At 45.6% G+C, this 72089-nt stretch overlaps 2 protein-coding genes across 3 annotated transcripts in view; both read right to left on the bottom strand.

Moving 5' to 3' along the window:
* The window catches only part of LOC121287008 (collagen alpha-3(IX) chain-like), a 149679-nt gene extending 128993 nt beyond the window's left edge, over positions 1-20686 (bottom strand). The window contains exons 1-3 of the mRNA XM_041204425.1: positions 20621-20686; positions 17858-18901; positions 17533-17610 (exon numbers count right to left, since the gene is read on the bottom strand). Coding sequence (XP_041060359.1) covers positions 17533-17610; positions 17858-18901; positions 20621-20686 — 1188 coding nt within the window. The remainder of the gene's footprint in view (positions 1-17532; positions 17611-17857; positions 18902-20620) is intronic.
* Positions 20687-42422: 21736 nt separating this feature from the next.
* Positions 42423-71777, bottom strand: LOC121287410 (opioid growth factor receptor-like protein 1). 2 transcript variants are annotated; one of them, XM_041205259.1, is made up of 9 exons: positions 71370-71777; positions 64851-64910; positions 62621-62677; positions 61806-61874; positions 59803-59881; positions 59117-59195; positions 51515-51581; positions 46067-46215; positions 42423-44147 (listed from the first exon to the last, which is right to left on the bottom strand). In XM_041205259.1, the coding sequence occupies exons 1-9, from the start codon at positions 71688-71690 to the stop codon at positions 42743-42745; spliced, it is 2286 nt and encodes a 761-aa protein (XP_041061193.1). In that variant the 5' UTR covers positions 71691-71777; the 3' UTR covers positions 42423-42742. The 2 variants fall into 2 exon arrangements, with proteins under 2 accessions (XP_041061193.1, XP_041061194.1); XM_041205260.1 differs by lacking the exon at positions 64851-64910 and having other exon boundaries at positions 71370-71774.
* Positions 71778-72089: the final 312 nt, after the last annotated feature.

Here is a 72089-nt window from a genome sequence, read left to right as displayed (position 1 = left end):
CTGGGGTTCTAAAAGAGATAGCTGAAGGGGTAGTGAATGTGCTGCCTGTGATTTTCCAAAATTCCTTAGATTCAGCAACAGTCCCATTAGATGGGAAGTTGGCAAATGTTACACCATTTTTCAAGAAAGAAGTGAGAGAGAAAACAGGGAACTACAGGCCAGTTAGCCTAACATCAATTGTTGGGGAACCTATTATTAAGGAAGTCTTAACAATGCACCTGGAAAAGCATAGCATGATTAGAGCAAGTCAACACAGTCTTATTAAAGGGAAATGCTGTTTGACAAATTTATTAGAGCTTTTTGAAGATGTAACTAGTAGGGTAGATTAAAGGGTAACAGTAGATATAGTATAAGTAGGGGTAGATTAAAGGGTAACAGTAGATGTAGTATACCTGGATTTCCAAAAGGCATCTAATAAGGTGCCACACAAAAGGTTAATAGGCAAGATAAGGGCTCATTGAGTTAAGAGTAATTATATTAGCATGGATAGAGGATTGTTTAATGGACAGAGAGCAGAGACTGGGCATAAATGGCTTTTTCATGTTGGCAGAGAGTGAATAGTGGAGTGCAGCAAGGATCAGTGCTGGGGCCTCAGCTATTTATAATCTATATTCATGATTTAGATCAGGGCTGGGGAACCTTTTTCTTCTCAGGGGCCTCTCACACGTAGACAAAATCAGTCGTGGGCCACACACACATAAAAACCAACTTCATTTTTTTCAAGAGAGATTACAGAAATGTTCAGCTCGCCCATTGCTTTAACGCGATGGCTGAGTTTGCTTTATCTTAATGAGTAGCACAGCTTTGGTGTCTCAATCACAGCACTCCTGAAATTCATCTCAACTTTTTGCTAGCTTCCCTTTCCCATTCTCTCTCTCTCTCTCTCTCTCTCTCTCCTTTCCCACTCTGTCTCTCTCTCTCTCTCTCCGTCTTCTTCTTCTTTCCCACTCTGTCTCACCCCCAAACCAGCCCAGGGCAGTGACTCAGCCCAAGGCTCTGGCCAACTCCCAGTCTGAGGCTGCATCTGGGCCTGGAGCCTGGGCCTCTTACTCACTCTGCAGGAGCTGAGCCTCTGTCCTGGGACACCAATGGAGCTGGGGAGGAGACAGGGGGGGAGGAGGGTGAGTCAACGAAGGGGGTGGGTGTTCTGCTCCCTTTCTCCCCCGCCTCGGGTTATTCACACTTCACCACCCGATCGGCAGCGAGCAGCTTCCTGTCCCCACCCTGCGCTCCGACACCTGGATCTCAGGCCTCGCACTCTCCCCACAGCCTGGGCCTTGGGTGACTGTGGCTAAGGTTCAGGCATCAGAACATGGCAGCAGCTAGCCTAGAGTGGGCCGGATGAAAAAGTGCAATGGGACAGATCCAGCCCCCGGGTTGGGGGGTTCCCCACCCCTGACTTATGTGAAGAGACAGAGAGGAATGTATCTAAAAACTGTGGATGCTGGAAATCCAAAACAAAAACAGAATTACCTGGAAAAACTCAGCAGGTCTGGCAGCATCGGCGGAGAAGAAAAGAGTTGACGTTTCGAGTCCTCATGACCATTCGACAGAACTTGCGTTCGAGTCCAAGACTCGAACGCAAGTTCTGTCGAAGGGTCATGAGGACTCGAAACGTCAACTCTTTTCTTCTCCGCCGATGCTGCCAGACCTGCTGAGTTTTTCCAGGTAATTCTGTTTTTGTAATGTATCTAAGTTTGTTAATGATACGAAGCTCGGTGTCTCCAATATTTCGTGGCCCGTCCAACCTTACAGTTGGCAGACAGGCAAATCAGCCAGGCGGACTTTGCATTTTTCATAGAACGTCATCTGAGGGTGGGATGAGGTTTCCATGGCCAGCATGTTTATCAGGTAAAACTGATTGTGACGCTTTCACATTTTTTTTCCTGACTTAAAAAACCTCTATTTAATGCTTTTCAGGCTTTCAGCTCTCTGCCTTCAGGGAACTTTCTGGAAGTGCTGGCCCACGCCTGCGCTGACGTCAGTGCCCTCCCTCTTCCCACTCCCATCCCGGCAGCGCGGAGCTGCCCAGCGCCCGTTTACTTGACTGTTAATTGGCCAGCCAGCGTGAAATCGCGGTTGGGGGCCGATATCATGGTCGGTGGTCCATTGCCTGGCTGGCCAATCGATCGCAACCACCTGCCAACCTAAAAATTCCACCCCAGAGTTTAGAAGAATGAGAGGCGGTCTCACTGAAACCTACATAACTCTGAGGGGTTTGGATAGGGTGGATGCTGAGAGATTGTTTCCATTGGTCGGGGAATCTAAAACACCGGGGGCGCTGACTTAGGATAAAGGGCTGATCATGTAGGATTGAGATGAGGAGAATTTACTTCACACAAGGCGTTGTAAATCTTTGGAATTTTCTACCCCAGAGGGTTGTGGAAGCTCCATCATTGAATATATTTAAGGCTGGGATAGACAGATTTTTGGTCTCTCAGGGAATTAAGGGATTATGGGGAGCAGGTAGGAAAATGGAGTTGAAGGCCAAGATCAGCCATGATTGTTTTGAATGGCGGAGCAGGTTCGATGGGCTGCCTGGTCTACTCCTGCTCCCATTGCTTGAGTTCTTGTGAATCAAAGCACGGTACAACCAAGAAGTGCTGTTGTAATGTAGGAAGCACAGTGGCCAATTGTGCACAACAAGCTCCCACAAAGAGTAATATAGTAACCAGGTAAACTGTTTTAGTGATATTGGTTCAGAGATAAATATTGGCCCTTTGGATAAGGTGATAGAATAGATAGAAAATTCCTACTGAGTGCAATGCCTTGGGCCAGCTAGTCACTTTTTCATTTCCATGGAAACCAATACAGGAAGTACAAATGCTGCCATATTCCCATTTACAATTAATTGATCGCAATTAATCAGAGTTCCATGTTTAAGATGGTAGCAGGACCTCAGTAATACCCAGAGGACTTCTGTCCCATTTCCTACTCAGGGCAATAATAGGCAATCTTAAAAATTTAATTTTAATGGGAATTTCATTGGCAACTTTCCCTCTCTTGTTCCTTTTATTTAATTGGTGATATCTCAACACCAAAGAGATAGGTGAGCTCATAGCCCACGCCCAGGGCACCCGCAATGCCCCCTGCAGTTCACAGGTGTAGAGACAGCCAAGCTGGGACTTCATCTGGCAGGTCACAAACATCTAGGTGCCTTCCTGAACTCTGTAAGTTAGGAACATCTGAAGCGGAGGAAGCCATTCAGCCCCTTGAGCCGGTTCTATCATTCCATCAGATCGTGGTTAATCTGTACCCACCTTGGTTCCATAAAACCTAATGCCCTTCCCTAACAAAAATCCATCAATCTCAGTTTTGAAATTTTCAATTGACCCCCAGCCTCAACAGCTTTTTTGGGGGAGTGTTCCTCAGTTCCACTGCCCTGTGCAGAACAACTCAGCCTTACACCACCCCTGAACAGCCTGGCTCTAATTTTAAGGTTATGCTCACTTGTCCCGAACTCACCAACTAGAGGAGACAGTATCTACCCTGTCAAATACTCCAATCACCTTAAACACCTCAATTAGATCACCTCCTTAATCTTCAACACCCGAGGGAATAAAAGCCTGACCTAAAGTCTTCATAATTTGACCCTGTTAGTTCTGGTATCATTCTAGTGAAACTATACTTCCTCTAAGGCCAACATATTCCACCTGGGGTGCAGTGGCTGTCCACAAGATACACTACCACAACTCACTAATGTTCCTTTGACAGCACCTTCCAAACCCACGACCTCTACCACCTAGAAGGACAAGGGCAGCAGACACATGGGAACACCACCACCTGCAAGTTCCCCTCCAAGCCACTCACCATCCTGACTTGGAAATATATCGCCGTTCCTTCACTGTCGCTGGGTCAAAATCCTGGAACTCCCTCCCTAACAGCACTGTGGGTGTACCTACACCACATGGACTGCAGCGGTTCAAGGAGGCAGCTCACCACCACCTTCTCAAGGATATTTAGAGATGGGGCAATAAATGCTGGCCCAGCCAGCAACACCCAACCTTCCATGAATGAATAATAAAAGCTGAACGCAGTACTCTAGAACGTTATAGAACTCTCATATAACTTTCAACCCTTTGTGTTCCAGCTCTCTTGAAATAAACATCAACATTCCATTAGCCTTTTAAATTATTTTGAGTTTGAGTACATTTCTCCATGACAGGGATTGTTAGTGTGCAGGTTCCCATCATTACACCAGCTCCTATTTCACAATGGCTGTAATTATATTAATTATCCAAAGTTATAAATCTATTAGCTAGACGTTTATTTTTGACCTTCAGGTTATAGCCTTGTTAATAATATGTGCCTAAACAGAAGACAAATCAGCTAAAAGCTGTGCTGGATTTTCTTTACGTGAGTTTTATAAAATCCAATATCAGGGTGTGGGTATCGCTGTCTAGGGCAGCATTTATTGCCCAGCCCTAATTGCCCCTTGAGAAGGCAGTGGTGAGTTGCCTTGTTCCACCGCTACACTCCATGGGCTGAGTTTTCCCCCAGTTGAGGAGGTTGTGCCGGGGTGAGTGGGAGTGACCGTGAACCCGATCGGTGCCCTCGATCAGTTCTGCGCCCCCATTTTATGTGGGCGGTTCTTACGCATATCCGGAAACGCTGTGCGCTCCCTGTGTGGGTGGGAGGTTCCCTGAGTCGGAGCCTGCGCTCTTTTGCGTGTGCATGTGAAAGAGTGCCGAAATCTCCCTGAGGCACGGAGGTGAGATCAAGGGAGAGCAGTTTAAGTTCTGGAGTATTTAATAAAGGCAAGTAAAAATTTTAAGGACACACCACCTCGTGTGAAACTGTCACATGAGCTGGGACATGTCGATTAATTTTTTCAAAATTTTTAAATTAAATAATAAACACTTCATCCCGCCCGTGGATGAGGTTTCATGAAAAAATGTGAAGGCCGCCTGGGCTCTGTGCCCCCCCCGCCAACCTTACGGGCAGCTTTCTTAACTACTTAAATTACTTTGTTAGTGGCCTTAATAGGCCTTTAACAGTTCATCGGGTGTGCAGCTGATGCAGCTGTGTGCCCGCCAAACTGACAATCTAAATGACGTGCGGTGATGTTGGGACGCACGCCTGACATCATCGTGGGTCATTTCACGCGCTGGCGAGCAGGCCCTGCCCCCGGTTAACCGACGGGAAAATTCTTCCCCAGGCTGTACAGATACACTTCAGTGTTGTTTGTGGTGGGGGGAGCTGGACTTTGACCCAATGACGGTGAAGGCATGACAATATATTTCCAAGTCAGGATGGTGTGTGGCTTAGAGGGGAACTTCCAGGTGTTGGTGTCGCCATGCAGCTGCTGCCTTTGTTCTTATAGGTGGTGGATGGTGTGGGTTTGGAAGGTGTTGTCGAAGGAGGTTTGGAGAGTTGCTTCAATACATCTTGTACTTGGTACAGACTGCTGTCACTCTCTGTCGGTGGTGGAGGGAGTGACTGTTTAAAGTGGCAGATGGGTTGCCAATCAAGCATTTTAAGTGCTGTTGGAATTTCACCCTCCCAGGAAAGCAAAGGGTATTCCATCACCCTTCTCAAGGGCAATTAGAGATGGACAATGAATGCTGGCCTAGTCAGCAATGCCCACATCCCAAGCCATGTACCTTGTAGGTGGTGGAAAGACTTTGGGGAGTCAGGAGGTGAATCTTTCACTGATAACCAGGCTTCTGTCTGCTCTTGCATCCTGACATTTATGATGCTGGTCCAGTTGAGTTTCTGCTCAATGATGACAAACCCAGGATGTCGATGGTGGGGAATCTTTGTTTTTCTTTGTTCTTTCATGGGATGTGGGCGTCGTTGGCAAGGCCAGTATTTGTTACCGAACCCTTATTGCCCTTGAACTGAATGGCTTGCTAGGCCATTTCAGAGGGAAATTAAGAGTCAACCACATTGCTGTGGGTCTGGAGCCATATGTAGGCTGGACCAGAGTAAGGAGAGCAGGTTTCCTTCATTAGTGAACCTGATGGGATCTTTGACAATCGATGATTGTTTCATAGTCACCATTACTGAGACCAGCTTTCAATCCCAGATTGTATTAATTGATTTTAATTTCCACTAGCCATGATTTGAACATTAGCCTAAGTCTCTGGATCACTGGTCTGGTGAGATTACCACTATGCCACATCTTCCCCTGATGATAAAGGATTGGATATCAAGGGGGAGTGGTTAGGCTTTTTGTTTAGAGGCAGTCATTGCTCGCACTTACAGGACACACATGTTATTTGCATCCATCAGGAAACTGATATTGGGCCAAATCAGCTTGGCACATCCTGCCAGATTTGGCCCAATGTTTCTACAGTTGCACTTGTGTTGAAGAGGCAGCAAATAGTAACTCTGCGTTCACTTCATGGTGACCCTGTGGCCACAGGATGATGAAGGTGCAAACAAGAGAGAAAATAGCTGGTGAGTCAGTTGCTGCTCCGTGGGTAACGCTCTTATTTCTGGGTTAGAAGGAAAAGAAACTAACAAGGATTCCCAAGTAACTGCAAATTAAGAGGGAAGAGCCCACCACCAAATCCTCACTTACCTGTGGGTGCAGGAAACGTGGCATATAGAAGATCTTTCTCTTATGACACTCCAGGGCCCAAGTCCTTCTGATCAAGGTTTAGTCTGTGGATGGCTTAAGTCCCAATTCATAGACTTGAGCACAAAAGCTAGACTCAGGCTCCCAGCGCAGTACTAAGGGAATGCTGCAATATCGAAGTCCCCTTTCTATCCGTCCATAAGTCCCCTTTACTCAATTTATTCTATAACACTTGTCTAGTATCCTTCGATATTCTTGACAGGCCTTATATTATTGGCACGTGATTAGATCAACCACATTATGTTGGATTTCCCCACCTAAATCCTTACGTAGACTAAACATCAGAACCCTGGGACTTACTGTATAATGCAAACAGAGATCAAAGCTCATCAGGTCCTTTTGTGGTCACCAGCTGTTAGAATTTCAAGGGACTCAACCTAACATTAATTAATAAATCTCTTTTATTGTCACCCAGCAGGGATCAACACTTTACAGTGTTTGGTCAGTAATTTACATCTCTAATGTTAAACTGGGTTCCCATCTGCCCTCTCCTGTGGGTGTAAAAGATCCCATGGCTTTATTTGAAGAGCAGGCTCCTGCAACCAATACCAATCAAAACAGGTTTTCAGGTTGTTATTTCATTGCTCTTTATGGGATCTTGCTGTGCACAAAAGGGCCATCATATTTCTTACGTTACAGCAGTGACTACATCTCAAAAAACACAATTGAGTGTAAAGGAATTTGGAATGTTCCAAGGTCATGGAAGGGGCTATATAAATGCAAATTCTTTCTTTCTTATGGAAGAGGGAGTCACAGTCACAGTCAGCCTGTATGAGATACAGAGAAATACAATCCCAATGTGCCCCACACAAAAACTCCAATACACAAAGTTTCAAAGCTCCTTGACAGTTATTGGTTGTCCTGATTTAGCTCATTCTTCCCACTCGTTTCCTGGCCTGGCTTGTTCTATCACTGTCCTCTTCTAGTGCCTGGGTCTGGTATGGCTCACAGCCCATTGCCACCATTTGGTCTGCCCCTAGTTTCACTTGAAGACGGATTACAAAGCTTAAGAGCTAACTTATCAAAGTAGAAGTGATTTCATTTCAAAGATAGGCTCATTATATGTTAAATTCTTTGTCACATGAAAGAGATGTGAAAAGATATTATATAAATTCCACATCTTTCCTAAAGGTGGTTAATCATGTTTAACTAATTTATTAGAGGTCTTTTTGAGGAAATAACAAGCAAGGAGGATGAAGGGGAACCTGTAGATGTGGTGTACTTGGATTTCCAAAAGGCATTTAATAAGATTCCATCAAAGGTTACTACACAAAATAAGAGCTCATGGTGTAGGGGGTTACATATTAGCATAGATAAAGGTTTGGTTAGCTAGCAAAAAGCAGAGAGTAGCAATAAATGGATCTTATTTGGCAAGCTGTAACTAGTGGAGTACCACATGGATCAGTGCTGCGGCCTCAACTATTTACAATCTACATTGACGACTTGGATGAAAGGACTGAAAGTATGGCAGCCAAATCTGCTAATGACACCAAGATAGGTAGGAAAGTAAGTTGCCAAGAGGAGGTAAAGAATCTAAAAAGGAATATGGATAGGTTAAGCGAATGGACAAACATTTGGCAAATGGAGTATAATGTGGGAAAATGTGAACCTGCCCAATTTGGCAGGAAGAATAGAAAAGCAGCATATTATTTAAATGAGATTGCAGAACTCAGTGGTACAGAGGGATCTGGGTGTCCTGGTACATGAATCATAAAAGGTTAGTATGCCGGTACAGGAAGTGATTGGGCAGGCAAATAGAATGTTGTTGTTTTTCGCAAGGGGAATGTGATATAAAAGTAGGGAAGTTTTACTGCAGCTGTACAGGGCCTTGGTGAGACCACATCTTGAGTACTGTGTGCAGTTTTGGTTTCCTTACTTGAAAAAGAAGATTTAATTGCATCAGAAGCAGTTCAGAGAAGGTTCACTCAACTGATTCCTAGGATGAAGGGGTTATTTATGAAGAAAGGTTGAACAGGTCGGGCCTATACCCATTGGAGTTTAGGAGAATGAGAGGTGATCTTATTGAAACATATAAGGTCTTGATGGGACTAGATAGGGTGGATACCAGGAGAATGTTTCCTCTTGTGGTGGAGGCTAGAACTGGGGGACACAATTTAAGAATAAAGGTCACCTTTTAAGATGGAGAGGAGGTGAACTTTTAATCCCCAGAGGGTCATGAGTCTGTGGAATTCTCTTCCCCAGAGAGCAAGTGGTCATTGAACATATTCAAGCCTGTGTTAGACAGATGTTTGATAGAGAGGGGAGTCAAGGTTATGGGGACAGACAAGAAAGTAGAGTTGAGACCAACATCAGATCAGTCACGTACTTATCAAATGCCAGAGCAAGTTTGAAGGCCAAATGGCTTTCAAAAAAAAGATTAACTAAATTATAAGAAAACTATTAAAGTATACTAGTGAGAAATACTTTGAAGAATGGCTTCTTGATATATTTGACCCCAGGCTGAACTTCTAACTATATATCCCAGCCACATGAAGACTGTCCATTTGCACATCACCCAACTCAGCCCTGCCTCAGCTCATCTGAAGCTGAAACCCGCATCTACGCCTTTGTTACATCTAGATACGCCTGTTCCAAAACACTCCTAGCCAGCCTCCCACATTGTACCGCCTGGAAATCTGAGGTCATCCAAAACTCTGCTGCCTGCCTTCTTACCCACTCTAAGTCTCAATCACCCTTCACCCCTGTGCTTACTGACCTACATTAGCTCCTGGTCAAACTACATCTCGATTTTAAAATTCTCATCCTCGTTTTCAAATCCCACCATTGCCTTGCCCCTCTCTATTTCTGTAATTCCTCCAGTCCTACAATTCTCCAAGACATCTTCAGTCCTCTAATTTTGGAAACTTTAACATGCTCGATTTTAATCACTCCGTCATTGGTGGGTGTGCCTTAAGCTGCCTGGTTCCTAAATTCAGGAATACACTCCCTAAACCTCTCCAACTCTGCACCTCTCTTTTCTCCTTTAAGATGCTGCTTAAAATCTACCTCTTTGACTGAGTTTTTGGCCATTGTCCTAATTTCACCTTATATGGCTTGTTTAAAAATTTTGATTTCTAACATTCCTGTGAAGAATCTTGGGAAGTTTGATTACATTAAAGGTTCTATGTAAATACAAGTTGTTGTTGTTCAATGGTGCTTTTTCAAGTTTGTGCAACTGATGGGCATGTTTATCCAGTGTGTTAAAACTGTGTGATAAGATTGTGAATTTGTATTGCAGTCTGGACATTTTTACAAATTTTCACTAAAACTCCCGGTACTGAACTATTGTGGGTTCAAATCTCATTCCAGAGATTTGAGGCCATAAACCAGACTGACACACCCTTTGTAGCACTGAGGAAACATTTGGTGGTGTGTCATTTGGATGAGATGGTAAACCAAGGCCCCATATGCTTTTGCAGGTGAACATAAAGGATTCCATTGAATTAGTCAAAGAAGGACAGGGGAATTCTCCTCAGTGTCCTCGCCAATATTTATGCCTCAATCAACAACAATAAAACAGACTATCTTGGCATTATTTCAATGCTTTTTTGTGGGGCTTGTTTGTTCAAATTGGCTGCCTAGCTTCCTACATGACAACAGCGACTACAATTCAAAAGCACCTCACTGGCTGTAAAATGTTTTGGAACATCCTGAGGTTGTGTAAGGTGTTGTACAAATGCACCTTCTTTCTTATTACTGTATTAGGTATTCGTAGGACAAAAACCATCCTGACTTGGAAATATATCACCGTTCCTTCACTGTCACTGGGTCAAAATCCTGGAACTACCTCCCCACCCCCACGCTAACAGCACTGTGGGTGTACCTACACCACAAGGACTGCAGCGGTTCAAGAAGGCAGCTCATCACCACCTTCTCAAGGGCAGTTAGGGATGGGCAATAAATGCTGGCCCAGCCAGCGATGCCCACATCCCGTGAATGAATAATAAAAAAACATCCACTTGTGTTTGAGGGTATGCAGTGTGACATTGCCTTGTGGAATATTTCACATTATTGCTGCACCAAATTGGTGAGATAGACGGGTGTCAAATCCTCAGGAGCTTTTTAGACAGACATTCTTAAACATTAATTGTGACTACGTTGGTGGGTTACTGAGCAATGGATGAACCAGTCGAGTTGAACCAAACTGTTGCTGCAGGGGTTTGGGACCAGCAGGGCAATATCTCCACAATCTGATATATGGAACACATGTTGGACAACTATGCAAGAGTGATTGGGCAGCTCAGTTTCACACTCAGCCCATTCCCTCTCCTAGTCAGGTCAGTGGAAAAGAAACTTGGGCAGAGTGTGAAGTGGGTGATTTTCCATCCTGCTGAGTAATGAGGAGGTCTGGTGTAAATCGACCCCTCAGTACTTTAGATCTGCCCAACACTCCAGCTCAATTCGAAACAGAGCAGGTAGAGCCCTGGATCAGGTGACTTGTTTTACCTGCTCCTTGAACATTGCCTGGAACAGAATCTTAAACAAGGTGAAGAAACAAAAACAAAAACATGTGTCCCATTGGCTCAAAGTGTTACCGTTTGGGATTGTGTGGACAGTATTACAAGCTTTTGGTCACCTGTCCTAATATCCTGGTGTCTTATTTTTGTGAAGCATCTTAGAAGGTTTTACTGTCTTAAGCCTGCTAAATAAACAAAGGTTGTTGTTGCTGATGAATTGCTGGATTTCTCAAAAGGCAGTCCTGTGCGTAATTCCTCCATCTCAACTCACATCAGTACCATCAAACCTCAACCTTTAAACCACAAAGAATATGAACTCTGACACTACCTCATCACCAGGCCGAAAAACACTTTTCTGATCTGCTGCTAGTCAGGGTCAGTTTAACCAGGAATCATGGGGAAGGTGAAAAGCAGACGGACAATTTTACTGGGCATCTTCCTCACAATGAGTAACCAAACAAAGGTTTCACAGCCACATACAGTTTACTAAAGCTGGCTTAGTCCTCCTTATTCAACAAAACTCAACCAAATCAACCAGATCATATTAAAAACATGGAGGTACATAGAATATATAGACCGCCCATGCCTGTGTTTGTGGTCCACATGAGCCTCATCCCACCCCTCGGCCTCTCACCCTATCAGCACATTCCTTTCTCCTTCATGTCTTTATCGAACTTCCCCTTAAATCCATCCATGCTATTCACCTCAGCCACTCCAACATTCTCACCACTCTCTGGGTAAAGATGTTTCTCCTGAATACCCGATCGGATTTATTAGCGATTATTTTATATTTATGGTTCCTAAGTTTAGGATACCACCACCGGTAGAAACATCTTCTCCCACGCTCATCCAATCAACGCCTATATCATCTTAAAGACCTCTATCACATCATCTCTCAGTCTTCTCTTTTACCAGAGAAAGGAGCCCCAGCCTTTTCAGTCTTTCCTGATAGTTGTTCACTCTCAGTTCTGGTGCCAGGAAGTACATGACAGATCACTAACAACTCTCCCCTGACGTAGCTGTGGAACTGTGGTAAAGACTCAGCTTCCTACTCCATGGCTTAACTCTTGTTTGCAGCTCCTTGACCATTCCTTAAATTTCCCATTAGTTAAAGTATGTTCCTTACACTAACAGCACAGCCAGTATTTCTTTCATAGGGAATGGTGGAGTGGGAGGGGCGGTGGGTTGAATATACTTGCCAGAATCAACAAAACTACTTCAAAAGGTCTATTTTGCAAATAGGAATTTCACAGTAAGGTTCAAATAGAAACATTATAACTTCCATTGCTCTAGCTTTGCAAATAAAGTAGAATGAGAGGGAAGGAAACACAGACTTGTCAGATAAAAACTCTAAGGCTTGAAATCTAAGTGTTAGTTCTGTGTTGCTAGTCTATCAATAACTCGGCTACCGGTCACTTCAATAACCCGGTGAGCATTTAGAAGAGCAAAATTAATTAATCAGCATTCACTGGTCAAATTGCAGAATCGAAGGCACCATCTTTCCCAAGAAATAGTGATCCGTGAAAAATCATCATAGAAATGTCAGAGGGTCTTTGAACATCCTGAATAATACCCCTTCCCACTACCCCCCCTATCATCTCTCCTGCCACCTTGACTCCTGTGTAATGTTCTGTTCAGCAGCCAAGTTTTCTGTTTGTGCCTGAAATTTTGAACAGGGGTGTATGTTGGACTGTTGCCAGTGTGACACAGCCTGCAGAGTGGGAACCCAGTGGAGTTCAGACATATTAAAGTTTGACCTTGGAGCAATACATGTTTATCTTGAAACTATGGGCAGATTTAACCCTTTCAGTGTCAGTGAGTCAAGGAAACATCCATCTTCCTGGCCGCCCTATTTTTTTTGCACCTCACCTTGTTGCCATTACGTTCCAGTGCTTTTTACTTGAATTTCAGTTTAATTCTTTGGCTAATTGACATACTCTACTATAACTTTTTGCTCGCCTTGAAAATCGTTCATTTTCTTCTCCTGTTGCTTCCCTGATCCCTCTTGTTGAAATGGGATGCAAGTTCTTTTGAGAACAGGGTTTTTCAGTGGGTGCCGATCCCCTTCTTTACACCTGATGCAAGACCCAAGGATGATAACTAGAGTGACACATGGAACCAGGGCAATCTAATATAAAACCCACATTCACGTTCATCAACAGTGGTCCCGACAATTCAGAACGGAAAGCAATTTACCTGATTATCATTGTCTGAGGGTTTAAAGTATTTCAGCTTTAAACAATGTTAAACAATTTGCCCTGTTAAGTGGATCCCACCGTGTTATTTGAGTGAGGGCGGAGGGAGTTTCTTCCCCTGTGTGCTGGTCAGTATTTATTCCTCAACCAACGTCTGGTCACTGTCACATTAAATTTTGAGGGAATCCTACATTTCCTACATTATATAACAGTGACCACATTTCAAAGGTACTTGCTCGGTTATCATCGAATCACAAAGTGGTTGCAGCACAGCAGAAGGTGGCTCAGCCTGTCCTGACTATCTGCAAATCCCACTCCCCACCTTTAACCCCGGCCCTGCAAGTTACTTTGTCCCCTCGGGTTCTCATCTAATTCTCTTTGTAAAGCTCGGCTTGAATGTGCGGCCACCAACCCCAGGCCGTGCGTTTCAGACCTTAGCCGCTACGCTGCTAAAGGGTTTCCTCGCGTCTCTGTCGGTGCCTTTGCCGATCGCCCTAAATCGGTGTCCTCTGGTTCTCGACCCTTCCACCCATGGAAGCAGTTTTCCCCCCCCGATCTGCTCCGTCCGGACGCCTGATGAGTTTGAACACCTTCTATCAAATCTCTCCTTGCGCCTTCCCGAAAGAGAACGACCCCAGCTTCTCCAATCTATCCACACAACTGAGATCCTTCAGCCTTGGAATCAATTCTCGCAAACCTGTCCCTAAAGCCTTGCTGTTCCTCGTGACGCGGCGGTGCACCAGAATCAGACACCAGATTTCACTTCAGGCCAACCGGAGTTTTATGGAAGGTTCACCAGAACTTCCTTGCTCCTTGTATTTTGACCTGGGCGAGTGCACACACGCCTGACTGGCTCGAGCGTAAAATAACACACGCTGGCATTGGGCGGGTGTCCTGACGTCTGCTCCGAACTGGCCGACAGCGTGAAGTCACGGTCCGGCCCCGAAGGTGGGCAGCTCCCCCGCCCCCTGCTCATCCCCCACCCCCTGCTCATCCCCCACCCCCTGCCCATCCCCCGCCCAGCCCCCCGCCCAGACCCCCACCCAGCCCATCCCCCACCCCCTGCCCATCCCCCGCCCAGACCCCACCCAGACCCCCGCCCATCCCCCATCCCTGCCCATCCCCCACCCCCGCCCAGCCCATCCCCCGCCCCCTGCCCATCCCCCGCCCAGACCCCACCCAGACCCCCGCCCATCCCCCACCCCTGCCCATCCCCCACCCCCGCCCAGCCCCCACCCAGCCCCCACCCCCACCCAGCCCATCCCCCACCCCCTGCCCATCCCCCACCCCCAGCCCATCCCCCACCCCCTGCCCATCCCCCACCCCCTGCCCATCCCCCACCCCCTGCCCATCCCCCGCCCAGCCCCCTGCCCATCCCCCACCCCCTGCCCATCCCCCACCCCCTGCCCATCCCCCACCCCCTGCCCATCCCCCACCCAGCCCCCGCCCAGACCCCACCCTACAAGGGCTAAATTCTGTCTCTATTTTATAAAACCCAGGATCCCAGATGCCTTGTTAAACACTTCCTCAATGTCAATGATCAGTGCACAAATTCACCAGATCCCTTTAGAATTGTGCCCTTTATTTCATATTGTCTCTCCTCATTCCTCCTGCCAAAACGTATCACTTCACACTTCCCCGCATTAAACCTAACCTGCCACGCGTCTTTCCGTTCCAGCAGCCTGCCTATGTCCTCTTGCAATCTGTCACCGACCCCTTCACAGTTCACACTATTTCCGAGAATTGTTGCAAATTTTGAAATTATAGCCTGCTCACCCAAGTCTAAGTCTTTAACGTAGATCAAGGAAATTAGTGGTCCTAATACTGACCCCTGGGGAGCTCCACTATATACATTTCCTCATTCTGAAAAACATCCATTTCCTGTCACTCAGCCAACTTCATACCCTTGCTGCCACTGTCCCTTTTATTCCATGGGCTTCAGCTATTTTTTTCATTCATTCAAGGGATGTGGGCTTTACTGGCTAGGCCAGTATTTATTGCCCATCCCTAATTGCCCTTGAGAAGGTGGCAACGAGCTGCCTTCTTGAACTGCTGCAGTCCATGTGGTGTAGGTACACCCATAGTGCTCTTAGGGAGGGAGTTCAGGATTTTGACTCAGCGATATATTTCCAAGTCAGGATGATGAGTGACTTGGAGGGGAACTTCCAGGTGGTGGTGTTCCCATCTATCTGCTGCCCTTGTCCTTCTAGATGGTAGTGGTCGTGGATTTGGAAGGTGCTGTTGAAGGAGCCTCTGTGAATTCCTGCAGTATATCTTGTAGATGGTACACACTGCGGCTGCTGTGCGTTGGTGGTGGAGGGAGTGAATGTTTGTGGATGTGGTGCCAATCAAGCGGGGCTGCTTTGTCCTGGACGGTGTCGAGCTTCTCCAGTGTTGTGGGAGCTGCACTCATCCAGGCAAGTGGGGAGTATTCCATCACACTCCTGACTTGTGCCTTGTAGATGGTGGACAGGCTTTGGGGAGTCAGGAGGTGAGCTACTCATCACAGGATTCCTAGCCTCTGACCTGCTCTTGTAGCTACAGTATTTATATGGCTAGTCCAGTTTTATTTTGGTCGCGTGTCTGTTACATGGCACTTTGTCAAACATCTTTTGGAAACCCACATACACCACATTAATCACATTACCCTGATCAACCCTCTCTTTACCTCATCAAAAAAGTCAATCAAGTTAGTGAAACACAATTTGTCTTAAACATACCCATGATGGCTTTCTATAATTAATCCACATTTGTCCAACTGACAGTTAATTTTGTCCTAGGTTATCATTTCTATTGCTTTCCCAACACCGAGGCCAAACAGATTGTCCTGCAATTGCTAGGTTTATCCAGCAACTAGTTAAGCACTATAGCAATGCAAGGGGAAAGCAATATAAAATAAAGGGTACATTTTAAAGGGATCAAGTTATTACTTAATGAAAGGAATCTCTTTATAACTGACAGGCTTAGCAACAGTATTTTTGAGTTGTGAAGGGAATTAGATATTTATTTTGGCTTACACACAAACAAGACCAACCTGGAGTTGGAAAATTCCTAGGGTCCGAAGTGAATGATTGGGATTCTGACCATGGGGCACGGAAAATGTTCTGTCTCGTTCATATTGGGGAATAGGTTATCAACAGATTAAAGATTCTTAATTAGGATTAAGACATTTAAATATGAAAGACACCAAACTTCATTGGAACGAATATAATTTTCGGGAAAGGAAGAGCTGGGTTTTGTGTGCCTATCCATTCAGCATTGATGCCTATTCATTGTATGATCAGTTCCATTAAAAATAGAACCAGGGTACATATTGCACATTTGTGCTGCAAAATTGGATAGCCCAGGCCTATATTCCCTAGAGTTTTGAAGACTGAGGGGTAATTCCATTGAGATTCTGAAGGGGTTTGACAGGGTAGATGCTGAGAAGGTTGTTTCCCCCCGGCTGGGTAATCTAGAACACAGGGTCACAATCTCGGAAAAAGGGGTCACCCATTTCGATCTGAGACGAGGAGAAATTTCTTTACTCGGGGGGGGGGGTTCTGAATCTTTGAAGTTCTCCATCCCGAGAGCAATGGACGCTCCATCGATCAGAACAAACCAGGCCGAGATGGTTGGATCTTTGGGTAGTGAAAGGAATTAAGAGATAAGGGGGCATTACAGGAAGGCGGAGTTGAGGTAGGATTTCAGCCATGACCTTGTTGAGTGTCGAACCCGGGATGGAGGGGCCATATTCCCAACTGCAGCTCCTATTCCTTATGTTCTCGAGGTTATCATGCACTCTGACTGGGATCAAGCTGCTGCTAGACAACTGGTTTCCTCTTTCGGGGACAACATTCAGAGTGAACCTGAGTTGCCCCTCAGGAGAGGGGGCGGGGTGGGGGGGGGGGAGGTGGGAGTGGGGTGGGGGGCGGTGGTAGGGGGCTGTGGGCGGGGTTTGCCATGGCGAACAGCGCCTCCTGTAGGTGCTCAACCGTAATAGCATCTCACCCCTGCCAACCCTCCCCTCCTCCCCATCCACATTCCATTCAGTTGACACTGAACTCTAAAACTTTACAACATCCTAAAACAAACAGGTTAATTGACCTTGACCCGGACAACGGAGGATTGGGTGTGAAATTAAATAATTTCCCTCTCTCGTGGGGGTTATCACGTGCCTGTTCTGTTTGAATTGTTTTTTTTTAATTTAATTTAAGACTAATTGCTGATAAAGTGAGACTGGGGTCCCTCGGGTGCCTTGTTGTTAACATCCATCTCTCTCTCTCTCTCTCTCTCTCTCCACACTGAAGTTACTCACATCGATTCCGTCCTTGCCCGGGGGTCCCGCAGGTCCATTTGGGCCGAGAGGTTCTGAAGCCACATCTGTAATCGGCACCTGGGAGGATGAGAAGGGGAAGGGAGCTAAAGGAGTCAACACATGTCCGAAGCCAGCCTTCACAGTAAATACACAGAAGATCCCACTCCAGGGTCACGGGACAAATGGTCCCAAACTCAAGGGGGGGCGGGGGACACCAGTCAACCGGCTCCTGGGGGTGGGTATGGGCTCTGGGCGATGGGAATCAGGCACTAATCGGGCTGGGTATCGGGGACTCCCGGAGATGAGTATCGGATGCTTCCCGAGCCGGGTATCGAAGGCTCCTGGAGCTGGGTATCAGGCTGGGAATCGGAAACCCATGGGGCTGGGTATCGGGATACAGGCGGGGTATCGAATTGGGTATCGCTGGGGTTCCCGGGCTGGATATCGGGGAGGTATCGAATTGGGTATCGTGGGGGTTCCCGGACTGGATATCGGGGAGATATCGAATTGGGTATCGCTGGGGTTCCCGGGCTGGATATCGGGGAGATATCGAATTGGGTATCGCTGGGGTTCCCGGGCTGGATATCGGGGAGATATCGAATTGGGTATCGCGGGGGCTCCCGGACTGGATATCGGGGAGGTATCGAATTGGGGATCGCAGGAGTTCCCGGGCTGGATATCGGGGAGATATCGAATTGGGTATCGTGGGGGCTCCCGGGCTGGATATCGGGGAGATATCGAATTGGGTATCGCGGGGGCTCCCGGACTGGATATCGGGGAGATATCGAATTGGGTATCGCGGGGGTTCCCGGGCTGGATATCGGGGACGTATTGAACTGAGTTTCGGGGGTTCAAGCGGCGGCTCGGGCTGGATATCGGGGAGGTATCGAATTGGGTATCGTGGGGGTTCCCGGACTGGATATCGGGGAGATATCGAATTGGGTATCGCTGGGGTTCCCGGGCTGGATATCGGGGAGATATCGAATTGGGTATCGCGGGGGCTCCCGGACTGGATATCGGGGAGGTATCGAATTGGGGATCGCAGGAGTTCCCGGGCTGGATATCGGGGAGATATCGAATTGGGTATCGTGGGGGCTCCCGGGCTGGATATCGGGGAGATATCGAATTGGGTATCGCGGGGGCTCCCGGACTGGATATCGGGGAGATATCGAATTGGGTATCGTGGGGGCTCCCGGGCTGGATATCGGGGAGATATCGAATTGGGTATCGCGGGGGCTCCCGGACTGGATATCGGGGAGATATCGAATTGGGTATCGCGGGGGTTCCCGGGCTGGATATCGGGGACGTATTGAACTGAGTTTCGGGGGTTCAAGCGGCGGCTCGGGCTGGATATCGCGGGGCTGCCGGGCTGGGTATCGGAGTATCAGTATCGGTAACTCGCTGGTCTGGTATCGGGGCGGCGGGAGGGGGTGGGGGGGGGGACTGGTTGGGTTCACACGGTGAGGTTTGTGGCGATCCAGGTGTAATAGTAATGGAGAAACTCCTGGAATTCTTTTTTTTTAAGAAAAAAACGAGTCCAGTTTTTATTGGAAGTTTGGAAACAGCGAATTATCGCCGAACGCGATAATCACGAGAAGCAGCAACCACCCACCCACCCAAACCCGGCCAGGGTATTTACTGGGGCATTGCTGCCCCCAGAGAAACCGGTTGGGGACTGAGATTATCCCTGTCCAACCCTCATTACAAGATTTCTCTTGTAAATGAGGAGAAATTTGAAGCAAGCAGCTTGCAGAGATACCCAGCCCTCACCAGGCTTTACCGCCAGGACAGTATTCCAGGGGTACAATCTTTCAACTGCATCGGCACCGGGTGGAAGAGCTTTTTTTTTTTTAACATCGAGGCGACTTCAAGAGCAGTGGCAACAGATTCAACAGTAACTCCGGGAAGAAAAGTGGGTCAGTAACGAAAGGGAGAAAGTTTTGCAGGGGCTGTGTGACTAATTGAAAGGGCCAGCACGGGCACGATGGGCCGAATGGCCTGCTTCCTGCGCCGTTACGATTCTACCCGCACCCCACCCCACCCCCCCAATCCCCATCCCCATCCCCATCTCCCTGATGCTAAGGAGGTCCTGGTCCAAGGCTTGCTCCGTGGATAGTCCACTCGGCCTTGAGATTTCCCCTGTGAAATGACCTGGTCTCGGGACTGAGGAGACCCTCTAAGCTCACCCTGGGCTAGTTTTGTCTCTCTCTCTCTCTCTCTCTCTCCTTTGCCCAGCTTTGCGGTGAGACTGAAACATTCACCATTCCGACATTCAGAGGGAAAGAGAGAGAGAGAGAAAACGGGCCGAGAACCCCGGGAACAAAGGTTTCATTGTCGGGGTGGGGGTTAGGGGAGCGAAGCTAGACTGACAACATTCATTCCCAAAGCTGGGGAGAAACTGAAGAGAGGGAGATTGGGGGGGGGGGGGGGGGGGGGGGGGGGGGGTGCGCGGATAAAGAGACATAACCTCTCTTCTAAATCCAATTTGTTAAAAGATATATATATATATATATATATTCCCGGCAGGAACCGAATGAGTGAGAAAACTCTTCAGAAATAATCCCAGCTCAGGTCAGACAGACCTCCCAAATCAGCCTGGGGGTAGGTGTCTGGCTGAGGGCTGGACTTGCAGCCTTGAGCCTCCCCAGGTCACTGACAACCGGCACATCCAGGATTAACCTTCAAAACCAGCAGAACCACCACCCACCCACACCCCCGCCACCCCAACTCTCTGCCCTGTTCCTATCCTTCCCCGCACTGTCCGGGGCAGATGAATCAACCCGTCCCCCTCCAGCTCAAAGGGAACTCGACTCTCTCACGCAGACACAGTCACAGACACAGAGGGACCAAATGCCAGCTCCTGACGGATGGAGACTTTTCTCTGGGCTGGAGACAGTCACTGCACCGGCCAGGAGACTGTCCCTCTCGATGACCATTTGATGCTCCGATGTGTCCCACTTGTGCCTTTCCTCCAGCAGGTGGTTGGCGAGGGTTTACTCCCCCCACCCCCACCCCCAACACCCCCAACCCACCCCAGTGCAACATTAGATTAAACTGCCCCACATACCGGGGAGGGGTCCCCTCTTACCTGGGCCCTAGAGTTTGACAGGAGGTGGAACAGTGTGAGCAGCCCCAGTGCCGAGATCGCGCCCATGGTCCCCCTTCTCGCCCTTTCTCTCAGCTCCTGGTTAATGAGTTGCAGTCTGGATCCACATAAACCAGAGGCTCCTGAGGCAGCCAGCAGCCTGTCTGCACCCCCCCCCCCCCTCCCCCCCCCACCCCACCCACCTCCTGATTGACAGCCCCTGAGGAAGAGGCTGGGGGCAGAGGCGAGGGGCGGCGACTTCCCTGCAAGCAGTTTGGGGACAAGTCCAATCGCAGCTGCTGCTGGATAGAAACAGCGAATCTTACAGCACAGAGAGGAGGAACTCTCAAAACCCAGACAATTAGGCAGGAGCTATGAAGAGGGGAAAGAGGTGCTTTTAGGGGAGGGATGATGGGGGGAGAGGGAGGTGGAGAGTTGTTTAAATTTATTCTTTCACAGACTGTGGGCTGTCAATCGGTCCCTTGACTATCATGAAAACTATGATCAAAACACCCCTTAACATTCTAAATGCTCAGTTTACTGTGGACGGTCTCTTGTCTCATCCCATGGAACTCAGCCTCACATGAATCTAGAATCTTAGTTTAGGTTTCTCCCTTTCAAGCAATTCACTGAACTCGATCACGTTATGATCATTATTACATAATGTTCACACACCATTAGTGTTGCAGAAAACTATCCTTGATGCATTGAAGAAATTCAATGGCTAGACCAGAGTTTATTGCCAATCCCTGGTTGCTCTTGAGAAGGTGCCTTCTTGAACAGCTGCAGTCCCTGTGCTGTAGGTACACCCACGGTGCTGATAAGGGAGGGAGTTCCAGGATTTTGACCCAGGAAAGTGAGAGCATTCCAGAGCACAGGTGACTGAAGGCTGGGTTACTAATGGAGGGGTGGCCAGAATGCTCCAAAGGAACACTGGGGGAATCAAGATATGGGAGAATAGTGGGTGGAACTGAGGTAAAAATCAGCCATTATTTTACTGAATGGTGTACCAGCATCGGGATGGGAGAGAACTGTACTGCTGGGCGGGGTTTCACCTGAACCTGGGCTGAGACCAGGGTCCTAGCAGAAAAGATAAATAGAGAGGTCCCCAGAACTTTCAACTCGTAAATGGGGAGGAGGGCTCAAGGGGAAAAGATAGCCCAGATAATAATTTGCAAACAAAACGAAAGGGAAGAGGGTAGAGTAACAGGCAGAAATTGTGCTTTAGGCACCACAGGTAAAGAAAAAACTAAAAAGTGTGAAGTTATTAAATCAGGAGAAAGAAATAGGGAAAAGGTTAGGGTGTGTAGCATAAAGAAGCATTCTTTATATAAAAAAACAGAGTATAAGGAACAAACTGAATGAATTGCTGGTGTAAATTCACCTTGGAGGGAATGACATGACAGCCATTACTGAGATATGGCTGCAAGACTGTCAGGACTGGAGACTAAACACAGCAGGTTATAAGAAATATCGGGGATACGATGAAAGGGAGGAGTAGCCTTAATGATTAAGAACGGAATCACTTCAATGGTAAGAAAAGCAGTGGGAGTTATGCACAAGCCTCCTGGAAACAGTTGTAAGTAGAATGTATAAATGCAAAGATTTGACAAGCTTGTAACAAAGGGAGGATGGTATTAACAGGGGATTGGTCGATTTTAACTTTCATGCTGATTGGAACAAGCAGACTAGCAACATGCCGGAAAGGTAGTGAATTTCTTCAATGCATCAGGGATAGTTTTCTGCAACAGTACATCCTAGGAACAATAAGGGGGCATGTCATGTTAGATTTAGCAATAAGTAACGAGCCAGGTTTAGTTAGCAGCCTAATGGTGTGTGAACATTATGTAATAATGATCGTAACGTGATCGAGTTCAGTGAATTGCTTGAAAGGGAGAAACCTAAACTAAGATTCTAGATTCATGTGAGGCTGAGTTCCATGGGATGAGACAAGAGACCGTCCACAGTAAACTGAGCATTTAGAATGTTAAGGGGTGTTTTGATCATAGTTTTCATGATAGTCAAGGGACCGAACATTAGAGCCAGATCTTTCAGGGTTGAAATTAGTAGAAATCTGGAAATTGATAGATGAAAAAATGTTGAGGGATATGGGGACAAGGTGGGTATATGGAGTTGGGACAAAGATGGGTATATGGTGTTAGGTGACAGATCAGCTGTGATCTCATTGAATGATGGATTACGTTATGATATCTAGTTAATGATTCATGTTCATATTTTAGAAGTAATTTCTAGTTCTGAGAGGATTAAAGTTTAACTGTAGAAAATAGGATAAATGCACGTAAAGCAGCTTGGAGTGTATTACACTTAAAAGGTTGGGGTCATGTTGCTTTAAGGGGTTAACAGCTAGAAAGTTAAGAGCCAAAAGACAGCAGGTGGGCTTACGTAGCCAGAGACATGATGTCTACACTGCTTTCAAAGATGTCATAGATTTAGAATTATACAGAACAGAAACAGGCCCTTCAGCCCATCATTTCCATGCCAGCTGACAAGCACCTATGTATTCTAACCCCATTTTCCAGCACTCAGCCCATAGCCCTGTATGCTATGGCATTTCAAGTGCTCATTCAAATCTTCTTAAATGTTGTGAGGGTTCCTGCCTCTACCACCCCCTCAGACAGTGTGTCCAGAGTCCAACCACCCTCTGGGTGAAAAAGATTTTCCTCAAAGCCCCTCTAAACCTTCTGGCCCTTACTTTAAATCTATGCCCCCTGGTTATTGATACCTCTGCCAAGGGGAAAAGTTTCTTCCTATCCTCCCTGTCTATGCCGCTCATAATTTTGTTTACCTCTATCAGGACCCCCTTCAGCCTTCTTTGGTCTAAGAAAAACAACCCTAGCCTATCCAAACTCTCTTCATAGCCGAAATGCTCCAGCCCAGGAAACATCCTGGTGAATCTCCTCTGCACCCTCTCCATTCCAATCACATCCTTCCCATAGGGTGGAAGCCAGAATGGACACAATACTCTAGCTGTGACCTAACTAGCATTGTATACAGCTCCAACATAACCTCCCTGCTCTTACATTCTATGCCTCGGCTAATACAGGCAAGTATCCCATATGCCTTCTTAACCACCTTATCTATCTGTGCTTTTGCCTTCAGGGATCTATGGGCATATACATAAGGTCCCTCTGATCCGTTGTATTTCCTAGGGTCCTACATTCATTGTGTATTCCCTTGCTGTGTTAGTCCTCCCAAAATGCATCACCTCACACTTCTAAGGATTAAATTCCATTTGCCACTGCTCTGCCCATCTTACCAGCCCATCTATGTCATCCTGTAATCTAAGACTTTCCTCTTCACTATTTACGACACCACCAATTTTTGTGTCACCTGCGAACTTACTGATCATACCTCCTATATTCACATCTAAATCGTTAACATACACTACAAACAGCAAGGGTCCCAGTGCCGATCCCTGCGGTACACCACTCATCACAGGCTTCAAATCACAAAAAGAACCATTGACCATCGCCCTCTGCCTCCTGCTACTAAGCCAATTTTGGATCCAATTTGACCAGTGCAGTCTAAGGAGATGTTTTGTTTTGAGGTTAGAGCTAAATTAGTTTGAAAACATTCAGTGAATCCTGAAAGGCTACATTGTCATAGAAATGGGTGGAGCTTAAGAAGGTCCTCTGGTTTCAATTCAGCTCTGTTTGCTGGGAGAGGGATTTAGTTTCAGTTTGGAACTTGTGTGGTTTGCAGCTCACAAAGAAGCTGTGGGAGCAGCTTGGTGCACTTATGGTTCAGAACAAGCCCTGGGAATCATTTATAGCTCGGTACAGCTGGAAGACTGGAGGTTGGAAAAACCCAAGACAGTGCTGGCTTAGTGAAGCTAATGGTTTGCAAAAGAATTGGAATTGTGTTGGTAATTAGAGGCAGGAGTGTAGCTTTGTGAATCCTGTGGAATACAGTCTCAGGAGAAGAGATCAAACTACTAGGAGGTGAGCAGACATTGAGGCAGCCCATGTCAGAGCAGCTTTTGAGGGAATTCAGTGGCTAGATCTTTGAAAATGGAAATTTGAAATCCCTCATGAGGGAGACAGAGTTTTAACAAGATTTTGTGACTCACAGTGGTCACTAACATCTGGGTGGATTGCTGAGAAATCCATGGGATCTGCCTTGGTCCCATCTGCCATTTAATGTGTAGTGTGCTACGTTCAACCACAGTTTGCCTGTTAATTGATATTGACATCATGTTAGTTCAGAATGTTAGAGTATAAGATAGATATTGTAAATTGTTTTACTTTACTGACGTTGTAAAGTTTATTTTGTTTGTTTAAAATCATGGAATCTTGTGGCTTTATTTTCCTAGTAGGTAACTGGGATTTCAAACTTTGTCTACTTTAAACTAAAGGTTACTAGTCCCTAACCAGATTATAACATAAACTGGGTGCGCGTCCGGTATTTCAAATCCACAGACAAATATAGCTGCTGGGACTTGCTGAGGTTAAGGCTGATAAGATTTTCATGGTGAATTTTGCTATACTTACTAAAAAGAAGAATGGCCTTGTCAGTTGCTGTGACTTTTTTGGAAAGGGAATATTTATCCCTGAGTGATTTGCAACAATTATCCAAGGTTAGGTTAAACATAGTAGCAAAAACGTTAGAGTTAGAGTTAAAAGCAGGGACGAAGAAAGCATTGTTGAGGTAATAACATAGAATTTGAAATTAGAAGGGTAAGTTAATCCAAATAGCAATTCAGTTGAGTTGGCTGGTATTCAGCTGCAGGTGAAGCAACTTGAGGCAGAGAAAGACTTGAAAAATATTGAACTTGGAAAAAGAGAATGAGAGAGAAATGCGAAGGCTTGAATTTGAACTCCAGAGGGAAGTTAGCAAGGGGAAAAAAGAGAAAAGGAAAGAGAGCATTTTTAGAGAGGAGAAATCAGACAGCATGAACTGGCTAGAGAGAAGCTTAGGTTACAGGGTGAAAGAGGGTCTAGTAGTTCAGATAATGAGTTGAGTACAGCTCCGAGCTCTGATATAATGAAGAATCTTCGTCTAGTGCCCACCTTCACTGAGAATCAGAGTTGAGAGATATTTTATCTTGTTTAAAAAGGGTGGCTGTAAAGCTAGTGTGGCCAAATGACACATGACTCTCAATTTTCTGAGTGTTTCTGTCAGGAAAGTTATGGATGTATATTCTAGCTTCTGACAGAACAATTCTCAGATTATGAGACCATTAAAGCTACAGTGCTTAATGTTTATGAACTTGTCCCCAAAGCATCTCAGTTGAAATTTCAGACTTTAAAGAAAAGACCAAATTAAATTGCTACGTGGAAAGAAATGTTGTGGTTTCGAGCACTGAAACCTTGAACAGAATTTTGAGAATATGAGAGAACTAATGATAATGGAAGAATTTTTAAGCTGCATCCCAATTAGGTCACACCTGGAAGACTGCAAGGTTTCTGAAGGAAGTGGCAGTTCTGACACATGGGTACGATATATTACATAGGCAGCTAGGGGACAGCAGATCTCCTTTTGCAAACCCACAAGGAAACTGCAGGAATGGAAAAGAATCTGGCTTTATGGAGATGGCAGAAATTGTTCCAGTTAATGAAAATAATAGTATAGAGGATAAAAGTAATGTACAGAAATCAGTATGCTTTTATTGTGTTTTATTTAATTTTGTTCAGGGCATATAAAAGAAAATTGCTGGAAGCATATTGGTAAACTGGTAGCAGTAATAGAGATGCTTAAGGAGTCTTCATTTAAATCCAGTGACACTGGTACAAATGACAGGAATTTCCCTGGAAAAAGCTGCACCAGAAAGTGAAGATTGCGAGAAACCCATTGCACCCAATGTTTTTACCTTGGGAATAGATACATAAGAACATATGAACATGCAAACTAGGAGCAGAAGTAGGCCATTTTCCCCCTCGAGTCTGCTCCATCATTTAATAAGATCATGGCTGATCCAATAACCTTTGATTCCCTTGACTAACAAGAAATTATCCACCTCTGCCTTAAAAATATCCAATGGCCCCGCCTCACCGCCTTCTGAGGCAGAGTTCCAAAGTTGCACAACCCTCTATATCCATTTGAAAACTCCTTATGTCTTCTTCACAACATACTTTCCTACCTATCTTTGTGTCATCTGCAAATTTAGCAACCATGTCTTCACTCCTCTCATCTAAGTCATTGATGTAAACAGTAAAAAGTTGAGGCCCCAGCACAGACCCCTGTGGACTCCACTCATCACATCCTGCCAATCAGACAAAGACCCATTTATGCATACTCTCTGTTTTCTGCCAGCTAATCCTCTATCCAGGCTAATATGTTACTCCCTACACCATGAGCTTTTATTTTCCATAATAACCTTTAATGTGGCACCTTATCAAATGCCTTCTGGAAATCCAAGTGCAACATGTCTACAGGCTCCCCTTTATCCACAGCACGTGTTACTCCTCCAAAGAATTCCAACAAATTGGTTAAACATGATTTCCCTTTCACAAAACCGTGCTGAATTTTCCTGATTACCTTGTGTTTCTCTAAGTACCCAGCTATAACCTCTTTAATAATTGATTCAAACACTTTCCCCACGACAGACGTCAAGCTAACTGGCCAATAGTTTCCTGTTTTCTGCCTTCTTGAATAGAGGGGTTACATTTGCTACTTTCCAGTCTGATGGAGCCTTTCCAAAATCTATGGAATTTTGGAAAATTAACACCAATGCATCTACCACCTCATTAGCCACCTCTTTTAAAACCCTAGGATGAAGTCCATCAGGACCCAGAGACTTGTCAACCCACAGCACCAGCAGTTTGCTCAGTACAACTTCCCTAGTGATTGTAATTTCACCAAGTTCCTCTCTCCCCTCCATCTCCTGATTTACAGCTATTACTGGAATTTTTTTGTATCCTCTGTAGTGAAAACAGAAGCAAAATAGTTGTTCATTTCATTCGCCATTTCCTTATTATCTACTATTAACCCCCCACTGTCACTCTCTAGAGGACTCACTGTACTTACTCTTTTCCTTTCTAAATAGCTGTAGAAACTCTTGCTATCCATTTTTACATTTCTAGCTCTCATATTCTAATTTCTTTCTCCTGATTAACCTTTTAGTCATTCTCTGCTGTTTTTTATATTCTGACTAATCATCTGGCCTGCCACTCATCTTTGCGCGGTTATATGCTTTCTCCTTAGGGTTGCCAAGGATAATAATAGGTTTATATTTGAAGGGGAAGTCACTCCATTCTTGTCCAAGAAAGAACCTAGAAAGACTGTTATCCTGAGGTATTCTGGTCCAGTTCAGAGCTTATCGTTAGCTAAGGATTTAGACCTTTCTTTCAGAATGCTCACTGAATCAGAATGACACGATCCACCAATTGTTGGGATGTAAGGTCTCTGTACCTGTCATCACACCAGCACTGAAATTCATATAGCACATTACTCATTTGTGTGGTAGGCAGAACACCTTTTTTGGCTTGATGGCAGAATCACGTTAGTAGAAAATATCACTCGTATTGCCAAGCCATCGTAGCAGTGTGAACCGGCTAGCTTCACCTGTTGCTCAATGTTTTGAGATGCCTTACACGTCCGTGGTAATTTGAGGTAGACTCAGTGCTTTTCAGGTCCAAAAGTGGCAGCCTTTTCATGAGAAAGCGCGATACACAGCAAGGAACGATCTTATTGGGGTAGCCATTAGCCCACAGGATAGCGCCACGAGTGGTATTTTCTATAAACAGGATGCTGCCGTCAAGCCAAAATAACATTCTGACTACCACGCAAAAGAGTAATGTGGTAAATCAATTTAGTGGTGGTGCAATGCCAGTTATGTGGACCCTACGTCCCAACAACTGACATATCGTATCAAACAGCACATCCCTTCGGCTAATAGCAATAGGCACAGTACTAATGTACTCAACCCCCAGTCTGTGCTGGCAAAACTCAGAACATAATCTTTAATGTTAGATGTGTTTCTGTGATTGGACAGCACTTGCTGAACAATCCTGAATGTGCTAAGCATTACACTAACAACCAATTTAAGATTATCAGTTGGGCTCGCAACATCCCTCACTTATGTTTGCTAGAAGCTACGTATGTTCATACACAGAAAGCCAGCCTCTGCAGGTAAAAGGAATGTGTCCAGGATTTGCCCCTTTTTGAATTAAACAAAAGGATGGTGGACAATAGCTCCCTGATACATTCTCCATGGAAATATCTCAACCAGGGTTGACTTGACAACCAGTTGACACCCTTTCTTCATGCAGAATAATTTTTGTTCCCTTTAAATTTGGCATTCTTGCATTTGTCCCGATGAGTGCAAGATGAAAAGCTTCAATAACATGTCTCTTTTCAGCAAACTATTATTAAATAAGTCTTAACAATGCAATTAGAAAACCACAGTGTGATCAGACAAAGTCAACATGGTTTTACAACAAGGAAGTCGTGTTCTACAAATTTATTAGAATTTTTTGAGGATGTAACTAGTAGGGTAGTTAAGAGGAAACCAGTACATGTAGGCCTGAATTTTTCCCCGTTGGGCGCAAGCGATCGATGGGCCTGAGAGCAGTCAGGAAACAGGCCTCCAACCGTGATTTCAGGCTGGCTGGCCAATTAAGGCCCGCCCAGTGCAAAATGCATCTCCCGAATGGTCAGGAAGGGCCGACGGGGGTGGGGGCCTATCGGGCAGAGGCAGCTCCCTGAAGGCTGCCAGGGGAGAATCTTTCTTCAGTCTGGAGACTGGAGCGATGGCCTCGCCAGCGGCTGGAGACATCAGGGGGGAGGGCAGGTTAGGTAGGCACTCGGCCCACCTTTTCTTGGATGAGTGCTTCGCGGTTCTCATGGAGCATGTGGGTGTCAGACAGGACACACTCGTTCCCAGGGATGGCAGGAAGAGGGCACCAGACCAAAAAAGCTTGGGAGGAGGTGGTAGCCAAGGTCAGCAGCCTCAGCATTGTGTGACGCACATGGGTGCAGTGCCGCAAAGGGTTCAACGACATGCTGTGCTTGGCAAGGGTGAGTACCGAGTTGGCATGGATCAGCGTGGAGAAGTGTTAAGGGCTGGTCATCCTCCCATCGAGCTCAGGGATGTTGGAGTCTGAGTGACAACTGTCAGTGACTCCGGAGCTGACCAAGGGGGTGAGCCCTGGCTGCTTGGGCTGAGTGCCTTGCAGCTCGAGGGCCACGACTCGGATGTGCCCTGGGAGGTCTTCCCCAGGTGGGGTTGGCTAGGCTGCAATGGTGCTGCAGGTAGAGAGTGGACTCATCAATGCTCCTCTGTCCCTTCAGGAGACGAGGAGCCATAACAACATCAAGAGGTCAAGGGCAGGCGGAGGCCCCCACCCCCCCCCCAAACCCCCCTAATCATGACGAGGTTTCAGATGGACACTTTGAAGCTGGAGAACTGTCACCCACCTCGATCAGCAGGTCGTGGGTCGTGGAGAGGCAGGGGTCTCGGACAAATCAGTGCAGTGCACAGGGGAGAGAATGTCAGATTATATAAACATTCTTATGTAGTCTCATCACTGATGGGGGCCTCAAACCTGGAGTCCCCACTGGTCATTGAAAGCCGATGGCCCCGTGATGCAGATTATCTCACCAGGGTGACAGTGACAGTGTGATGGCTTAAGCTAATGACACGTCCTCCTTCTCCGTTAGATTCACCAGCATGAACTTGTATGCAGGACCCCGAAGAACCACCCCTGATGCCAGAGGATCGCCGGGCCTCAGATGTACCTGAGTCACACTCACTCTCTCAACCAGGCACCAGCCGCAGATACCAGCATCTCGGTGGGTGTTAGATCGTCAGCTAGACTGCCGGTGCAGAGCGGTGAGGGCACTGATGTGGCTGCAGTGACTGGGGAGGTGCCAGCCATGGCACTGGTCGCTCCTTCCCAGGCGGGGCCAGCACAGGCTCCACTGGCCAGAGGGCGACTGCCAAGGTCAACAAGGCCGACAGGACAGCAGATGTGAGCAGGTTGTCTCCAACGCCGGTGTCAGCGAGGGGGGAGAGGTGGGGGCGTCAAGACGCAGCGCCCGCAAATGTAAGTTTAAGGCACCGTGAGCACAAGAGGGACTGTTCATGGGTGATCTCCTGTTCTGCCATGTTTTGTTTATATGTTTACTGGTGTGGGCAGGTATGGTAATGTTCATTTGTTGTGAGTGTCAAAATGATATAAATTTTCCTTTTGTCTTAATGGCCTGAGTGTGCTTCACCTTTTTTTCTGGTGCAGGGTACGCCAGTGTGTAACGCTGGACGTGAGTGGCTCTAAAATTTATTGCACAGGCACTGAACGACTTTGGGTTCAAATAAAAGGGTCATTTCAGACACCCGGGATGGAGGCAGCAGCACTGGCATGAGGTGGTAGCAGATCTTTGGCAGCCCAGCTGAAGGAGTGTTGGATCAAGGCATCCCTGTTGTCCCTGCCTCCCTGGAGGATACAGAGGTCTGGCTCCATGCCCTCAGCGTTCTCCTCACTATGTTCCTCTTCTGACTCACGACTGGTTTCATCCTCTGCTGCCTGTGGAGTTGCCTCAAAATCCTCTTCCTCCGGTGGGCTCCCCCCTTGCCAGCGCCAGATTGTGGAGAGCGCAGCCTGCAACCACTATCAGTGACACCTGCTCTGAAAGGTATTGTAATGTTCCCCCTGAATGGTCCAGGCATTGGAAGTGCATCTTCAGAAGACCTGTGGTCCTTTCTATCACTGCCCTTTGTGGAGGCATGACTCCCATTGTAACGCTGCTCTGCCTCTGTTCTTGGGTGGTGGCGAGGCGTCATGAGCCACCTTTTCAACAGATAGCCCTTGTCCCCCAGTAGCCGTCCATCAGTCGGGCTGAAGCACTGAAAAGTCTTGCCACCTGGGAGTGTCTGAGGATGTAGACGTCATGGGAGCTGCTTGGGTACCTTGCACAGACTTGCGGAATCTATGGTCACACACTATCTGGACTTTCATCGAGTAGAAGCCCTTCCTGTTGACAAAGGCACCCGGCTGACCCGCTGGTGCCTTTATGGCCACATGTGTGCAGTCGATTGCCCCCTGGATGTGGGGGAACCCAGCAATCGCTGAAAACCCTCTGGCTCGCTCAGCCTGGCTGGCCTCGTCCATACGGTAATGAATAAATATCGTTACCCGCCTGAACAGAGCTTCTGTCACCAGCTTGATGCATCTATGGACAGCTGATTGGAAGACTCCACAAAGGTCCCTCACTGACCACTGGAAAGAGCCAGAGGCATAGAGGTTGAGGGCCACTGTGACCTTCAGAGCCACTGGCATGGGTTGTCCACCCATTCAGTTGGAGCTGATCTCAGGCCTAATCATATGACAAATGGAGGTCACTGTCTCGCTGGTAAGGCGGAGCCTCCTTCGGCATTGCACCTTAGACATATTGAGGTGGCTGCATCACTGCCTATAAACCCAGGCAGCAGGAAAAGTGGCATCTTCTGCGGCTCCTTACATCTTGGACTACCTGCTGGCCCTCCACCTCTTGTACCTGCACCTCTCCTCCCACAGGTGTTATGACACAACAGAAGGTAAATGCTGAGCTGTTCAAATCCCAGAGGGAAACTTGAAACAACTGCCACACCTAATTTTCAATTTATACATCTCGAGATGCAAACTTTGAATTCAGTGATAAGTCTTAAGAGGTTTTTGTAAAACTAAATTAAACATTTGTTAATAAAAGAAAAGATTGTAAACACATACATAAGTCTACAAATTACTACTATAATAACTTATAAATCCCCTAATTAATTTAACTCCCAGTTATACTTTCATTAAGGCAACAGTAAGTCACATAGATTATAAAAGACCCAGGCAAAGTAACTGACACCCTGAGCAGTCGGATTCAAAGTGAATTGTCTTAACTTCAGTCCCTAGAGGCAGCTTTTTGGTACATACAGGCTGCAGGCTTTTCACACTTGTTGGATCTTAAACTGTCTCCCTTGCGCACAGCCTTCTCTCCTTTATACATATTTTCCTCTTTGAATGCAAATTCACATTAATTCACTATGGTCTTTTGAACTTTACCTTTCTACTAATAAAAAATCTACCATCATACCAATTCCACCAGTATTGTTGGGAAAAATAAATAAACACACTATTTCTTACTACTTCTGCTGGCCAGGTATACATTACACCCCCTCCTTTGAATTCAAGCAACTATAGTTTGTTTAAAAATGAAAATGTTCCCTTTACTCTTCACATTCTAAAACTTCCCCATGTTTACTAATTAACATTTCAAACTTAACTTCTCTTCTTACATCAAAGCACCCTGACTAGCTGCCTCTAAAGTCTCTCTCTCTCTCACATACATACACTCCACTATTACTCTATTTTACAATAAATTCCAAAAACATTATGGAAATCATTATATCTTCCTGACATCCCCGTCTGTATTGAAAATTGAACCACCAAATTTAAAAAGACAGCTTCATTTTTATTAACCCATCTTATACTATCTCCTATACTTATCTATATACTTACACTATTCCATTACCAGTTGCATGCATTAACATAATATATGTACAAATCCTTCACATCAACAGAAATCATTTTAGTTCAGAGTCCATGTTTTTAAATGTCCAGTTTTCCCTTTAAGCTTAGTTCGTCAATCATAGTTTACCAATACCTCTTCTGACAGCAAAGAGTAAACCTCATGTGCTCTACCCACCAACCTGGATTGTAACAACAATGTCCAGTTTTCCTATGGCCATTTCATTTGTTTAGCTGTCTTTTCAAGTGAAATTAAGAATGCTTCATCATCTCTTTCGTCAAACTTTGGAAGAGCTTGTACAAATTTAAACATCTCCCCACTGGATTGTGATCTGGAAATAAGTCCTTCCTCACAGACTGGCATCACTTCTTTAATTGCCTGAATTCTCTCTCGCTCTCTCTCTCTTTTTCTCTTTCCCCCTTTTCGAACTTCGCCATTTCTAATTCCCTTTCATGTTTTCTTTCTCTTTCCTGCCTTTCTGCTTGTTCCCTTTGAAATGCTCTCCCTTTTTCTTTTTCTGTTGCCACTAGTTCCATTTTTTTCACTTGAAACTGAATGAGAGCCCATTCCAGTGAACCACCCCTTGGAGAACTCAGTCTCTCAGGTATCCCATCCAATTTCTATACCTTCAATTTTAGTACTTTCTGCTATACCTTCAATTACATCTGATTTCCTCGCCCCTGCAGGTAATCCTAATTTGTAACTTATCTGCCAATTCCATTAACTTAGCTTTATTTGTAAACCAACCAAAGCTATAACTTCAACTCCCAGACAAAAAATTCCAATAACATTAAGTCTTTTAGCAATTACTAAAGCCATGTTGCAGTCTTACTACTCCTTAAAAAAAAACCTCACACCAACTCCTGAATTCAAAATGTTTCTTGTACTGGTAACCTTAAGATTCACCAACTCCAAACCAATCCAGGAATTTCAAATATATCCCCCAAAGAGCCCCCAATTTTTGGTATGATACAGCAGATGCTAAATGCTGAGTTGTTAAAGTCCCAGAGGGAAACTTGAAACAACTGTCACAACTAATTTTCAATTTGTATGTTTCAAAATGTGGGCTTTGAATTCAGTAATAAGACCACTGAGTCTAACGAGGTTTAGTAAAACTAAATTTAACTTCCAGTTATACTTTCGTTAAGGCAACAGTAAGACCCATAGATTATAAAAGACACAGGCAAAGCAAACAATACCCTGAACAGTTAGACTCAAAGTGAATTCTCTTAACTCCAGTCCCTAGAGGCAGCCGTTTGGTACATACAGACTGCAGGCCTTTCACACTTGTTGGATCTTAAACTGCCTCCCTTACAAACAGCCTTCTCTCCTTTATGCATATTTTCCTTTTTGAATGCAAATTCACATTAATTCACTATGGTCTTTTGAACTTTACCTCTCTACTAATAAAAAATCTACCATCGTACCAATTCCACCAGTAATCATTGGGAAAAATAAACCCACTCTTTCTTACTACTCTACTGGCCAGGTATACATTACACCCCCTCCTTTGAATTCAAGCAACTATAGTTTGTTTAAAAGTGCAAATGTTCCCTTTACTCTTCACATTCTAAAACTTCCCCATGTTTGCCAATTAACATTTCAAACCTAATTTCTCTTCTTACATCAAAGCACCCAGACTAGCTGCCTCTAATTCAATAAGTCTCACACACACATACATGCACACACACACGGACACATCCCACTATTACTCTATTTGACAATAAATTCCAATAACATTATGGAAATTATGATCTTCCTGACACAGGTCACTCCCCTAGAAGCTGCATTGAGACACCTCACCTCCTCACCCTTCTGCCCCTCTCACTCTCTTCAGAGGAGGTGCCTCCAGCGGAGACCACAATCCCCATTTCCAGGGTAAGGGAAGGCTGTCTGATACCTGGAAGGATCCACATGGTCAAAATCCTCCAGGGGGCCTTGGAGACACCAGCGAGTCCTGAAATCAAGCCTGGAAATGCTAAGACTGAAGAACAGAGATGAAACTGTCAAGTTCAAATAAGCAACCAGCAGCAAACTATCTCCTAAACTCCTCACTGCTCACAATGGTAATGCTGCTGACCCTTTTTATCCCGCTCATGGGTGAGGTTTTGCAATAACTGGGCTGCCCACCTGCCTGTTTTGCCTGTGAGACGAGCATGAAATCACATGGACAACGTAAAGCTGCTGACAATTGCCTTTTTAATAGCCTTAAGGGACCTTTTAACTGATGGTGGGTGCCGCTCCGACTCTCGTGTGCGTCTGCTGACCTGAAGATCACTCGCATGTGGGATGATGTCGGGGAGCTTGTCTGACGTTATCTCGCACGATCTTACACCCGATTGGTTCAAGGTGTGTGCCTGCTCACGGAACATAAAATTCTGCCTGTCGTATATTTGGATTTCCAAAAGGCATTCGATAACGTGCCGCACAAAAGATTAGTATACAAGATAAGAGCCCATGGATTTGGGGGTAATGTAATAGCATGGATAGAGAATTGGCTAATGGACAGGAAGCAGGGAGTAGGGATAAATGGGGCATTTCCAAGTTAGCAAGCTGCAATTAGCGGAGTGCCTCAAGGATCGATGTTGGAGGCCTCAGCAATTTCCAATCTATTCAGGTGGCTTAGATGAAGAGACTGAGAGCTTGCTGACGATTCAAAGTTAGATGGAATATAAGCTGTGAGGAACATAAAGAGGCTGCAAAGAGATGTGGACGGGCTAAGTCAGTGGGCAACTAGGTGGCAGATGAAGTACAATGTGCTGTCATTTTAGGCTTTTCATTTTGGTAGTACAAATAGGCGTGAAACTTTTCAGTGTGATGCTTAGAGAGACTTGGATGTACACGTAGAAAAAAAGCAGAGAGTTAGCATACAGGCACAGCAAGCAATTAGCAAGGACAATGGAATATTGGCATTTGTTGCAGGGATACAAGAATAAGGAAGTTTTGCTACAATTATGAGATTCTAGGACCACACCTGGAGTACTGTGTGCAGTCTTGGTTTCCATATCTAAGGAAGGATATGTTTCAAAATTTTCAGACTCACAGAATTTTAATGGCACAAAAGGCCATTCGGCCCATCCTATCTGTGCCAGCTCTCCAAATGAGCATTATGACCTAGTGCCATTGCCCTGCCTTTTCCCCATACCCCTGCACATTGTTTCTATTCAAATAATCATCTAAAGCCCTCTTGAATGCCTCAACTGAACCTGCTTCCACCACACTTCCAGGAGTGCATTCCAGACCTGAACCACTCGTGTGAAAAAGTTTCTCCTCACATCACACTTGTTTCTTTTGCAAATCACTTTAAATCTGTGCCCTCTCATTCTTGATCCTTTTACAAGCAGGAATAGCTTCCCCCTATCTATCCTGTCCAGATCCCTCATGATTTTGAACATCTCTATCAACTCTCAACTTAGCCTCCTTCTCTCCAAGGAGAACAGTCCCAACGTCTCCGATCTATTTTCGTAACTGAAGTTCCTCATCCCTGGAACCATTCTTGTAAACCTCTTCTGCACTCTTTCCAATGTGTTCACATCCTTCCTATAATGTAGCGCCCAGAACTGTACACAATAGTCCAGCTGAGCTCTAATGAGTGTCTTACATAAATTCAGCATAACCTCCCTGCTCTTGTACTCTATGCCCCTATTAATAAAGCCCAGGATACTATCTGCTTTATTAACTGCTCTCTCCACCTGTCCTGCCACCTTCAATGATCTATGCACATATACACCCAGGTCTTTCTGCTCCTGCACCTCCTTCAAAATTTGATCCCTTATTTTATATTGTCTGTCCAAGTTCTTCCTACCAAAATGCATCACCTCACACTTCTCTGCATTGAACTTCATCTGGGCACCTATCTGCCCACTCAACCATTTGGTCGAAGGGTCATGAGGACTTGAAACGTCAACTCTTTTCTTCTCCGCTGATGCTGCCAGACCTGCTGAGTTTTTCCAGGTAATTCTGTTTTTGTTTTGCCCACTCAACCATCTTGTCTATGTCCGTTTGAAGTTCTACATGGTCCTCCTCACAGTTTACAATACCCCCAAGCTTCGTATCATCCGTGAACTTTGAAATTGTCCACTGCACACCAAGATCTAGATCATTAATATACATCAGGAAAAGCAAGGGTCCCAATACCAAAACCTGGGGAACCCCACAACAAACCTTCCTCCAGCCCAAAAAATATCCATTGACCATTACTTTCTGCTTCCTATTTCTCAGCCAATTTTGTATCCACATTTCTACTGTCCCTTTTATTCCATGAGCAATAACTTTTCTCACAAGTCTGTTGTGTGGCACTATGTCAAATGCCTTTTCAAAGTCCATGTACACCACATCAACAGCATTACCCTCATCGACATTTTCTGTTGTTACCTCTTCAAAAAACTCCAGCAAGTTAGTTAAACACAATTTCCTCTTTCGAAATCCATGCTGGCTCTTCCTTATCAATCCATATTTTTCCATGTGATTACTAATTCTATCCTGAATAATTGTTTCTAGAATCTTGCCCACCACTGAAGTTAAACTGACTGGTCTGTAATTGCTGGGTTCAACCTTACAACCTTTTTTTGAACAATGTTTGCAATTCTCCAGTCCTCTGATGCCTCCCCTGAGTCCAGGGAAGAATGAACTAAGGTGGTACACAAAGATTCATTAAATTGATTCCTACAATGAGAGCCTGAGTGAACTGGGCCCATACTCTGTGGAGTTTAGAAGAATGAAAGGTGATCTCATTGAAACATACAAGATTCTGTAGGGGCTTGACAGTGTAGGTATTGAGAGGTTGTTTACCCCTGGCTGGGGAATCTAGAACACGGGGGCTACCATCTCTGGATAAAGAGCCAATCATTTAAGACTAAGGTGAGGAGAAATTTCTTCACTCAGGTGGTTATGAATCTTTGGAATTCTCTAACCCAGAGGGTTGTTGATGCTTCATCGTTCAGAATATTCAAAACTGAGATTGATAGATTTTTAATCTCTCAGGGCTGCAGAGAGCAGGCACCAATGTGGAATTGAGGTAGGAGATCAGCCAAGAGCACATTGAACAACAGAACAGACTCAAGAGGCTGAATGGTCCACTCTTGCTCCTATTTCTTAAGTTCTTAATCTGGTTCAGCCCAGGACAGTGGCTGGGTGAGGAATGGAATTGGAACTTCAGTTATGAAGATAGTTTGGAGAAGTTAGGACTGTTTTCCTTGGAGAAGAGAAGGCCGAGAGGAGATTTGATAGAGGCATTCAAAATAATGAGGGCTCTGGACAGATAGGGAGGAACTGTTCACATTCGTGAAAGGATTGAGAACAAGATAGTACGGACTTAAAGTAATTGACAAAAGCAAAAGTGACATGCAGAAAAATGTTTCATGCAGCGGGTGGTTACAGTCTGGTATGCTCTGTGAGAGAGTGTGGTGGAGACAGATTCAATCAAGGCTTTTAAGAGGGAACAAAAACAAAAATACCTGGAAATACTCAGCAGGTCTGACAGCATCTGTGGAGAGGAAGACAGTTAACATTTCAAGTCCGACTGACTCTTCAACAGAACTAGGAAAAATAGAAAAGAGGTGAAATATAAACTGGATTAAGGGTGGGTGGGACAGGTAGAGCTGGATAGAGGGCCAGTGATAGATGGAGATAACCAAAAGATGTCACAGACAAAAGGACAAAGAAATGTGCCAATGGGGATATTAAGGGTAGAAAGCAGGATGAGCAAGGTACAGATAGCCCTAGTGGGGGTGGAGTTGGGGGAAGGGATCGAAATAGGCTAAAAGGTTAGAGATAAAACAATGGATGGAAATACATTTAAAAATAATGGAAATAGGCAGGAAAAGAAAAATCTATATAAATTATTGGAAAAAGGGGGATCAGAAAGGGGATAGGGATGGAGGACAGAGTTCATGATCTGAAGTTGTTGAACTCAATATTCAGTCTGGAAGGCTGTAAAGTGCCTAGTCGGAAGATGAGGTGCTGTTCCTCCAGTTTGCGTTGAGCTTCACTGGAACAATGCAGCAAGCCAAGGACAGACATGTGGGCATGAGAGCAGGGTGGAGTGTTGAAATGGCCAGCGACAGGGAGGTCTGGGTCATGCTTGCGGACAGACCGAAGGTGTTCCGCAAAGCAGTCACCCAGTCTGTGTTTGGTCTTTTAAGAGGGAATTGGATTATTGACGGAAAAGAGAGAACGTGCAGGGTTAGCGGGAGAAAGCGGGGATTGGTGAGAGGTGAACTGCTCCTTCAGAGATGCAGCAGATAGGCCCAGCCAAGCGGCCTCCTTCTGGGCTGTAACCATTGTGTGATGCCAAGGGTGTGGAGTTTGTGGTGAGGTCGAAAGATCATGACTGTAGTCTTCCTCATGTTTAACTGCAGCTGATTTAAAACTTATCTATCAGAGCAGCAACGTGGGAATATGGAGGCAGTGGACAGTCACGAGAGGTGAGGAGCTTGACCTCTCACTACAGAATTCATCCACAGCAGCTGCAAATCCTGGCGATATTTCGAATGAAAACTCCTGACTGTATCCTGATTGACAGGCCGGTGTGGAATAAAGGCTCAAAGATACCTCTAAAGCCAATTTTATGTGCAAGTATATTGAAAATGTTTCAAGGGAGCAAAAATTAAGCATTGAATAATAATTCTTTTTAGCTGTATTCACTATTAAATGAAGCAAAAGCACTGGTAAAAATAGGGTGAAAATGATTTATGGAATTTTATTGGTTGCTGGTCACTTGCTCCTCATTTTAACCTTTTCCTACTTTTGATTTATCCGCATTTAGTTCATTGGATAGTTGATAGAGGTTGTTTATCTGTGAATAAAATCATGTCTTTTTATTAAAAAAAACCCCATCTTTTTATGTAATACTGTGCAGGTGCATCACCTGAGGTAATACTTTCTGGCCTGACATCTTTGAAGGGTACCACTTGATCCATGTGCACTAGATGCAAAACTTTTAATTATATACATATTATTATGAATTATGGGAGCACCTTCACCTCCCAGAATGTAGCAGTCCCCAGAAGGAAGATAGACCACCAATTGCCTTAATAGAGGCAACTAGGGATGGACAATAAATCCCAGTCTTGCCGGGGACACTCAGATCCTACAAATGATTAATTAAAGAGATTTCAATAACAGTTTTCAGAAAGGAATTGGATAGCTACGTGAAACGAATGGGGTATGGGGGAAGGAGCTGTGGAGTGGAACCATTGGATGGCTCTTTGAAAGAGCTGGCACAGACACGATCAGCTGAATGGCTTTTTTCTGTGCTGCATGGTTCTACATCACCAGTCCTGTACCAGATCATGATTGAAGTTGTGCTGTAAGAACTGGCAGACATAATTAAGTCAGATTAGCTAGAGCTGGGCAACCAGATTGAATTTTGCATGAACACAGGCTGAAGACTAATGCTATTTCTCATGCCTGTGCCAGGCTCATTCAGAATAACCATTATTAATTGTTTGAGTCAAAATTGTGAACTCGCACTTCTTTTCCCAGTAAGATTTGGCCCATTCATTTGTCATTCTCAGCATGTGTTGGATCAGACTTTCCCTATTAGTGGCCAAGGAGCCATCAGGTTTATAATACACGAGGCGTCCAGCAAGCAGTCAGAGGCAATGTCTCTATGCAGTACCTTTGTGTAAGTTTCATTTACCCTAATCAGATAGAAGCTCCACTGGCACAACGAAGCAGCCATTAGGGCTCTTTCTAAAGACATTAAATTTAAAAAACAATATTTGTACATGGGATGCAGGTGTCACTGGCTGGGCCAGCATTTATTGCCCATCCCTAACTGCCCTGGTGATGAGCTGCCTTCTTGAAGCACTGCAGTCCATGTGGTGTAGGTACACCCACAGTGCTGTTAGGGAGAGAGTTCCAGGGTTTTGACTCAGAAACAATGAAGGACCGGTGATATATTTCCAAGTCAGGATGGTGTGTGGCTTGGAGGGGAACTTCCAGGTGGCGGTGTTCCCATGTGTCTGTTGCCCTTGTCCTTCTGGATGGTAGCGGTCATGGGTTTGGAAGGTGCTGTTGAAGGAGCCTAAAGAATTCCTGCAGTGCATCTTGTAGATGGTACACACTGCTGCTACTGTGTGTCGGTGATGCAGGGAGTGAATGTTTGTGAGTTGGATGCCAATCAAGCAGCTGCTTTGTCCTAGATGGGGTCAAACTTCACTCTCTATCACTATTCTATCACTCTCCTAACTTGTGCCTTGTAGATGGTGGGACAGGTTTTAGTAGGGGGGTCAGGAGGTGAGTTACTCACCACAGGATTCCTAGCCTTTGACCTGCTCTTGTAGCCACAGTATTTATATGACTATTCCAGTTGAGTTTCTGGTCAATGGTAACCCCCAGAATGTTGACAGTGCAGGATTCAGCGATGGTAATGCCATTGAATGTCAAGAGGCAACAGTTAGATTCTCTTTTGGAGATGGTCATTGCCTGTGTGGTGTGAATGTTACTTGCTATTGTCCTGGATATTGTCCAGGTCTTGCTGCATTTGGATATGGCTGCTTCAGTATCTGAGGAGTCACGAATGGTGCTGAACATTGTGCAATCATCAGTGAACTCCCCACTTCTGACCTTATGATGGAAGGAAGGTCATTGATGAAGCAGCTGAAGATGGTTGGGCCGAGGACACTACCCTGAGGAACTCCTGCAGTGATGTCCTGGAGCTGAGGTGACTGACCTCCAACAACTACAATCATGTTCATTTGTGCTAAGAATGACTCCAACCGTGAGGTGCTTTCCCCCGATTCCCATTGTCTCCAGTTTTGCTAGTTTGATAAAAATAATCAGCCAGGATTTCTGCTCCTGGTTGCTGTCCACCTGATTTCTGCTGGAACTCTGTGGAGTTACAGGACTTAGTCTGTGCAGTTGCATGGCCTCCCACCTCATCCTCATGGAAAATGGATACTTGAGGTTAACATCATCTGACTGCCCTGCCTTCAGCTGTCTATGACCTAATCTCCACCATAGCCTCTCTGAACCACTCCACCTCTCTACTTCCCTTCCCTCCTTCAAGTCGCTCCTTAAAACCTGTCACTGACCAAGCTTCTAGTCATCTAACCTAATATCTCCTTATGGGTCTCAGTATGAAATTGTTTGATAATGCTCCGAAAAATGCCTTGGAAAATGTAGCTAAATTAGTGGCACTGTTTAAATAAAAGCAGATGAACGAGGTAGTGGAATTTACCTGGTGTCCTGCTCCTCACTCCATCTCCACCTGCAGAACTTTACCTCTGGAGGGATGGGCAATAACCAAAGGGCAATAAAATATTTGCCCTTTGGTCAGCCCCCATATTACATACACTCCTTTTACAGGTACTACATAACAGACTGGAAAAAAATAGGGCTGGAATGTGGCACAAAATATTTATTATTTAACTTCATCTGTTATCAGAACTTTATTTAAGAACTCAAGTATAATATATACTCATGCACACACCCGCCATTAACCTCTAAGTACCATTTAGTATTTGGCATTAAAAGGTCCATGGTTGCCACATGAGATAAGTCACTCTCCTAGTCCCCAATCCTACGGCGTAGTTTAGCCCATTTGATTGGGACGCTGCTGTTGATCGCACACTTGGAGCTCCTGTTTGAAGTAATATCCTAAATGCTTGACAACACAGCAAAATAGTGAACCAATAAGCCATTGTACTGCTAATACTGAGGTATTCATTGACCATCTTCCATTTCTACATCTCCTTCCACCTCACAAGGTTTATTAGTTTCTATCTCCATTTCCACACCTTTTCCCCCAGGATATTTTACATCTTCCGTAGGATGTCCCAGTCCTACTTCTTGCGTTTCCATTACTTCCATGCACTCGCTTTCACCTTCAGTAGAACTCTGAATCTTCCTTTCAGAAACAGATTTACTTTGTCCTTCATGAATTTCTAGCTCTGTTGACACTTTACTCTGCTCTATGACCATAATCCTGGTTGTTCCTTCTTCTTTTGGAGATTTATCCTTTTCTGTGATAACTAGTTGTGACTTAGCTACCTCATCCAGCTTTTCCTTTGTTATATCCCAAGCCTTACTATCTTCAGTTGCAGGTATATCTTCAAGAGTGGTAAATGGCTGTGGTTTAATTGTCTTATCTGGCTCTCTTGTTGCTGGATTCCCAGTTTTACTTTCCTCTGTTGCAGGATTATCTGCTTCAACGATCAGACATCCTGGCTCAACCTCTTCTGTTGTTTTATCTACAACTTTCCCTTCCGTTACAGGCTTATCCTCTTCACTGATAAATGGTTCTGCTTCTCTTGACAGTAATTTTTCCTTTGATTCCTTTTCTTTCCGACAGGTAGCTCCACTATCCACTAATTGTATCTTCAAGTCACCTTCAATTTTCTCAGATTTGTTTTGGCAATTCTTCGGTACTTCATCACCCTCCACCAGTCTCTCAGTGCTTGGGTCAATGTCTTCCGTGGGATCTTCTTCTACACATACAGCTTGTTTTCCAACATTTCCTTTTTGGTTAGACTTATCTTCTGAGACAGGAGATTTCTCATCAACATTGCTCTTTTCTTCAGCACTGTACTCCTCCAGGCTTGTGGCTACTTCAAGCTTTTTAGTTTCTATATGATCCTCAGATCCTTTCTCAGTGTCTTCCACACAGTTTGCACTCTTCTCCCTTAAATCTAAAGACCTTTGTTTCATTAGGCGTCTCTGTTTTGAACTGCGGCCTTCGTCTGTCTCCGATGACAAACAACTACTTTCTTTGTCTTTAGCCAATGTGCCTTCATCTGATGATTCCTCATTCACTGTTTCCTCCTCTTCCTTCTCCAGTTCATTAAGGATATGGCTGAATCGGTTTTCCATTCCTTTCGGAGGACCCCAGACAAACTCTGAAAGCGGTTTGTAGTGCTTCTGCGCGTAGAGTATCAATTTTCTTCTCTCAGATTTACTTCTAATGGTGTAGAGAAAGTAGTCCAGGACACTCTCTCGAACATTGGGCAGCTGCTGCTCAATCAGTGTCACTCTAAGGAAAAACTTTACCAATGGTGGTTGAAGATGCTCGAAGCCCATCTCTCCAAGACACTTCAGTATCCGAGTGATGCGGAGGTTATTGTGCATGCGTCTAAAATTGGAAAGGGGGAAAATAAAAATTCAGGAAATCAACAATAACATGGGAGCAGCAGGAGCCCTCGGGCACCAGTGACTCCAATCGGTAGAACAACATCATGGCCCCATTGGTGATCCCAGTAAAAGGACAAACCACTGAAAACAGCATTAGTTACAGGGCACTTTTTAACATTCAGCTTTGAAGTTATGGAGTTCCCTTCCTAAACCTCTCTGCCTCTCCACCACTCTCTCTCCCTTCATGGTACCACTCAAAAAACCTGCTTATTTCACCAAGCATTTCATCACCTGTCCAAATATCTCCTCTTGCAGTTCAGTGCCAAGTTGTATCTGGTAAAGCTCCTGTAAAGTGTATTGGGATGTTTCACTGCATTAAAGGTGCTATATAACTGCAGTTGTTGTTGCTGAAGCTTTGGTCTCAGAACTGGCTCAGTTGCAGCGCTCTCGCCTCAGAGTCAGGGAGTTGTGCTTTCAAATTCCACTGCAGACACTTGAAAATATAAACAACAGCGGCACCGAGGGATCACTGCCCTGTCGGAGGAGGCAGTACCAAGGGAGCACCGCCCTGTTGCAGGAGGCAGTACCGAGGGAGCACTGCCCTGTCGGAGGAGGCAGTACCGAGGGAGTACCGCCCTGTCGGAGGAGGCAGCACCGAGGGAGCACCGCCCTGTCGGAGGAGGCAGCACCGAGGGAGCACCGCCCTGTCCGAGGAGGCAGCACCGAGGGAGCACCGCCCTGTCCGAGGAGGCAGCACCGAGGGAGCACCGCCCTGTCCGAGGAGGCAGTACCGAGGGAGCACCGCCCTGTCCGAGGAAGCAGTACCGAGGGAGCACCGCCCTGTCCGAGGAAGCAGTACCGAGGGAGCACCGCCCTGTCGGAGGAGGCAGTACCGAGGGAGCACCGCCCTGTCGGAGGAGGCAGCACCGAGGGAGCACCGCCCTGTCGGAGGAGGCAGCACCGAGGGAGCACCACCCTGTCGGAGCAGGCAGTACCGAGGGAGCACCGCCCTGTCGGAGGAGGCAGTACCGAGGGAGCACCGCCCTGTCGGAGGAGGCAGTACCGAGGTATCACTGCCCTGTCGGAGGAGGCAGTACCGAGGGAGCACCGCCCTGTCGGAGGAGGCAGTACCGAGGGAGCACCGCCCTGTCGGAGGAGGCAGTACCGAGGGATCACTGCCCTGTCGGAGGAGGCAGCACCGAGGGAGCACCGCCCTGGAGGAGGAGGGAGCACTGAGGGAGCATCGCCCTGTCGCAGGAGGCAGTACTGAGGGAGCACCGCCCTGTTGGAGGAGGCAGTACTGAGGGAGCACCGCCCTGTCGGAGGAGGCAGTACCGAGGGAGCACCGCCCTGTTGGAGGAGGCAGTACCGAGGGAGCACCGCCCTGTCGGAGGAGGCAGTACCGAGGGAGCACCGCCCTGTTGGAGGAGGCAGTACTGAGGGAGCACTGCCCTGTCGCAGGAGGCAGTACTGAGGGAGCACTGCCCTGTCGCAGGAGGCAGTACTGAGGGAGCACTGCCCTGTCGAAGGAGGCAGTACTGAGGGAGCACCGCCCTGTCGGAGGAGGCAGTACTGAGGGAGCACTGCCCTGTCGCAGGAGGCAGTACTGAGGGAGCACCGCCCTGTCGGAGGAGGCAGTACCGAGGGAGCACCGCCCTGTCGGAGGAGGCAGTACTGAGGGAGGGGGCAGTACTGAGGGAGGAGGCAGTACTGAGGGAGCACTGCGATCTGAAATGATCTGATCTTTTATCTCAATGCTATTGCGGGAAGTTACATTGTGTAAAATGGCTGATGCATTTCCTCCATTAAAACAGTGACTCCAATTCAAAATAAAGTAATTCATTGGCTACAAAGCTCTTTTGCATCTCCTGAGGTTATGAAAGGTGCGATATAAATACAAATCTCTCTGATTACACTCACAGGTTGAGGTTCCTGAACTGCTGTCTCCAGTGAGGGGCTCGTTTCACCATACCAGTTTCCTGATTTACCAGTTCAATGCCATAAAAATCCAGCATCATCTTGTATGCTTCAATCAGCCTCTTTTTTGCATCTTTAGATTCTTTGAATAACTGTTGATAGTGAAATAGTTATTGAGTTGTGCATAAAAATGTAGAAAATTTAAAAAAAAAACCAAAATCCATTTAATCACCTTAGGAGATAACAGGTGAGAGAAGCTGAACATTTTGATGGAATATTCTCCACTTACCTGGATGAGTGAGGCTCCCACAACACTCAAGAAGCTTGACACCATCCAGGACAAAGCAGCCAGCTTGATTGGCACCACATTCACAAACATTCACTCCCTCCACCACCAATGCACAGTAGCAGCAGTGTGTACCATCTACAAGATGTACTGCAGGAACTCACCAAGGGTCCTCTGTCAACACTTCCCAAACCCACGACCACTACCATCTAGAAGGACAAGGGCAGCAAATAGATGGGAATACCACCTCCTGGAAGTTCCCCTCTAAGCTATTCACCATTCTGACTTGGAAATATATCACTGTTCCTTCACTGTCGCTGGGTCAAAATCCTGGAACTCCCTCCCTAACAGCTCTGTGGGTGTACCTACACCACATGGACTGCAGCAGTTCAAGAAGGCAGCTCACCACCACCCTCTCAAGGGCAATTAGGGATGGATACTAATTGATGGCATTGCCAGCGACACCCACATCCCATAAATTAATTAAAAGCAAAAGAACTACCTTGTCTTAACTCCTCACATACTTTTCATTGGCTGTAAAATGACACTATCAGAACTCAAGGCAACGAGCTGTGCTTAGAGGATAAATATAAACACAGTTGATCAGTAAAGTTCTCGGTTCAATTCCCCCGTCAGAGCAGATTTACAAATATCATCCGGGATGGGAAATATTAAAACAGAAATGAAAATAGAACTAAGATAAAAGCAAAATACTGCAGATGCTGGAAATCTAGAACGAAAACAAAAATACCTGGAAAAACTCAGCAGGTCTGACAGCATCTGCAGAGAGGGATACAGTTGATGTTTCGAGTCCATATGACTCTTCATCAGAACTAGGACATATAGAAATGAGATGAAATATAAGCTGGTAGAGGGGGGTGGGACAGGTAGAGCTCGATAGGGGGCCAGTGATAAGTGGAGACCAAGAAGAGACTGCCAAAGATGTCATAGACAAAAGGACAAAGGGGTGTTGATGGTGGTAATATTATCTAAAGAATGTGCTAATGGGGACATTAAGGGAAGCAAGCTAGTGGGAGATGGCCCTACTGGGGGTGGGGTGGGGGAAGGGATTGGAATGGGCTAAAAGGTGGAGATGAAACAATGGATTGAAATAAATTTAAAAATAGGAGGGAAAAGAAAAAAATATAGTTGTAAAAAAATTATAAATTATTGGAAAAAGGGGGATCGGAAAGGGGGTGGGGATGGAGGAGAGAGTTCATGATCTGAAATTGTTGAACTCAAAGTTAAGTCCGGAAGGCTGTAAAGTTCCTAGTCGGAAGATGAGGTGCTGTTCCTCCAGTGTGCGTTGAGCTTCACTGGAACAATGCAGCAGGCCAAGGACAGACATGTGGGCATGAGAGCAGGGTGGAGTGTTGAAATGGCAAGCGACAGGGAGGTCTGGGTCATGCTTACGGACAGACCAAAGGTGTTCCGCAAAGTGGTCACCTAGTCTGTGTTTGGTCTCTCCAATGTAGAGGAAACCGCATTGGGAGCAGCGAATGCAGTAGACTAAATTGAGGGAAGTGCAAGTGAAATGCTGCTTCACCTGAAAGGAGTGTTTGGGCCCTTGGACGGTGAGGAGAGGGGAAGTAAAGGGGCAGGTGTTGCATCTTCTGCGGTTGCATGGGAAGGTGCTGTGGGAGGGGTTGAGGTGTAGGGGGTGATGGAGGAGTGGACCAAGGTGTCCCGGAAGGAACGATCCCTGGCTGAACTTGTTCTCTCACTGAACAATTTCTCCTTAAATTCCTCTCACTTCCTCCAAATAAAAGGTGTGGCTATGGGTACCCATATGGGCCCCAGCTATGCCTGTCTCTTTACTGGGTATGTGGAACATTCCTTGTTCCAGTCCTACTCAGGCCCCCTCTCACAACTCTTTCTCCGGTACATTGATGATTACTTCGGTGCTGCTTCATGCTCTCGTCTGGATCTGGAAAAATTTATTAATTTTGCTTCCAATTTCCACCCCTCCATCATTTTCACATGGTCCATCTCTGACACTTCCCTTCCCTTCCTTGACCTCTCAGTCTCAATTTCTGGTGATAGACTGTCCACCAATATCCATTACAAACCCACCGACTCCTACAGCTACCTCGACTACAGCTCCTCCACCCCGCTTCCTATAAGGACTCCATCCCATTCTCTCAGTTCCTTCGCCTCCGTCGCATCTGAACTGATGATGCTACCTTTAAAAACAGTTCCTCTGACATGTTCTCCTTCTTCCTTAACCGAGGTTTTCAACCCATGGTTGTTGACAGGGCCCTCAACCGTGTCCGGCTCATCTCCCGCGCATCCGCCCTCACGCCTTCTCCTCCCTCCCAGAAACATGATAGGGTCCTCCTTGTCCTCACTTATCACCCCACCAGCCTCCGCATTCAAAGGATCATCCTCCGCCATTTCCGCCAACTCCAGCATGATGCCACCACCAAACACATCATCCATTCACCCCACGGGCGGCTTTCCGCAGGGATCGTTCCCTCTGGGCCATTCACTTTCTTAGGAAGGTAAGAAATGTTGGCCAGAATTTGTCTCTACTCTACAGTCAGAATCCACATAGTGACTCTGGAGATGCAGGGAGACTCACAATGTGACTTTCACAAAATAAATTTCAGACTGGCATTTGCCTCCTTCTCATGGGAAAACATGTTCCTTACTTTACTTAAAGGATGTTTGTACACTGAACTTAAAGTTTCAGAGAATTCAACACCAATGGATCCCATCACTTCAAATACTAATTAACTTTTCAGTTTCCTCCATGTATAATGGCAAGCATGGGACAGTAAAGAGAAGAGTGAGCAAAATAAAAACCTGTAGGGAACATAGGATTTAGGACCAGAAGGCCATTCGGCCCTTCGAGCCTGCTCCACTATTCCATAAGATCATGGCTGATCTGGTTGTGATCTCAACTCCACTTTCCTTTCTGCCCACCATGACAGGAAAGTTGAGCTGAGATCACAAACACATCAGCAGGTTGAAGGCCTATTCCAAATGTTCCAAAGTCCTATGTTCCTGCATTAGAACCATAGAAAAGTTAACGGCACAGAACGAGGCCACTCAGCCCATCGTGTCTGTACCAGCTGATAAAAAACTAGCTGCCCATTCTAATCCCACCTCCTTCCAGCACCTACTCTATAGCCTTGCAGGTTACAGCACTTTAGGGGCCTAGCCAGAGTAGACAGGAATGTCCTGCTTCCCCTGGTAGATCCAGGTACCTTTTAAATGAGGTGAGGGTTTCTGCCTCCACCACCAAACCAGGCAGTGAGTTCCAAACACCCACCACCCTCTGGGTGAAGAAGTTTTTCCTCATGTCCCCTCTAATCGTTCTACCAATCACATTCAATCTGTGCCCCCTGGTAATTGACCTCTCCGCTAGGGGAAAACAGGGCATCCCTGTCTACCCTATCCAGACCCCTCAAGTTTGCACACCTCAATCAGGTCACCCCTCAGCCTCCTCAGTTCTCAGGAAAACTACCCCAGCCTATCCAACCTCTCCTCATAGCTGCAATTTTCAAGCCCTGGCAACATTCTTGTAAATCTCCAATGTACTCTCTGCAGAGCTATTTTATCCAGACACTATGATTTTGTGGTGGGCAGAACTGTATACAGAATTCCAGCTGTGGCCTCACCAGCGTTTCATACAGTTCCCTCATTATATCCCTGCTCTTGTATTTTATACCGCATCCATTAAAGGAAAGCGTTCATAAACAAAAAATGCTGGAAAAACTCAGCAGGTCTGACAGCATCTGTGCAGAGAAAGACAGAGTTAATGTTTCAAGTCCGTATGACTTCTTCAGCTCTGAAAAAGAGTCATACAGACTCGAAACGTTAACTCTGTCTTTCTCTCCACAGATGCTGTCAGACCTGCTGAGTTTTTCCAGCATATTTTGTTTTTGTTTCAGATTTCCAGCATCTGCAGTATTTTGCCTTTATCTTAAAGAAAAGTATTCCATGTGCTTTCTTTACCACCTTCAAGGACCTGTGGACATGCACTCCAAGGTCTCGCACTTCCTCAACCCCTCCTGATATCCTCCCATTTATTGAGTATTCCCTTGCTTTGTTTGCCCTCCCCAAATGTATTATCTCACACTTCTCTGGGTTGAATTCCATCTGCCATCTTTTCGTCCAAACCATTGATATCATTCTGGAGACAACAGCTCCCGTTTTCACTATCAACTGTATGGCCAATTTTTGTGTCATCTGCAAATTTCCCAATCATGCCTTCCACATTTAAGTCTAAGTCATTAATACATACGACAAACAGCGAGGGCTCCAACACTAAGCCCTACAGGACACCATTGGAAACCGTTTTCCATTCGCAAAAACATCTATTGGCCATTATCCTTTGTTTTCTGTCACCGAGCCAATTTTGGATCTAACTTGCCACATTCCCCTGTGTCTCATAGGCTTTTACTTTTCTGACCAGTCTGCCATGTAGACAACACCCACTACACTACCCTCATCAACCCTCCTTGTTATTTCTCAAAAAATTTGATAAAATTAGTAAGATACGATCTTCCCCTAACAAAACCATTCCAACTATCCCCAATTACTCCATTCCTTTCTATGGGACAGTTTCTCCGGTCTCTCGGAATTGATTCTAATAATTTGCCCACCACCAAAATCAGACTGACCGGCCTATAACTGTCTGGCCTACCCCTTGCACCCTTTTTAAATAATGGTACAATGTTTGCAGATCTCCAGTCTTCTGGTACCTCACCAGTACCCAGTGAGGATTGGAAAGTGATCATCAGAGCACCCGCTATTTCCTCTCTGGCTTCCCTGAACAGCCGGTATTCCCCTCATTTTTGTTTTATTTTTGCCATTCCTTTGTTTATTGTACCAGGGAAGGAACGAAGTGAATTGCTTTAACACAGCAAGTTGTTAAGATCTGAAATGCACTGCCTTAAAGGACGGTGGAAGCAGATTCAATAATAACTTTCCAAAGAGAATTGGAAAAACACTTGAAAAGGAAAAACTTGCAGGGCTATGGGGAAAGGGCAGGGATAACAGGATTAATGGGCAGTTCTTTCAATGGCACAACTGGCCAAATTGCCACCTCCTGTGCCCTAAGCTTGTATAGACTTGTCTTTCTAAAGATCAGGAATATTTAGTGCTTTTGAGTCGGATGGAGAGCAACACACTGAATAATTCCTCTCCCTGATACATACCTCAATTTCGTGACTTGTGAGTTCCTTGGCATACCAATTCATTCCAGGTTCTCGCAATGGAAACAGCCTGAAAGCACAAATCAAATGGTGAGAAATGAGGACAGCTCCAACATTGTCAGGAAAATTTTAAACAATGCTTTCCAACGCAGAACTGAAGACTGTAGTAATTTAAATATTCACAATACTTAAGCAGCATGCTCTCGTATCACCATGAAGCTGTACTGCCACCACACAAGTGCCAGGCAATGATCACCTCCAACAAGACAGAATCTAACCATCACCCTTTGACGTTCAATGGCATTACCATCACTGAATTCCCCACTATCAACATCCTGGAGGGTTACCATTAACTAGAAACTGAACTGGACGAGCCATATAAATACTGTGGCTACAAGAGCAGGTCAGAGGGTAGGAATCCTGCGACGAGTAACTCACCTCCTGACTCCCCAAAGCCTGTCCACCATCTACAAGGCACAAGTCAGGAGTGTGATGGAATACTCTCCACTTGCCTGGATGAGTGCAGCTCCCACAACACGCAAGAAGCTTTACACCATCCAGGACAAAGCAGCCCCCTTGACTGGCACCACATCCACAAACATTCACTCCCTCCACCACCGACACACAGTGGCATCAGTGTGTAGCATCAACAAGATACACTGCAGCATCTCACCAGGCCTCCTTTGACAGCACCTTCCAAAATCTGAACCCCTTACCATCTAGAAGGACAAGAGCAATAGGTGCATGGGAACACCACCAACTGCAAGTTCCCCTCCCAGCCACTCACCATCCTGACTTGGAAATAAATCGCTGTTCCTTCACTGTAGCTGGGTGAAAATCCTGGAATTCCCTTCCTAACAGCACGGTGGGTGTACCTACCTGGAACACAGCTCATCACTTCCTTCTCAAGGGCAATCAGGGTTGGAAATAAATGTTAGTAATGCCAGCTCATATCCCAAGAATGAGAAATAAAATTACCCGTCAATGCACAACACTATGGCAAGAATGGCATGCAGGTTCAGTGGCCTCCTCCATCAGATTGCTGGTGGTGAGGGCAGTCATGATATTCGTTCCAGGTCATTCCGTAAATCAAAGTGTCTTAAAGCACAAATTGTGCCTACCTTGGTTCTTTGAAAGACCTATCCAATTTAATTTACTCTCGCATCACAGCCGCTTCCCTTCTGGCACCGAGACTGGACCCTGGAGCTCAGTAAGGAGGGAGGGAAAAGAGGAGAGCAGTAGTGATAGGGGATTCGATAGTTAGGGGGACAGATAGGAGGTTCTGGGGGAGAGATCGAGAATCCAGGATGGTCTGTTGCCTCCCTGGTGCCAGGGTCTGCGATATCTCGGATCGAGTTCTCAGTATTCTCAGGAAGGAGGGTGAGCAGCCAGATGTCGTGGTCCATGTAGGGACCAATGAGGTGGATAGGAAGGAGGAGGAGGTCCTGCAGAGTTTAGGAGTTAGGTGCAAAGTTGAAGGACAGGACCTCCAGGGTTACGATCTCAGGAGTGCTACCCGTGACACGTGTTAGTGAGGCTAGAAATAGGAGGATAATGCAGCTAAATACGTGGCTAAGGAGATGGTGCAGGAGGGAGGGCTTCATGTTTCTGGACAATTGGGCTCCGTTCCAGGGAAGGTGGGACCTGTTCCGATGGGACGGTTTGCACCTGAACTGGAGGGGGACTAACATCCTTGTGGGTAGGTTTGCTAGTGCTGCTCCGGGGCGTTTAAACTAGATTTGCAGGGGGAGGGGAACCTGAGTGTTAGAGCGGATAGTGAGGTGGAGGAGGATAAAGGTCAAGTGAGGAATGCATGTATAGACAGAAATCAAAGGTTTGTACGTGGTAGAAATGTTCTCAGTTGCATCTATTTCAATGCAAGGAGTATTGTCGGAAAGGCAGATGAGCTTAGGGAGTGGATTGGCATGTGGGATTATGATATTATTGCTATTAGTGAGACTTGGTTGCAGGAGGGGCAGGACTGGCAGCTCAATGTTCTGGTGTTCCGTTGTTTCAGACGCGATAGAGCGGGAGGGATGAAAGGGGGAGGAGTGGCATTACTAGTCACGGAAAATATTACAGCTGTGTGTAGACAGGACAGCCCAGAGGGCTCGTCTACAGAGGCCATATGGGTGGAGCTGAGGAATGGGAAAGGTGTGACCACACTAATAGAGTTGTATTATAGACCGCCCAATAGTCCGACAGAATTGGAGGAGCAAATCTGTAGAGAGATAGCAGACTGATGTAAGAAACAGAAAGTTGTGATAGCAGGAGATTTCAACTTTCCACATATTGACTGGGACTCCCATACTGTAAAAGGGCTGGATGGCTTGGAGTTTGTCAAATGTGTTCAGGAAAGTTTACTAAATCAATATATAGAGGTACCAATGAGAGAGGATGCAATACTTGATCTCCTATTAGGGAACCAGACAGGTCAGGTGACAGAAGTATGTGTAGGCGAACATTTTGGGTCCAGTGACCACAATGTCATTAGTTTTAAGTTAATTATGGATAAGGATAGGTCTGGTCCTCGAGTTGAGATTCTAAACTGGAGAAAGGCCAATTTTGTGGAAATGAGAAAGGATCTAGGAAGAGTGGATTGGGACAAGTTGTTTTCTGGCAAGGATGTGTTCAGTAAGTGGAAGGCACTCAAAGGCGAAATTTTGAGAGTGCAGAGTTTGCATGTTCCTGTCAGGATTAAAGGCAAAGTTAACAGGCATAGGGAACCTTGGTTTTCAAGGGATATTGGCGATCTGGTTAAGAAGAAGAGAGAGTTGTATAGCAGGTATAGGCAACAAGGAGCAAATTAGGTACTTGTAGAGTATAGAAAATGTAAGAAAATACTAAAGAAGGAAATCAGGAAGGCAAAAAGAAGACATGAGGTTGCTTTGGCAGATAATGTGAAGGTAAACCCGAAGGGTTTCTACAAGTATATTAAGAGTAAAAGGATAGTAAGGGACACAATTGGTCCCCTTGAAGATCAGAGTGGTCATCTATGTGTGGAGCCTCACGAGATGGGGGAGATTTTAAATAGTTTTTTTGCATCAGTATTTACTCAGGAAACTGGCATAGTGTATAAGAAAGGAAGGGAAACAAGCAGTAGTGTCATGGAACGTATAGAGATTAAAGAGGAGGAGGTGCTTGCTGCCTTACAGCGAATAAAGGTAGATTAATCCCCCAGGCCTGACATGATATTCCCTCGGACCTTGAGGGAGACTAGTGTAGAAATTGCAGGGGCCCTGGCAGAAATATTTAAAATGACCTTAGCCACGGGTGAGGTGCCGGAGGATTGGAGGGTAGCTCATGTTGTTCCGTTGTTTAAAAAAAGGCTCCAAAAGTAAACCAGGTAATTACAGGCCAGTGGGCCTGACGTCAGTAGCAGGTAAATTATTGGAAGGTGTTCTGAGAGATCGGATGTACAATTATTTGGACAGCCAAGGGCTGTTTAAGGATAGTCAGCATGGCTTTGTGTGTGGTAGGTCATGTTTAACGAACCTTATAGAGTTTTTCGAGGAGGTTACCAAGCAAGTAGATGAAGGAAAGGCTGTGGATGTTGTCTACATGGACTTTAGTAAGGCCTTTGACAAGGTCCCATATGGGAGGTTAGTTCAGAAGGTTCAGACACTTGGTATCCATGGAGATGTTGTAAACTGGATTCGAAATTGGCTGTGTGGGAGAAGACAGAAAGTGGTGGTGGATGATTGCTTCTCAGACTGGAGGCCTGTGACTAGCGGTGTGCCTCAGGGATCTGTGCTGGGACCATTGTTGTTTGTTGTCTATATTAATGATCTGGATGATAATGTGGTGAATTGGATCAGCAAGTTTGCTGATGACACTAAGATTGGAGGCGTTGTGAACAGCGAGGAAGGCTTTCAAAGCCTGCAGAGGGATCTGGACCAACTGGAAAAATGGGCCAGAAAATGGCAGATGGAATTTAATGCGGAAAAGTGTGAGGGGTTGCATTTTGGAAGGACAAACCAAGGTAGGACATACACAGTAAATGGTAGGGCACTGAGGAGTGTGGAGGAACAAAGGGATCTGGGAGTTCAGATACATAATTCCATGAAAGTGGCGTCACAGGTAGACAGGGTTGTAAAGAAAGCTTTTGATACTGGCCTTCATAAATCAAAGTATTGAGTATAGGAGTTTGGATGTTACGGTGAGGTTGTATAAGACATTGGTGAGGCCAACTTTGGAGTATTGTGTGCAGTTCTGGTCGCCTAATTACAGGAAGGATATCAGTAAGATTGAAAGAGTGCAGAGAAGATTTACTAGGATGTTGCCGGGTCTTCAGGAGTTGAGTTACAGGGAAAGATTAAACAGGTTAGGAATTTATTCCTTGGAGCGTAGAAGGATGAGGGGAGATTTGATAGAAATTTACAAAATTATGAGGGGTATAGACAGAGTAAATGAGAGTAGGCTCTTTCCACTTAGATTAGGAGAGATAAACACGAGAGGACATGGCTTTAGGGTGAAAGGGGAAAGGTTTAGGGGGAACATTAGGGGGAATTTCTTCACTCAGAGAGTGGTGAGAGTGTGGAACGAGCTGCCATCTGACGTGGTAAATGCGGGCTCACTCTTAAGTTTTAAGAATAAATTGGATAGATGGATAGGAGAGGTCTGGTGGGTTATGGACTGGGTGCAGGTCAATGGGGCTAGCGGAATAATATTTCAGCACAGACTAGAAGGGCCGAATGGCCTGTTTTTTCTGTGCTGTAGTGTCCTATGGTTCTACGGTTCTAACCCTGCAAATTAGCTCTCTTCAGGGAGACGTCCAATTTATTTCTGAAAGTTCTTATGCAATCTGATGTCACCACCCTTTCAGGTAATGATTTACAGTCCATAACAACTCTGTGGGTGAAGACACTTCTCATCTTGTTCTAGTTGTCTTTTTTATCAATTATGTTACGAGTGGTTGCTAACTAACTTGCTGTAGGAAATATTTCACCCTACTTGCTCTATCAAGTCCCCTCATAATTCTGAACACATTTTCGAGGTCTCACTCTAACCGTCTCTGCTCTAGGGAGAACGATCTCACACTCTATTCTCTCGACATAACTGAAATCTCTCAAACATGATCTAATCCCGGTAAACCTCCTCTATACCTTCTCCAAGACCTTGACATCCTTTCTGAAGTCTGGTATTTTTTATTCATTCATGGGATGTGGGCATTGCTAGCTAGGCCAGCATTTGTTACCCATCCCTAAATACCCTTGAGAAGGTGGTGGTGAGCTGCCTTCTTGAACCGCTGCAGTCCATGTGATGTAGGTACACCCACAGTGCTGTTAGGGAGGGAGTTCCAGGATTTTGACCCAGCGACAGTGAAGGAACGGCAATATATTTCTAAGGATGGTGAGTGACTTGGAGGGAACCTCCAGGAGGTGGTGTTCCCATGTGTCTGCTAGATAATATTAGTCATGGTTTTGGAAGGTGCTATCGAAGGAGCCTTGGTGAATTCCTCCCGTGCATCTTGTAGATGGTACACACTGCTGCTACTGTGCGTTTGCTTTGTCTTGGATGGTGTCAAGCTTCTTGAGTGCTATGGGAGCTGCACTCATCCAGGCAAGTGGAGAGTATTCCATCACATTCCTGATTTGTGCCTTGTAAATGGTGCGCAGGCTTTGGGGAGTCAGGAGGGGAGTTACTCACCGCAGGATTCCTAACCCCTGATCTGCTCTTGTAGCCACAGTATTTATATGGTTAGTCCAGTTGAGTTTCTGGTCAACTGAAACCCCAAGAATGTTGATAGTGGGGGATTCAGCGACGGTAATGCCATTGAATGTCAAGGGGCGATGGTTGGATTTCCTCTTGTTGGAGATGGTCATTGCCTGGCACTCGTGTGCTGCAAATGTTACTTGCCACTTGTCAGCCAAGCCTGGATATTGTCTAAGTCTTGCACATGGACTGTTTCAGTATTTGAGGAGTCACGAATGGTGCTGAACATTGTGCAATCATTAGTGAACACCCCTACTTCTGACCTTACAATGGAAGGAAGGTCATTGACGAAGCAGCTGAAGATGGCTGGGCCGAGGACACTACCCTGAGGAACTCCTGTAGTGATGTCCTGGAGCTGAGATGATTGACCTCCAACAACCACAACCATCTTCCTTTGTGCTAGGAATGATTCCAATCAGCAGAGAGTTTTCCCCCTGATTCCCATTCACTCCAGTTTTGCTAGGACTCCTTGATGCCACACTCAGTCAAATGCTGCCTTGATGTCAAGGGCAGTCACTCTCACCTCACCTCGGGAGTCCAGCTCTTTTGTCCATGTTTGAACCAAGGCTGTAATGAGGTCAGGAGCTGAGTGACCCTGGCAGAACCCAAACTGAGCATGAGTAAGCAGGTTGTTGCTAAGCAAGTGCTGCTTGATAGCACTGTTGATGACCTCTTCCATCACTTTACTGATGATCGAGAGTAGACTGATGGGGCAGTAATTGGCCAGTTTGGATTTGTCCTGCTTTTTGTGTGCAGGAGAATTTTCCACATAGCTGGGTAGATGCCAGTGTTGTAGCTGTACTGGAACAGCTTGATAGGGGGTGGCAAGTTCTGGAGCACAAGTGTTCAGTACTATTACCGGGATATTGTCAGGGCCTATAGCCTTTGCAGTATCCAGTGCCTTCAGCCTTTTCTTGATATTACATGGAGTGGATCGAATCGGCTGAAGACTGGCATCTGTGATGCTGGGGACCTCCGGAAAAGGATCATCCACTTGGCACTTCTAGCTGAAGATTGCATCAAGTTCTTCAGCCTTATCTCTTGCACTGATGCGCTAGGCTCCCCCATCATTAAGGATGGGGCTATTTATGGAGCCTCCTCATGTAGTGAGTTGTTTAATTGTCCAACATTATTCACGACTGGATGTGGGCAGGACTGCAGGGCTTAGATCTGATCCGTTGGTTGTGGAATCGCTTAGGTCTGTCTATCACTTGCTGCTTATGCTGTTTGACACACAAGCAGTCCTGTGCTGACACCTCATTTTTAGGTATGCCTGGTGCTGCTCCTGGCATGTCCTCCTGCACTCTTCATTGAACCAAGGTTGATCCCCTGGCTGGAAGGTAATGGTAGAGTAGGGGATATGCCGGGCCATGAGGTTACAGATTGTGTTTGAGTACAATTCTGCTGCTGCTGATGGCTCACAGCACCTCATGGATGCCCAGTGTTGAGTTGCTGCATCTGTTTTAAATCTCTCCCATTTAGCACAGATTAACATGATGGAGGGTATCTTCAATGTGAAGATGGGACTTCACCTTCACATGGACCATGTGGTGCCCAGAGTTGTACACAATACTCCATGGGAGGCTTAACCAGAAGTCTGTAAAACTTAGCATAACTTCCTGTCATTGTCGTCAAGGCCCTGATTTACAAAGCAAAGCATTCATACACTTTCTTAACCACTTTACTAACCTGGTGTGACGCTGTAGCAATACAGGGCAGAGAGGTCTCAGGGGCTGCTGAGACAGATCGTCTGCCCTATTGGTTGTCACGCTGAATCCTTGGAAAGATTCATTTTTTTAAAAAAGTGTACCATCTAACTGAACAAAAAATGAACACCTTTACCTCCTTATAAGCTAGTCAAATGCACAGATATAGAAAAAGACATAATACCATTGGATGTATGAATGGTTCCTCTCCAATTGCTCATAGTTGCCTTTCAACTTTGTAAACATTGCATCTATTGTCCACTCTAGAAGAGGAAAGAAATTAAAAGTTAACCTTCCATTGGGTACCTGGGAGTTAAAAAGAAACCAAAATAGCAACCCACCTGGCTGTAATGTCTAACATAGTCAGTGTGGAGTCAAACTGTGTTGGACTGTGTGCAGGTGTCAGGAGGTTGGGTAATGCAGTCCTTTCCATATCTTATACAGCCAGATACAGCTCAAAATGTAGCTCATGCTTATGTGTTAGAAATCTCCTCATCAGCTGCAAAAGCCCTAAAGGAGATTCATTTGACAGCTTGCATCCACAGGGAACAATATTCAAAGTCTACCAAAGGACAACAATTTGAGGTTTTAGCTTGGTTCAGTGGCTAGCACTCTCACCTCAGGGTCAGAAGGTTGTGGGTTCACATCCTGCTCTAGAAACTTCGACACAAATTTGAGGTTGACACCTCCAGTGCAGTATTGAGGGTGTGCTGCAATGTTGGGGGTCCCGTCTTTCAGGTGAGACATTAAACTGAGGTCCCGTTAGCCCTCCCAGGTGAACAGCAAAGATTCCGCAATTACTATTTGAAATAGAGCTGGGGAGTTCTCCCAATGGCAATGAATAAAAAGGATCAGCTGGCAAGCACTTACCATCTGGCTGAGAGGGCTTTTTGTTCATGTAGAACTTGAAGTTGATGTTGTCATTATTCTTTACTTTATCATCTAAATCCTGTTAAGATTAGAAGACTGATCAATGTGGGAAAATAGCTGGCTTTAACATTGAAACTGCCTATGTAAACATTTAGAATCTCAATAGGGAATCCAGGAGAAACTTCTTCATCAAGAGACTGCTGAGAACGTGCAAGTCACTACCGCAAAGAGTGGTTGAGGTAAATGGCAGAGATGCATTAAAGGGAAAGCTAGATAAACACGTGAAGGAGAAAGGAATGGAAGGATATGCTAAATAAAAACAGAAAAAGCTGGGCATACTCAGCAGGTCTGACAGCATCAGTTACCGGGCTGGATTTTCCTGGAGGCAGCAGGAAGGTCAAATTGGGAAACTTCCCAACCCAATGGACTGGTGTCCTTCAAAAAAGCCCCCACCCACCACATTTTCCTTCTGGGTAGGTGGGGGCAGGATGGAGTTGGGCCTGCTGCCTTCGGAAACAGACTCGAGGCAACAACAGAGGCGGGTGGATGGCGAGGCTGGCAGAGTGTAACGTCCTCCTCTGTTTACTGGGCTATCAGTCCAGTTGTAATGTTGAATGTCAGGCCCTCACATCTTCACCCCCACTCTCACCCCTTCACATGCCCTCCATGTACCCTCATAGCCCCATGCACCCTCCATTTCCACTCTCCCAGTATTCACTATGAACCATTGGCAAGTCTTTGAAATAATCCTGAAACTGACACAATAAGCAGAGGCTTTGAAAAGGCCCTTTGAAAAAATAAATCAACCTACAACCTCTTGAAAGTGTCAGTTAACCATAGCCATTCATAGTATCATTGTCAGAACTTTTCTCCACTTCAGACCTCTTAATCTGGTGTAAGTAAACATACAGGCAGTGAAAAAAACTCTTCAAAGAAAAAGCAGGTGATGACAAGGTCATTCTTGGAGCTCAGCCACTCATTCATAATGGCAGCTGTATCGACAAAAGTAGGCTGAACAGATGGCCTCATTATGAATGTGTGGCTGAGCTCCAAGAACGGCTAATGCACTTTAGATCTTGTAAACAAAGTTTATACAGCTGCAGTCAGGAGGGAAAGCTTATTTGATTGACATCTTCATTCCCCTGTAAGAACCTGTTGTTTCTTTGAAGTTTTTTCACTGCCTCTGTGTTTATTTACACATCATTGGTGGATAAAAGCTTCTGACACTGATACTATCACTGACTGTGAGTGACTGACAACTTTATCACAAGGTAAGAAGGCCAATGTATCTCAATGGGAATGTCAAATATCTCTCTTTTTTTTGATCATTGACTTGAGACTGCAGTTCCTCCTGTGGCTCACAACACTTCCGAGAGGCAGTGAGCCATGTCTACTTAGAGAAGGGGCCAGACCCCACCAAAAAGTTAAGCAAGTGTTTGAACTGCCCATGCCGGCAATGGAGCCACCGAGGGCGGGAGTGGCATCTGCAGCCTTTACCCGCGCTGGTGAAAACTGCCAGAAATCGGCCCCATCTGCCATTTTTAAAGACCACTTGAGCAAAAATCTGGGCCAGCATTTCAGGTCGTGGATCACAACCCGAGATGTTGTTTCTCTCTACACAAATGCTGTCAAACCTGCTGAGTATTTCTAATATTTCCTGTTTTTATTTCAGAATCCCAGCATCCACAATGCTTCACTTTTAGATAGAAGGATATGTCATGGGGTAGGGGGAGCTCATCTGGAGCATAAACACCAGTGTAGCCCGGTTTGGCCGAATGCCTGTTTCTGTGCTATAAGCTCTAAGTATAATAAAACAACACTCAACCTTGACCTGTTGCAACTGAAGGGTAGCACTCCCTCAGTGCTGCAAGGGGGTAACAGCCTAGCTAATGAGCTCAAACCGGAATCCAGCTCAGAAGTGTTTAATATCACACCATGAGGCACAAACAACTAGTGATACAAGCTACCAGATACAACTATCTGCAGCTCACTCGCATACTCACAGGGTAACCATGTCGGTAGCGCTGGAGGTCCTTTGCTGCTCTCCAGTTTCGCCATCGATACGGCATGTCCTGAAATAAACAAGCAGTCGATATTTACATCAGCCCAGGAAGAGGAGCCAAACCCTGGGGTTAAACACCTGCCGAGCAACAGGCGACCTGTATTTTGAGATTAGACAGTAACGGAGGAGCTAAAGAATGTTTTTGGCATCTAGGTTTCCTTTCCTTTGTTTTTTTCTGCTTCTTTGGAATCCAAAATATTTCTATTGTCAGATATTAGCTCCATATACAGACATGAGTCATATGTTAAACCCAGGAACGCTACCATCTATAAGGACAAGGACAGCAGATAGATGGGAACACATCCTCTAAAGTACCCGGACGAGCACTTGGCACATCATAACATTCAAGGCTATGGGCCAAGTGCTGGTAAATGGGATTAGGTAGGTAGGTCAGGTGTTTCTCACATGTCGGTGCAGACTCGATGGGCCGAAGGGCCTCTTCTGCGCTGTGATTCTGTGAACACCACCACCTGGAAGTTCCCCTCCAAGTCACTCACTGTCCTGACTTGGAAATATATCGCCGTTCCTTCACTGTCGCTGGGTCAAAATCCTGGAGCTTCCTCCCTAACAGCACTGTGGGTGTACCTACACCACATGGACTGCAGCGGCTCAAGAAGGCTGCTCACCACCACCTTCTCAAGGGCTGGGCAATTGATGTTGGCCTTTCCAACAATGCCCACATCCCACAAATTATTTTAGGAAAAGACATATACATATACACACAACTCTCTCACAGAACACTAGCATGGTACTTACATATTTCGGATGGTACCTCTTCTCAGTAAGTCTAGGCTCAGTCTCCTGTCGATTCTTCTGTAAAGTAATGTGAACATACTTTGGTCTAATGTTTTCCAATAGAAATTTCTGATGAGCCTCAGGTTTGGTTCACTGCCTCTCACACTGATTTAACCACATGTGGGTAAGTGGATTTTGCATGTATTTATATTTAACAAATAGCTACCACCACTCCACTGCGAACTTTGCTGCACTATTAGAGGTGCCATCTTTTGGATGGGATGTTAAACCAAGGCCCTTTCTGCCCTCTCAAGTGGATGTAAAACATCTCATGACATTATTATGTAGAAGAGCAGGGAAGTTCTGCCTGGTATCCTGACCAATGTAGCTTCAGTTACTTGGGTAGGTTGTAAAAGCTGGGCTTGGCCTCCTTGGAGAAGAGAAGGTTGAGAGGAGATTTGATAGAGGTGTTCAAAATCATGAAGTATCTGGACAGAGTAGAGAGAAAGAATCAGAGGACACCAAGTTAAGGTTGGCAAAAGATGACATGAAGAAAAAAACATTTTTATGCAACAAGTGGTTAGGATCTGGAGTGTACTGCCTGAGAGTGTAGCGGAGGAAGGAGGAACTGTGGCTTTCAAAAGGGAATTGGGTAATTATACGAGAAAAGTCTGTAGGACTAAGGGGGAAAAGGCAGGGGAGTGGGATGAGTTGAACTGCTCTTACATAGAGCCAGCACAGACATGACAGGCCAAATGGCCTATTGTCCTGTAACCATCCTTTTCCTATGATTCAACAATTCAACATTTATCCCCCAGTTAACATCACAAAAAAGATTTATCTGGCCACTATCATGTTTCTGTTTTGGGATCTTGGCTGCTACATCTCCTACATTACATCTGTGAATACATTTCAAAGTACTTCACTGGCTGTATGTTGTTTTGCACATCTTGAGATTGTGAAATGTGCTCCAGAAATACAATTCTTTCTTCTTTTTCCTTGATTCCCTTAGTAAATGAAAGTCTATCGCTCCCAGACTTGAATATATTCAAAAACTGACTATCCACAAGTCTGCAGAGTGGAGAATTTCAGATTCATAACCCTCTGAGTGAAGAAATTTCTCTTCGTCTCAGTCCTAAATGGTCAACCTGTTATCCTGAGAACATGACCCCTAGTTTTAGACCCCCCAGCCCGGGAAAAACAGCCTCTCAGTATCTCCCCTGCCAAGTCCTCTAAGAATCTTTTATGTTTCAATGAGATCACCTCTCTTTCTTCTAACCTTCAGAGAGTATAGACTCATTCTACTCAATCTCTCCTCATTAGGCAATCTTTTCAACCCAGGAATCTATCCAGTGAATCTTTGTTGCACCAAGATGGTGGATTTCACATTCCACCACATTGTACTCCATTTGCCACCTTCTTGCCCACTCACTTTAACCTGCCTATATCCCTTAGCAGCTTTTGCATCTTCTTCACACTTTTCCACCCAGCTTAGTATCAGCAGCAAACTTGGATATACTGCACTCGGTCCCTTCACTGAAGTCACTGATATAGATTGTAAATCGTTGAGGCTCAATCACAGGTCTCTTCTCACTCTCCTCTCAAGTTCGATTAAACTGGATAGATTCTGGTACCTCAATCCACCGGTCATCCTTCATGTCTGAGCCTAGGCTGCAATTCTCGTCAGCTCAAAGGTTTGGCTGAGTAGGTGCTATTAGTCAGATGATTATGGGTTCAAGTCCCACTCCAAAGACTAGAGTACATAATCCAGCCTCACACTCCAGGAGAGTACTGAGGGAGTGCTGCACTGTGGGAGGTGCCGTCTTTCACACAAGATGTCAAACAGGCCCTCTAAAGTGCACATAAAAGATATGACGTCACTATTTTGAAGAAGAGCTGGCGAATTATCCCCAGCATCCTGGTCAATATTCATCCCGTAATCAACATCCTTTAATAAAACAGATTATCTGTAAGGATCACACTGTTGCTTGTGGGATCTTGCTGTGTGCAAATTGGCCGCCACATTTCCCAAAATGCAACAGTGACTACTCTTCAAAAAGTACTTAATTGGCTGTGAAGCACTTTGGGATGTTCTGAGACCATGAAAGATGAGACAGAAATGCAACTAATGCCCACACCCACTATCCACAGGTGCAGGTAGTGACTGAGCATTGTGCATGTTAAATGGCTCTGTTCCAGTCCTGGGGTTTGTGCTTGTTCTTCAAAAAAATAAAGAGTAAGAAAAACTCACCAGGGTCCAATTCGAAAAAATGGAGAGGATTAGGCCCCACAACCACTGAAGAAAATAAATCTGAGGGACAGTAAATTGAGAGACAGTAAGCGAGAACCATTCCACCAAGCAGGAATGAACAGAAGTACAAGTTTAGTGTAAAAAACCTTTTGTCCCTATCCACAAACCAGTGCAAAGAAATGCAAGTTGCAAAGACAAGCCATTACTTCAGGGCTGCCTCCAGGAAGTTCCCTTACATCATGTCCTGCTGTGGGACTGAGTTGAACAAAATAGTGGATGCGACAGAACTTAAAACATTTTAAATCTTGGTCGTCGAACTTATGTACTTCAATAAACAATTACAGGAAATCAAATACAACACAGCTAACGGTGCCTAGGAAACAACTGGAAACCAGGGTGAGTTTCCTTATGGTTTCACTTGCTTTACTGCTGTAATTTTAGAGGAAATCCTGATTATACAGGTAAATCCCAAGAAAACTTGCCCTCAATGAAGCACGTATCACAAAAGCACATTATCTAGAGGCTGCAACCCAAAGCCCGAGAATGAATGTTAAAAATATGACTTGCCTGGATATTATTCTAAACCATTTGGTTCTCAGTGTCAGTCACAATTTTAGCAGCGACGGACATGGGATGATTGTAAAAATGTACTTTATCTTTTTTTTTTTAAAAAGTTTCAGAAGTGGTTAGTGCACTTGACATAACTACACAAGACCTAAGTTCTTGTGCCGTGCTACCAAATCTAACACTTATAAAGCACAGGAGAGTTAATTAGGTCCATCATACCTGGATAGTTCTTTCAAAGGCTGTTGACCTTAGGCCCTTGCCGACACTCTAGCTCTTAATCCAATTACAGCCTGACTCCCAGTACATAAGAAAAATGTTACAATTTCTTGTTTCCTTGACAGACGGAAAGAATGCGAGGTTGTTTTGTATCACGGCAGATTAAAAATATAAATGCAATTTAAAAAAAGAAATCTGGAATAAAGATTGTCATTAGTAAAAGTGACCTTGGTGAAGCTGGTGGATTGGTCAGACTCACTAATGCCCTTCAGGGAAGGAAACCTGCTATCCTTACCGCTCTGCACTTATACATGACTCCAGTCCTACACCACCACAGATAACAAGCTACTCGGTTGCATCAAACCACCAGCAATGACTCAAGAAGGTGGCCCGCCACCATGATCACCTTCTGACTGAAACTAGGCATGGCCGATAAATGCCAGACTTGCTTGTGATGCCCACATTCCAAAAATAACTTTTTAAAAAATTGACGTTACTCCTGTTTCTACATAACAGGCTCAGGGACTGAATGGCCTCCTCCTGTTAGAATCATAAAATGGTTTCAGCAAAGGAGGCATCTCGGTCTGTCAAGTCTGTCATAGTTCTCTGCAAGAGCAATTTAGCTAGTCCCAATTAACCTCTTTCCTGTAGCCCTGCTGTAGTAATTGTAGCTTTAAGGAATGTAGTGACTGTAGCTTTAAGACTTATTGTGTAGTATAATGTGACAGTGTGAACGAATCAGCTCCAAGTGTGGGGAAGCTTAGAGTGGGATTTCTTCTAGTTGTGGAGCATGTAACTGCTGCTGCAGCCTGTAAATAAGGTTCGATGTTTCTAATGAACCTGTCTGGAAAAATCAAGTCCATAACAAACTGGTGACGAGGATAAATCAGGTCTGATGTTGTCCCTCACCCAGCGACTGTGAGTATCTTCTTTAAACAGCAGAAAAGGAAGATATACTCACCACACATGCTGCATTTTGGCAGGATTGACCCCTTTGAACCATCCACAGAGGGTTGGTGTCAATATGTAGGATGCCTTGGGTTCTATTTCCAGGCAAACAATATAACAGAGGAGGAAAAGAGGAGAGCAAATCTCCTAAGCGTATGCGGGAGTAAAATCTATAATTTAATCTGAAGTTTCACAGCCCCAAACGCCCCCAATTGGTGAATTGGTAGACCTCATTAAGGGACACTTTCACGCTCAAATCCTCAGTCACCATGCTGAGGTTCAGGTTTGATTTGAGCGCTAGCGCCCAGGGGGGAGACCAGTGCTCCACCCATGGCAAAACTGAAACAACTGACTGAACACTGTGATTTCAGGGAGACCTTAAGCAATATGCTCAGGGATCGTTTGGTCTGCAGTGTGACAGATGATGCCATTCAATGATGATTATTAGCTGAAGTAAACCTCGATTTTTCAAAAAGCATTGGAAATAGCACTCGCGATGGAAGGTGCCAAATGGATCGCGCAGGCGAGACAAGGTGCACAAAATAGCGCCGTTTTCCAGTTAGGGTGGGAACGGACAGCTGGGCGTGGCACAGAAAGCTAGGGCTCCGCTACAAAGTGGGAGACCGTCTCCGCTACCCAGAAATTTAAACTAAATATGGGAAACAGCTCAGCAGTAAATCTGAAAATGAACTGTTACCAATTTGGAAGCAACCATACTCCTGAAACTTGCCGTTTTAAAGAGGTGGAGTGCTGTTTTTGCCATAAAAGAGGCCACATACTGAAGCATTGAAAAGCAAAATTGAGAGAGACTCCCAGGCAGCAAACTAAGTTAATCAAAGTACATAATGTGGAGGAACCAAAAACCACCAATTCTGATGTTTACTCCCTATTTAATGTAAAAGTAGGGAAGAAAGAGCCAATCACTGTTACTCTGCAGGTAAATGGAAAGCCTTTAATGATGGAAGTGGACACTGGGTGCTTCATCCACTGTAGCAGGAGAGCACACCTTCAAACATTTAACTAAGGGTTCCAATTGAATTGGAACAGACTTCAGCTAAATTGAAAAGTTATACTGGCGAAGCTATCCAAGTGAAGGGTATTACCACTATCCCTGCTTATTAGAAGCACCAAACAGCACAACTCCCAGTGATGGCATTAGAAGGCAGAGGGCCAAGCCTTTTAGGTCGCAATTGGTGGAGGGAAATTAACCTTGATTGGCCAGTGAGATTTCAAAAGGAAGCAGGAAGAGTTGCTGAGTTGAAAAAGGAACAAGACAAGGTACTTCAGAAAGAGCCTGGAGAGTCCAAGGACCGCAACGGGATGAAAAAGGAGCGTGTAGCCATTCAGCAACCTGAAGAAATGAAGACTATCTTAAACAGCAGCATGAAAAAACAGCAGGAGAAACTCAAGGCGACTCTGCCGAATGACAGAATTCCAGATGAAGCGAGTGAGCTCTGCAAAGAAAAAGGAAAACCTGTTGAATGACCTTCACACACGGACGAGGATCCCTCAGGTCGAAATTTGTACCCCTGAAAAATTACGAAGGGAATCAGAAAGAATTTACCGTCTCTCTGAACAAGCTGAAGGACCAGTTGGCAGAGAAGATGCAGCAATGTTCAAGGTTCCAAAAGGAAGACAACAGATACAAGAAGGAGACAGAAGAACTGAAGAATCAGCTGAGTGAAACTGAAGAGGTATTAGGAGGAAAGGTCGTGGAACTTTCCAAAATGCAAGTGGGTGACGAAGCCATGGGTTGCTCAATCCCTGAATGGGACAAAGTTGAGATTTCTCCTGAGAGAAGCCTGGCCGACTGTGAAGTCAAAATGAAGGACGAGACTAAACTCTGTGGTAGACAGAAGACGACAAAGGTGGAAGGTGGTCCAGAAAAGACAATGAACAATCCCCACACAACTACAGGTTCAACGCCTTCAGAATTACTTATCAAGCGATGCCATAAACAAGATTAAGCCTGGCACTTCCCCATTTGGAGAGGAAGGTAGAGAAAAGTCAAGGGAATCAAAAAAGTTGACTCATGATTTGCATAGCCGTGAGCGAGAATTTAATGTTGGTGAAGCAGTATACATATGAAACATCGGTGGCGGGTCAAGTTGGTTACCTGGTGTAATAGTTTCTGTGACCAGATCCCTGTCGTACCACGTAGATGTGGAGGGCCGGATCACCTGCAAACACATGGATCATTTGAGAAGAAGGGAGATACCCCAGCAAAATGATGTTCCACCTGTAACCATTGTGGAACCCGTGGTCCCTGATGAAATTAATCAACCAAGGACAGATGTCTCTGTCGGAGTGGAAGACACTGAACTGCCTGGACCGAAAGAGGTCCCTGATGTTGCTGCAGTTCCAGAGAATGTGGATCCTGTAAGAGGTTCAAAAGTCACGGAACTGCGGCGTTCCACCTGGATCAGGAAGCCACCGGAGATACTGAACTGATAATTCCATGACCGGTGTATATATTTGTAATGTCATGAAGGTTGATGTTCTTGTAAATATAAACCGTACAAAAAATTTAAAGGGGGAGAAACGTAGTAATTGTAGCTTTAAGGAATGTAGTGACTGTAGCTTTAAGACTTATTGTATTGTATAATATCACGTGACAGCGTGAACGTATCAGCTATATGCGCGGGGAACAATAGAGTGGGAGTTCTTCCTCTAGTTGTGGAGCTTGAAGGGAGCATGTAACTGAGGCTGCAGCCTGTAAATAAATTTGATGTTTCTTGTGAGGAACCTGTCTGAAAAATCAAGTTCTTAGCACCTGCAATTTTTCTCTTTTCAGCTGCTATGAAAGCCTTGAAAGCCACCATTGAATCTGCCTCCATTGCACTCTCAGGCTGTGTATTCAAAATCTAACCACTCGCTGAAGAAAAAAAGCTATTCCTCAGGAAGCCTTTGATTCTTTTATCGTTCACCTCAAATCTGCGTCACCTGGTCCTCGGCCCGTCCGCCAATGGGAACAATCTCAGTTAGCACGTAACAGACTCGAGGGGCTGAATGACATTCTCCTGATCCCTTGTAACAGGCTCAGGATTGGGGGGCGAGGCTGAATGGCCTCCCCCTTCACTTACCTCATCAGGAATAGGACCTATTGCTTTATAGAAACTTCAACCCTTTATCAGTAAGAGTACAAAAGCCATGAGTTCATTATAGACATTTTGTTTGGAATAAAGGTTTTTAAGAAACATTTATACCAAGACTAGAATCGGTGTGAAGCAAGTTCCACTTTGTGCTTTGCAGCATAAGTTCTGAATCAGCCTCCATCTGGTCCTAGAGTTTAATTCAAACGCCACATCTGGTTTATAAAACGTTCATGTAGTTTTATATTGGGCAGCATTTGCACTTTCTTAAAACCTATCTGGCATTAACTTAAACATTAATAAATAAATACATCAAGTCAAACTCAAATTTCCTGCAGAAATAATTGTTAATTTTTTAAGCCTCGAATTTCCTCTCTGGGTACTGCCCAGAATTTAGGCTCAATGGATGCACCCATTCTGCCAACATCAAGTTATGCTCAAACTTCCTGTGAATTTCATTGGAATTCAGCAAAATGAAAATGGGTGTTAAAAATTGGAGTCCAGAAAAAATACCAAACTCACACCTTATATTCCCTCTTTAAGCAAGGGAATTATTTCAACTCATTTTAAGCCATTACTCATGTGCGTTAGGCACAGTCACAAGTTCCTCCAAATGCAGTGGCAGGAAAGGATGTCCAACAACAACATCATCTCCCAAGACAACATGCTCAGCATCAAGGTGCTAATCACTGAAAACCAGCTCCGCTGTAGAGGGAAGGTGGTTCATTTGTCTGACACCAGACTCCTGAAGCAACTGCTCCACTCGGAACAAGGTTGCAGCAGGGGACCCACAGGAGGAGAGTGGGAATGCTTTAGGGATGTCCTCAAAGCATCCTTGAAGAGATCAAGCCTTCCTGCCGACTCGTATAGGAGACCCTGGCTTGTGACCGCCGACCAAAATAGAAATGGTTTATTCGGAGAGGCACTGAACACGTCGAGAGACTTCGCTGGAAGCGTGCAGAGGCCAAGTCGAGGCTTTGGAGGGAGTACACAAACCTCCAAATAACTCTTCTGCCCCACCTGTGGCAGAGTCTGCAGATCACGCATTGGACTTATCAACCATCTTGGAACCCATCCCACCGGAGAGTAAGCGAGTCACCCCGATTCTTTGGGGGGGGCAGGGGGCAGATGGGTGCGGGTGGAAGGGATTGTTCGGACGATCGAGGAGATTCGGGTGCAACGTGCGTAACTTGCCCACTCACACCCACCACAAATATCCCTGAGATCTTTCATTGGATTTGTAGGAAATTCAGGAGCCACCTCTGTGCAGTGCAGCAGGCTCAGAGCTCCCCAGTCCTAGGGTTCTGGTTAAGCAGGGGAGGGGAGGGGGTGGGCGGTTAGGGAAGCTCACAGCATTGTACTAATATGGCACCTGCTGCCTGGCGTATTAAACTGCAGCTACAATACACAAAGCCTTGCCAAGGTTCAGCTGTTAAACTTCCAGAATTGGGCTATGGATCATTGAAGAGAGTTTGGGGTTTCCCTTGCGGTAAAAGACTGTGGGACACAGGGTCAAATTCAACCTGGAATTTCACCCGGCCGGTGCCTGTCATGGTTAAAGCTGCAAGGGTTATTTATTGCAGGCAAACTATCCGTCAGGCAACAGAGACAGGGGCCCGGCTCTGAACGCAGACCCACATCCGTCAGAATCCCCGAGCTCTTTCACTGTCCCCTCCCAAGCCCATCCAGCTCTCACCGCAGTCCACGATTGCAATCCTTTCTCCTTGGGTTTCGGGGCTGGGGCTGGGGTTGCTGAGTCTGAGTCCGGCTCCGGCTCCAGCTCTGGCTCCGGCTCCGGCTCCTCTTCACTCTCTGCCCAAGTGGAATCGTACTCTTCACCACCCAACATCTTCCAGATCAACGTGAGGCAACGCGGGGGGTGGGGAGCGGACCAGAAGCACAAATGCTCTTGAGCCACAGGGTTCTCCTGGTGCAGCTTGGAGGGGGTGCTGCTTTCGGACAGGAGAAGTGGAATTACAGAAACTTTACAGCCCAGGGGCAGGGAGTGAGAGAGCATGAGGAGCCTTCTCTCCTCGAAACAGGAAACCAAATCATCGCAAATTGCTTTCCCTTTCGATTTCCTTTAGCCCAGTGCGTGCTGTAAAGCTTCCTCCTCCTCGGAGGGGAGAGTCGGCTCGGCGTTTGGTCCAGACGGACTTGTTGCAACTTAAGGGCTCCAGTTGGAAGGCTCATGAGTGCGACCCGCCTTTGGGGCTCATATCAAGGGACGAGCTGCATTTAGAAAGCGCCGGTCATCTCTTGCACGTCCCCCACCTCCCTCTCTGTGGCCACTTGCTGTAAGGAAATGTGGCGCAGACAGGTTCCACAACACCAATGGTTTTTTTTTAAAAAAAGACAACTGAGCTGATTTAATATAAGGGGTCGGGGGAAATTCCTGCTTTAATTTGATTTTTAA

This window comes from Carcharodon carcharias, chromosome 14 (assembly GCF_017639515.1).
Source record: "Carcharodon carcharias isolate sCarCar2 chromosome 14, sCarCar2.pri, whole genome shotgun sequence".
Lineage (NCBI taxonomy): Eukaryota > Metazoa > Chordata > Chondrichthyes > Lamniformes > Lamnidae > Carcharodon > Carcharodon carcharias.
Note: the sequence above shows the minus strand (reverse complement) of the source record. Positions and strands in the feature narration are given on the sequence as shown.

What these genes read in the sequence shown, in the direction of transcription:
- LOC121287410 (XM_041205259.1), bottom strand. Translation starts at nt 71,690, where the DNA reads ATGCTCTCTCACTCCCTGCCCCTGGGCTGTAAAGTTTCTGTAATTCCA. An exon ending in GCTACCGACATGGTTACCCT is followed by an intron (nt 59,882 to 61,805) that starts GTGAGTATGCGA and finishes TAATCTTAACAG; the next exon opens with GATTTAGATGATAAAGTAAA. An exon ending in TCACAAGTCACGAAATTGAG is followed by an intron (nt 46,216 to 51,514) that starts GTATGTATCAGG and finishes CACTATCAACAG; the next exon opens with TTATTCAAAGAATCTAAAGA.